At 39.5% G+C, this 72,089-nt stretch overlaps 2 protein-coding genes and 2 non-coding genes across 4 annotated transcripts; 2 read left to right on the forward strand and 2 right to left on the reverse strand.

Annotated features, from left to right (window-relative positions):
• The first annotated feature begins 11,685 nt into the window (after positions 1-11,685).
• LOC140857579 (L-type lectin-domain containing receptor kinase SIT2-like) lies at positions 11,686-13,760 on the forward strand. Its single transcript, XM_073256787.1, has 2 exons — positions 11,686-12,769; positions 13,212-13,760. The coding sequence occupies exon 1, from the start codon at positions 11,686-11,688 to the stop codon at positions 12,655-12,657; it is 972 nt and encodes a 323-aa protein (XP_073112888.1). The 3' UTR covers positions 12,658-12,769; positions 13,212-13,760.
• A 13,452-nt stretch (positions 13,761-27,212) lies between these two features.
• Positions 27,213-30,360, forward strand: LOC140857580 (L-type lectin-domain containing receptor kinase IV.2-like). Its single transcript, XM_073256788.1, has 2 exons — positions 27,213-29,369; positions 29,813-30,360. Exon 1 carries the CDS (start codon positions 27,218-27,220, stop codon positions 29,255-29,257), a length of 2,040 nt encoding a protein of 679 aa, XP_073112889.1. The 5' UTR covers positions 27,213-27,217; the 3' UTR covers positions 29,258-29,369; positions 29,813-30,360.
• A 7,930-nt stretch (positions 30,361-38,290) lies between these two features.
• LOC140857655 (small nucleolar RNA R71) lies at positions 38,291-38,396 on the reverse strand. Its single transcript, XR_012141148.1, has one exon. It is a non-coding gene; the product is annotated as a small nucleolar RNA R71 (small nucleolar RNA).
• Positions 38,397-46,130: 7,734 nt separating this feature from the next.
• On the reverse strand, positions 46,131-46,236 carry LOC140857621 (small nucleolar RNA R71). The gene has a single exon (XR_012141113.1). It is a non-coding gene; the product is annotated as a small nucleolar RNA R71 (small nucleolar RNA).
• Positions 46,237-72,089: the final 25,853 nt, after the last annotated feature.

Below are 72,089 nucleotides of genomic sequence, written 5' to 3' on the forward strand. Positions count from 1 at the left end.
AGGAGCTTATCCCTGTCGTCATAAGCTCATACCGAAAGAAAAGATATGCGAATATAAAAGATACTTTTATTTAAGGCAAAATTATCGGTAATATATTCGTAGATTTTTTGAATTCCATGGTCGCGGAAGGTCTACTCTTCTGAGCTCTTTTAAATAGTATGTTCCGGGCCGAACCACCTCTCTGACTTCATACGGACCTTCCCAGTTAGGGGCGAGTTTCTCTTGATTCTAAGGTTGTGAGACAGCGGCTCGCCGAAGTACTAAGTCCCCCACTCTGAAGGCCTTGCTCTTGATCTGGGAGTTGTAGTAGCGGGCCACTTTCTGCTTATAGACGGCCATCCGAACTTGAGCTGTCTCCCATTTTTCTTTTAATAAGTCGAGGTTGGCTTTGAGATCTTGTGAGTTGCACTGCTCGTTGAATACCACAACTCGCGTCGACGGAAGTTTGAGTTCGATCGGGATTACGGCTTCTGTTCCGAAGGCTAAGGCAAAGGGGGTCTCCCCTGTGGACAGTCTTTGGGTAGTTTGGTATGCTCACAATACATGATAAAGCTCATCTGCCCAAGTTTTCTTTGCTCTTTCAAGTCTCGCCTTGATTCCTTGCAGCAGAGTCCTGTTAGTAACCTCGGCTTCACCGTTTGCTTGCAGATGGGCTACTGACGTGAAGTTATGGAAGATGTTTAAGTCCTCACAAAATTCAGCAAATCTTGTCCCAGTAAATTATCACCCATTATCAGTAATAAGAGTTCTGGGTAGGCCGAACCTACAGACAATTGACTTCCAAATGAAGTCCTACATCTTAGCTTCTATAATTTTTGCCAAAGGTTCAGCTTCGACCCACTTGGTGAAGTAGTCAATTGCCACCAGAAGGAACTTTCACTGCCCGAATGCTATGGAAAAAGGTCTGAAGATATCCATCCCCCATTATGCAAATGGCCATGGGGCACTCAAGGGTGTAAGTTCGGAGGCGGGTTGCCTTTGGATATTTACATATCTCTGACACCGATCACACCTTCTGACATATTCGATGGAATCGTGGTACATGGTAGGTCAGTAATAGCCTTGTCAGAGCAGCTTATGGGATAAAGATCTGACCCCCAGGTGACTTCCGCAGACTCTCTCATGTACCTCCCACAAGGCGAAGTCGGCTTCAGAAGGCCAGAGACATTTCAGAAGGGGCAAAGAGTATGACCTCTTGTATAGCTTGCCTTCATAAAGAATATATTGGGAGACTTGGTTCCTAAGCTTCCGAGCTTCTTTTGCATCAGGAGGAAGAACCCCATCCTTGAGGTATGCAACCAGTGGGTCAATCCAGCTGGGTTCATGGTTGATCTCCATCATAAGCTATGGCTCTTCCGTACTTGGGCACTTCAGAACTTCGAAGAAGACTTCCTTAGGCAGTTCAGCTGGAGCCAGTGTAGCCAACTTGGAGAGAAGGTCGGCCCTGGTATTTTCTACTCTTGGAATCTACTTGATATCAAAGCTACCGAAGGTAGGGACGATCTCTTTTACCTTTTCGAGATACTTGGCCATACTATCCTCCCGAGCTTCATAGTTTTCGCTGACTTATCCCACCACCAATTGGGAGTCACTGTAGACTTGGAGCCGATCTACTTCTAATTCTTTGGCGATCCTCAGTTCTGTAATCAGAGCTTCATATTCTGCTCCGTTATTTATCGCAGAAAATTCGAAGCGCAGTGCGTACTCCACAATAATTCCTTCTGGATTGACCAAGATCAGGCCCGCGCCTGTGCCTGACATGTTGGAGGAACCATCCACGTAGAGGGCCCAAAAACCATCAAGGAGATCTGTTCTTTCTTCAGGGGAATTCAACTTGAGCCCTGAGTTGTCGGCTTCACCTCATTCAAGTTTGGCCTCTTTCGGAATGTGTACTCTACTATGAAGTCTGCTAATATCTGGGCTTTAATCACCGGTCGAGGTTGATAGTTGATGTCGAATTCTATGAGCTCGATTGCCCATTTCACTATCCTTCCGGAAGCATTCGCTTGATGCAGAACCGCCTTGATCGACTGGTCGATGAGTAGTGTTATGGTGTGCCCTTGAAAGTAAGGTCGGAGCCTTCGAGCTGCAATCAACAAGGCATAAGTTAGTTTCTCTAACTTAGTATACCTGATTTCGGCATCTCTCAATACTCGGCTAATGTAGTAGATCGATCGTTGAATTTTTGCTTCTTTCTTAACCAAAACTACTGTGAGAGCCACAGGGGAGACCGTCAGGTACAGGAACAACTCCTCTTCGGGTTCGATTTTGCCAATAGCGGAGGTGAGCTGAGGTAGCTCTTTAATTTTTTGAATGCTTGCTGACATTCAGTGGTCCAACAGAAGTTCTTCAGCTGCTTGAGAGTCTGAAAGAAAGATAGTTATCGTTCGACCGATCTTGAGATGAAGCGATTCATCACTGCTACTCTTCCAGTAAAGTGCTGAAGTTCTTTTATTGACTTCGGGGCGGTCATTTCCTGGATGGCACGAATCGTTTTCAGATTTGCTTCGATCCCGCGCCCTGATACCATGAAGCCCAAGAATTTTTCTGAGGTTACTCCAAAAGTGCACTTGGCCGGATTCAGCTTCATATTATATTTTCGGAGGGCGCTGAAGGTCTCCTCAAGGTCGGCGATGTGGTTCTTTGTGGATTTGCTTTTTACAAGCATATCATCCACATAGACCTCCATGTTGCGGCCAATTTACTCTTTGAAGATCTTGTTCACCAGCCGTTGATAGGTTGCCCCTGCATTTTTTAGGTCAAAAGGTATGACCCTGTAACAATAAAGACCATGGTTAGTAAAAAAAATAATTTTTTCTTCATCTTCTGGTGCCATCCTGATTTGATTGTAGCCAAAAAATACATCCATGAAAGTGAGAAGCTCGTGGCCCAAGGTTGCATCCACTAATTGGTCAATTCGGGACAGAGGATAACTGTCCTTCGGACAGGCTTTGTTTAGCTTTTTGAAGTCTATACACATCCTCCACTTGCCGTTCACCTTCTTGACGAGAACCACATTGGAGACCAAGTTCGAGTAGTTGACTTCTCTGATGAACCCAGCTTTCAGGAGTTTATCAACTTCCTCAGCTATTGCCACTTGCCTTTCCGGTGCATGACTTCGGATTTTTTCCTTTGTCGGTCGATATTTTGGATCAACAGCCAGGCGGTATTCCATGACTCCTGCATCAATCCCTGGCATGTCCGTCGGAACCCAATCGAAAACATTCGCATTCTTTTGTAGAAAATTGATGAGCTGTATCCGTACCTCTTCTCCTAGGTTAGATCCGATCTTCACCACATGCTCCTCATTCCCATCGTTCAAAGAAATTGAGACAAGATCTTCAATTGGCTCACCTCATTCTTCAGCAAGGTCATCGCGGGTGTCCAATCCATCAATCAGATAGGGGTCGGACTGACCATTTCTTTGAAGGACTATGTTGTAGCAGTGTCTTGCCAAGGCTTGATCTCCTCTGATCTCTCTGATTCCTTGGCTAGTAGGAAATTTTAGCTTCAAGTGGTAGGTCGATACCATAGCTCGGAGGGCGTTGAGGCCAGGTCGGTCGAGTATTGCATTATAGGCAGACAGTGCCCTTACTACCAGAAAATCCACTTGCACTCTTGATTGCTTTGGGTACCGGCCTGCAACCATGGTTAAAGTTATTACCCCTTCCACTGACACAGCATCGCTAGTGAACCCTACCAACGGAGAGTTTATCGACCCTAATCGACCATCCAGAATGGATATTTTCGAGAATGCATCATAAAACAAAATATCGATCGAGCTTCCACTATCAACAAGAATGCGGCATACATCATAGTCAGCAATATTTAAAAAAATTACAACCGCATCATTATGGGGGAATTAAATCTTCTAGGCATCTTCTTAAGTAAAGGTTATAGACTCTTTAGTCCTCTACCGCTTGAGTGGTACGGTCGATCCACCGGCTGCTCCCCGTCAGGGTCCTCCAAAGATGGTGTTGATGATCCCGATTGGAGGTTGATCTTCAGGCTGTTCCTCCCTCTTTGGCGGCTCTGGCTGTGGTAGGGCCCTCGGCCGATCCTCCTTACCTTCAGGTCGGCATCGGATGAATCTGTCGAGCCGACCGCGTCTGATGAGCTCCTCGATCCACCAGTTCATCTCTTGGAACCTTTGATCCTAGAGATCTTCTCGATTGCGAGTCTCGAGGGTCTCTTGGTGGAATGGAGGTAGGGACCCTCCGGGGGTGGAATCGTGATCGGACGGAGGGCTCTCTGCCTTCTGCTTCCCCTTTTCGGGAAAGACAGGGCGACTGGCCCAAGTGGCCTGCTCGGTCGTCGAATTCTGGAACTTCGACGATGCTCTTTCCAGCCGCACTAATGCCTGCGACTGTTGCGGCTGCTGCTGCATGGCCTGCACTGCTTCGGTGAGCCCCCTAACCTGCTGAACCAGCAAGTCGAACTGTTTCATGCTGACTGCCATTGGCGGAGGAGGAGAAGCTTGAAAAACTGGAGATGAAGTCGGAGCTTGTAGGTCTCGCTGAGATCTGGCCACGGAGGCCATGGATTGCCTGGTGGATGCCTTTCGGGGAGGCATCAAGTGGAGATCTGGCAGGAGAAGAAGGAGAAAATGTTGAAGAAAATGACCAAAGACAATCCCGTTGAGTACTCCTTTAAGAACAAGGGTACTGCGAAGACACAGCACCCTTCCTCTAGCGTCAATTCTGTTGGTGCAGAATTTTGCTGACACCGGAGAAGCTGGAGTCGAGGGGATCACGTCCGCCGTCGGAACCTACAAGGAAAGTCTAAATCGGAGTTGGGGATGCTCCGGCAAGACTCTCCAATGCTCAAGTCAGTACTCTGCCTCAACAGAAATGGAGCACTCAAATAAAATTTTAGCAGAGTTTCGAGATAGAGTTTAGAGCTTAGAGAAGAACATATCTGGGGATCCCTTTTTATAGACGGAGAGCGTAACTGACTGACAGGGATGTCTGTAACTGCCTGGTAGTGGGCCGTTCGGAGCCATGCGGAGTTTGTTACGGAGAGTAGTGGCGTTAGAGGGTCGTTTAGGGCCACATGGAGTTTGTTATGGGGAGTGGAGTGGTGTCCGTTGTCGCGACTTGCCAGAGAGTGGTGGGGCCATGTGGAATCTGTTACAGAGAGTGGAGTGGGGTAGTGGCCATTGTCGTGACTTGCCAGAGAGTTTGGGCTTGACGGCTGAAACTCAACTGGAACGTCTGACGGAGCAGAATGGCTCTCTGTCTCTGCAATCTAAGAGAAGCTCAGATATTTTCGAGGTTGCTGACGAGTCCACTGTTGTCGGGTGCCTTGGGCACTGATGCTGTAGGCAAAAGTCATTTGCTGTAGAAGCTTGGACGAAGACTTTCTGTTGGGTTGCTGACGAGTCCACTGTTGTCGGGTGCCTTGGATGCTGATGCTGCAGGTGGAAGTCATTTGCTGTAGAAGCTCGGACGGGGACTTTCTGTTGGAGAAGTCCGGTAAGAGTCCGATTGCTAGAGGAGTCCGTCTGAAATTTGCCTGATGTAGAAGCTCGTCTGAGGACTGTCCATCGGAGAGATCCAGTTTCATGAGGAATCTGATAGAGGGTCGACCAACAGTGGAGTTCGGATGGCGCTCTGGAGGTTCATCCGTTGGAGGAGTCTTGAGGATACTGGGGAAGGTCGAATGTTGGAGGAGTTCGAGATTCAATTCTGTTATAGAAGTTCGGACGAAGACCAATTGTCATGGAAGTTCAGATGGAGACTTCTTATTGTAGAAGCTCGGATGAAGATCGGCTGTCGTGGAAGCTCGGATGGAGACTTTTTATTGTAGAAGTCCTGCTGCTGGAGAAGCTCGATCATTGATGAAGTCCGGAAGAAGTTCGGAGTAGAGATCTGGCTGGTGGAGCCCGTCCGTTGTAGGAGTTCGTCTGGAATCTATCCGCTGTAGAAGTTCGGTTGGGATCCGGCTCTTGTTGGAGCTTGGATGAAATCCAGAAGGTGATCGACCGTCGTAGAAACTTGGATGGAGTTTGATTACTGTAGAAGTCCTGCTGTTGGAGAAGCTTGAACATTGACGAAGTTCGAAAGAAGTTTGGAGTAAAGTCGTTCGTGGCCGGAAGAAGTCTGGAAGAGATTCGGAGAATAGTCGATTACTGTAGAAAATCGACTGGTAGTGAAGCTCAGAAAGCGTTTGGAGCAGTCTGGTAGATGAATGGAGGAGCTCATTATCGGAGAAGTCCGGATGGTATTATGGAAGCTCGGACAGTCGGGGGAGTTCAGAAAGATATCGCACAAGGTCGGAAGCCGGAAGAGCCCTGGAAGGGTCGGTCTTTTACGAACTTCGGCTGGGGTTATTTTATACCCAACACTACCAATAGATAATAATAGTTGCTATATGATCCTACCAATAGATAATAGTAGTTGGTATTTTATCAGTAACAATCTTATCATGGATATAATAGTGACCATAATATTTAATTTGGGAGAATTATGAAGAATTAAGATATACCAAAATGGCAAATGATTTATGATTTTATCTATAAAGTGAATATAATTTATAAATTTTTTTATGCTATACATTAGAAACTATGTTTATATAAATAGCATAATTTATGCATATGCAAGAGCATCATTGATTTATGACATATTATTATTATAAAAATTTATATTTTAATGATAATCATCTTCTCTAAATGATTTATTAATACATATACAAACTTATGCTTAATCTGGATAAGATAGTATAGGCTTTACTTACTAAACTGATGTAGCTCATTTTTTTTTCTTTTTTCTTTTTCTATCTAGATGAATAAAGTTAGGAATGAAGGATGATCCATGCTTAGAGGTCTATGCTAGCGAGCTTGGCATATATTGGATGACAATGGATTTATAGTTAACTATTTATGAATTTTAACATATGAGTTTGGTATTTGATTTTAAATTTAGATGCTTCAGATCAATCTTGATTTTTTGCATGATGAATGATGGAATTAAATTTTTTATTATATTTTATTTATGATGGATTTTAAGTAATTATAATTGTAGATTTTGTGTTATCGAGGACAGCACCCCTCGGTAGCATGATAGTATTATGTCTTAGATTTGAGACGCGATAGCTATTGCATATTCAGTTCGTATTGTAGGTACTACTACTATTTTCTTAATTTACCCTATTAGTCAAGAAAGTTTCTTTTAAGTCTCCTTCTTTTGTCGGTAAAGAACTCACTTAGGAATCTATATTTTTCTAGTAAATACTTTTCAGACAATATTTAGGTAGAAAAATAATTTATCCTTATTTCATGCAAGAAAAAGTGACTTTAGAATCTGTTATTCATATTCTTTTGTATTACTATTTTTTTAAATAAGTTGCTAAAATTTATCTATATTTTTTATAATACCTTTTATATTTTTTAGGTTTGAAAAAAGTGGATGATTGAGTTATTTGGCATTGAATGATAGAGGCATTGAAAATGAGGATGGAGTATTTTAGGAATAAAATTAAATACCTATTTTACTGACTGATAGTAAAATAATTTAGCCATCCCTTAGGTGGATAAGATTTTTCTCTTATTTTATGGAGAAATGCTATATATGAAAAATAACTTATCCATCTTGAAAAGTATGAGAACATAGATAAGTTGGTCAATGAAAAAGCTGACCAACTTATATATGATATTGATCCACAAAAGAATGGGCCCATAATGGTAGGCCTTCAGGAATATCTGATAATTTCAACAAGATTGTATTCCAGGCAGAACATAACGACCTTATGAATCAATTTCACATGTTGGATGTCACTAGTGTTTCCGATGACTCCCTATTTAGTGCTATGCATGGTTCCTTAGTGACCTGTAGTCTAATTAGTGAAACCATTGAAAATAAATTTACTAATGAAGGTTATAGATCCAATAAAAAATCTTTAGTTTCCATAGCTCAAGATATTATAATCTTATATTTCTTGACTGATATCACATCTTATTTCTATTACAAGGGCTTAGAGGTTTAATTTTTGTTGGAATGGCCCCAAAAGCTAGATTAGCCTCTCTAAGTCCCAACTAAAAGAACACCATAGTCCCAAGATTCTACATGTGCGCTCTTAGAAAGTTAATCAACTTCTTACCATTGCTCTGACATGAAAGACAAAGACTTTTTCTTTTTCTTCTCTCTTTTGATTTTTTTGTCTTAATTTTTGATAACCCAATTCAATTAAGATCAATCGCATGAATTTTAAAGTGGACCCTAAGGCTCTTTATTTATAGCCCCCATGACCCCCAATGACTCTCCACCGACGATCATCAAGCCTTGTACTCTCCCTTTTCTCCCATTGAAGCTGCGGCCTCCTGTTTTTATGCTCGTTGGAAATCAAGGTCGAAGACATTGTCGAAGCCCAAGATAAGCCATGATCTCACCTTCTCTCTCTATTTTTCTTCTTCCCATGACCTTGTGCTCCATCGTCGGGCATCAATTTCACTAAAAAACCCACCGAATAGAATAATCCCTATTTATCCCCTATTGTTGGCCTACTTTTCTTCTTTTTTCGGCCACCAGCACTGTCACCACTCGACATTGATCCCTTAATCAGGTTGTCCAGCCTCCCTACAACATGTTCGATAAGACCATGGCCATCGGTGAGCGGCTAACAACCAAAAATTCAAGAAAGGGGGGCAGTCAGATCCCCAATTTTCATGCCTTTCCATGATTTTCTTGATCGATAGCTACTACCGCCAACCATCTCCTACCTCACGACTGTTAGCCATCGACCACCCACTACCGAACCTCCGGCTATGCCGCCGCACCCTATCGGAGCACCAACCACCAAATATCCCTCCCCTGTTTGGCCAATAAAAGAAAGAAGAAAGAAAAGAAGAAGAGAAGAAAAGAAAAAGAAAAAAAAGAAAGAAGAGAGAGAATTTCTATCTCTCCTCTCTCTCTTGTGTCTCACTCTTCTTCTCTTTAGGATTTCTCTCTCTCTACTCTCTCTTTCTCCCTCTATTTGATCATGGATCCCACCAAAATCAAATCTAGGAAGATCTTTGGAAAAGATGATCTGAAAGTACTTGGATATCTGAGCCGTGTGTCAACCGCATCTTGGTTATGTGGAGCATCTTTAAAACTCACAATTGATGAATCCTATTGATTGATCTTAGCCTTTATCTAATTCATGCTTTATGATTTCTTGATCGAGTTGCTTAAATCTAACCGTTCGTAAAGAGATCCTGAATTGCTCGATGTTGGATCGCCTATCAAACCAGCCATCCGATTAACAGTTCTTTTTTTTTTATGATTCAATTCGATTGAATTTATGAAATAAAAATTGATCATATTTTGGATATTTTAAATAGGAATAACAAATTCACCTAATGAAGTTTGAAGATCTAGGACGATCAAGGTAAGTGGATCTTATGCTCCTTATTTATTTCTAAATTTTCATACTTTTCATGCATATGATATCTTGTTGATGAATTTATATTTTGAATAAAATAAAGGATCAGCATATGTGCATGAAAATTCATGTTTTATTATGAGAATTGATTTTATGACTATTTTTATGAAAAAGATTTGTTTATGAAGTATGAATTGGATTATATCATTCAATATTTTTTTCACCAATATATGTTTATATTCTAAAAAAATATATAAATATTTTAAAGACTCTTTGATTTCTATGACGGCCTTACTGAAGTGGAGTCAATCGACAAACGGCCCTATACCAATAGGTATAAAGTTGATAACAAATGTGAATTATAATATCTTGTCGATTATGATAATGATCCTATCACATATAAAATATGACCACAGTACGAATATCTATGAGTAAAATTTTAAAACATGATATGAATACATAATCAAAATAATTTATGAAGCATCATGTTTGCAAAATGTTCATGATTAATATATGCATGATTATCTTTATGACTTGTTTTATTATATATGTACTCTATGCAATACTTTATTTTATAATATCTGTTATGTTCTAAATATTATATTATCATAAAAAAATTTATGTTTGATTTAGTAAGGAAGTGTAGGATTTACTTACGAAGCTAGTATATCTCATATCTCTTTATTTTATTTTTTTTATAAAAAAATATTGGAAATGATGGAGGATCCAGGTTTAGGGGTTTGCATAGCAAGCTTGAATAATTTATAGCTCAACTTAGTTCATTGGATTATTATATATTTATAGTCCATTATTTATGAATTACGAAACATAGATTTTGGTATTATTTGATTGTGGATTTAGATGATCTGAACAAATCTTGATTTAATTATTTGATAAATGATGGAATTAAATTTTTTATTATATTTTATTTATGATGAATTTCAGATGATTATAATTGTTAGACTTCGTGTTATCGAGGACAATATCTCTTAGTAGTATGGTCATGTTATGTCCCGAATAAGGTGTGTGGCATATTTTTCTGCTGCATACAAAAGAAGCAAACATCCATGGACACCCATCCCAGAAATTTGTGTGACACATATTAGATATGACAGCTGCAAGGAAGAAAGAAAGAAGAGAAAATTCAAAGCCCTCGCCAAAAGGAAAGCTATATTATATTAAAAGCAATGACCCAAATCTGGATTTGCATCATTAAGGATGACTAAATCATGATCAATGCTATGCTGAACCATTAATGTTCCATTTTGCATCCAACGGGGCAGGAGGGAATTAGTGCAAGTTACGTTGCAGGCTATTATATCAGCGCCATGTCTGATGAGGAATGGAATGGTGAATGATAGGTCTCCTTATTCTGACTAAATCAGATAAGCTTCACATTGAATGGTCCAACTATTACCACAAGATCTCCAACAATTGCCTTGAAAAAAGTTACATGCTAAATTCCTTGCGGCAGCATCAATCGAAATGAATTATAAGGATTAAATGAGGGTCTGATCACCCTCATTTCCCTGAATTACGGAGCAAATGAACGTATGATCGTCCATTCTGTCATAGGCTTTTAAAGTGACATTACTAAGGTGGGCCACAAGGGACTGACATGTGAAAGCTTGCATTTTTCATTGTTACAGGACATATAATGCCTCGGATAACGATCCTTATTATCATGCAGAGAAAATTCCATGGGAACAAAAAAGAAAAAGTAATCTTTGAAGGATATTCCAATTGAAAACCTGATACAAATTAAAACTTCTTATAGGTTGGAGGTGCTAACTGGCAGAACTTGCAAAGACTATTGTCACAATTATACAAGGGAACTAGGTTTGATCCCAGTCTTACCCTGATATCAACTCAGGCTTCTGTCCATCCTGGTTCCAAAAAGAAAACTAAAAATAAATGACTGAACTGAGTGATTCCAGTCCTAATGAATTTTGTAAATTGAGTTTTGCCCAGAATCACTATAGAACATGTATTCTTTTCTATACGTACTCCTTGAGTGTAACTTTTCCCCAAATCAAAGGCCTAAAATTGAATATAAAGACATGTTTTTAAATTTTAGGATCTTTCCTTACATTTCTTAAATTTTAAATTATGTGAAGATGACTAACCTCCACTTGGGAGCATCCAAGCTTTTGGAAACATCACAGAAAGACCCAGGAATAGGTTTAGCATTTTCATCCACAAGGACTTGCGTGGTCCTTGTGCAAGCAAGTATTCTACTTGGACAATCTTTCAACATGAAATGGGATGTGGATGGATGCATCACCCAAAGACTTTTACTCTTCCATGAGATGTCTACCTCCCATAATGAATAGGTTAATAGTTAGCCATCATAACATTTGGCAAATAACCACGGAATTGCTCCAAAAGAAAATCCCCATTCTTCTCAAAATGGAGGTAAAACTATCCTTACTCTTGGTGATATGTCTGCTTACAGGAATCACAGCAACCAAATATGAAGAAATTGCAGTGAAGAGGATATCTCATGATTCTAAGCAAGGACTGAGGGAGTTTGTTGGGGAGATTGCGAGTAACAGTCAACTCCGTCACCGCAATTTGGTCCAACTTCTTGGCTATAGCCGTAGGAAAGGGGAACTCCTTTTGGTCCATGAGTTCATGTCCAATGGAAGTCTTGACAAGTTCCTCTATGATGCAAACAAGCCAACATCACTTAGCTGGAGTCAGAGACTAAAAATTATCAGAGGTGTGGCTTCAGGTTTGCTCTACTTGCATGAAGAGTGGGAGCATATTGTTATACACAGAGATATAAAAGCGAGCAATGTCTTATTGGATGGTGAAATGAACGGAAAGTTAGGAGACTTTGGACTATCAAGATTATATGATCACGGTAGCGATCCCCGAACTACTCATGTGGTGGGAACTATTGGTTATATAGCTCCAGAGCTCACTAAATCAAGCAGAGCAACAACGAGTGCATTTGGGGTCTTCATACTTGAGGTTATCTGTGGAAGGAGGCCAATTATGCGAGAAGCATCACTAGATCTTCATTTGGTGGACTGGGTGTGGAGGAGCTGGAGGAATGGAATAATTCTAAAGGTTACAGATGCAAGACTTGAAGGCGATTATGATCTGGGGGAAGCAGAACTGATCTTAAAGATTGGATTGCTTTGCTCACATCCTGTTCCTGCGGCTAGACCAACCATGCGCCAAGTGATGCAGTTCTTGAGTGGTGATCTTTCGCTGCCCGAAATACCCAAGAATGGGAAGGACATCACTGTTTCATCACCAGAGGATGGGGAAGAACTAGAAGAATTATAATATCATAGGTATCAATTGTTGCTTGTAAACTGTTCCAGTGGACTTGTAGCCTGTTCCATCCACTGGCAAAGAGCCAATGCTCTTTGAAGGTTGTAGATTTTCTTGAATTCAGGTAACTAATTGAATTTTAAAGTAGGTGTCATATTTTGTCGTTTCCTTTCCTCTCACTTCACTCAGAGACCTAAAATAACAATCGAGTGGTCGTATTCATCCATTATGCTCATTTTTAGATGAACGCAAACTGCTATGAGCACAAAGTAATTCTAAGCAAGCCACTCAGCTTCTTTAGCTTAGGTGAAACACTCTGTAACATTATGTTTATGAGAAAATGCTTGTGCCAGTCCATATTTCAATGAGAAGTATCCATTATGTTACTGAAGAAAAATGTTGCAATAGTACTGCAGTATTCCCTCATGTCAGAACGAGCCCACAGATTTGTGATTAAACCAACATCTATTATTCTCTGCAAACAAAAAGCTATGAAATCCAAGTCATGATGCTCACTATGAAATCCAAGTCATGTTACTTAATGCTAGACTCAAACTTATATGCAGGTGAAGGTTTGCAGGTTGCTATGGTGGATGCTATCATTCGGAAATAAGGATTTTTCAACGTTTTATCCTGTTACCCAAGAATCTGGTTTTGGCTCCTTTCATGAATCCAGTCAGCTTCTCTGGTAAATTTTCATTCTCAATGGATTCAGTGGACCAAACATGGGTCTAAATAGAGATCACCTCCAGAGGCATTATTAAAGTCACCAATGACACCAGGGATGCAGAGGGCTACACCTATGCAATGAACAGCAAGGAAGCAAAGGGCTTCAAGTTCTATCCCATCCCACTTTGAGAATTCTCCAAATGGTAAATCCACCTCATCAACTACTTCTGTCCATGCAGTCATGCTGAGTTTCTGGCATAAGCAGTCATGTAATTGCTTTTGCCCCTCCAAGAATTTCGCTGGAGCCATACCAAGTTAGCATCTAGGCCTCTCAATGTAACAGACAATGGAAATCTATAGATCATATTGTAGACACTAAGCTTGACATGGTCAAACACCATGGAGTTCAGAGACATCAATGACAACCATGTTGGGATTGAAAGTAACAGCTTGAATTATTCATCTTCACGTTCCTTTTTGGTTGTGTTTTTATTTCTATTTTTTACCTCATTTTTCTATTTCTTTTAGGAGTGTTTGGTTTGCAACCGGAATCAGAAAGGGAATGGGAATCGGAATGGCTTAGAATCGGAATCGGAATAGCCAAATCTCCCAAAGCATTTGGTTCGTGATTGGAATCGGAATGAGAATCGAAATTAGAATGGAAATTTGAATCCATAGAAGAGAGTAGGGATTGAGTTCTATATAGATTGAGTCGATTCCGATTTCAGAGTATTTCCATTCCACTCTGGAATCGGAATCGGAATGGAACTCTTCCCAACCAAATGGTTGGAATGGGAGTCACCCATTCCAATTTCGATTCCAGACTCCCACTCTCTCCAATTAAACACCTCCTAATTAGAGTATAGATTGGAAACTATTCATAATCTGTGAACAAATCCTCAATGGCTTATTTTGATAGTAAAATTGGTGCCATTTTAAGAAAATCCCAACGTCAGAACACAGAGCTCCATGTGCATTATCTTAAAGATTGAATTTGAAAGGGCATTTGATAGATGGAATTGAACTTCATTTTCTAGGTGCCGTTCAACAAAGGATTTTCCCTCCTATGGTTTGATGAATCAAGAATGCGATATTCTTCTAGTAAATTTAGTATTCTCGCAAATGGGCATGTAAGAAGTAAGATTCCATGCTCCGCATGGATGGCCTTTTCTCTCCTTTCCTCCAAATCATTGCAACAGATTGCCCAGCTATAATATTTCACAAAGCTCAGAGTAAAGGTCTGCTTGAGGGACTTGGTATATATATAAGTGGAGATGACACAAGCAAGATTATGCTGCAATATGCTGTATTCCTGAAGGCTTTGAAGGATCACATCTTGTAACTAAACTAATAATTTACTACTTTCAGATTGTGTAACACCCGGCCCAATTGGGCCCTGAATCAAGCTCATATGAAAAAAAAAAAATTCTGGAAGAAGACTCCCGTTGGAGTCTTCTTCTTCTTCCCCGCATCCGATTGGGAGGAGGACTCCTAGGGCCACAAGGAACCTTAGGAAGATCTCTATAAAATCCCCCTTCCCTTCTCCATGGCTAGCCACGACGAGCACCGGATTTCTCCTTTTATTTTTTTCAAATTTTTTTTCGTTGAAGCCACGGATGTGCTCATCGTGTTCATCTCAAATACTCGCTGGAGGCCTCACTAGAGTTGGAGGTAAGCTCTTCTCCTCTTTCCCCTCTTCCTTCCCCTCCTTTCCACGGCATGGTGCACCCTCATTAGCCGTCGAGTTCGCCAAAAAATTTATGAAAAGGGTGAACCCTATTTTGCTCTATTTCGACCGGGCCCTTTCCTCTTTTTTCCAGCCATCGGTGCCGTCGATTGCGGCATCTAACCCCTACAATAGGATCCTTACCTCCTAACCTTCCTTCCTTATGGGTTTTGGCTGCCGACGACCAGCCAATGATCGAAAAATAAGAGGTAAGGGGTGAATCCCCTTTTTTCAAATTCTTTAAATCCCCTGCCGGCCGAACCTCGTCGCCGGCCATCCTTGGCTCCACCATCGCCTCCATCTATTGTCGGACATCTGGCCATGCTGCCACCCCTCGTCGGAGCCGAGCCATCGAGCCCCCCTCAGTCCGTCCTCTGTTCGGTCGGGAAGAGAAAGAAGAAAAGAAAGAAGAAGAAGAAGAAAAGAAAAGGAAAAAGAAAAAGAAAAAGAAAACAAAAGGGAAAAAAAAGAAAAAGAGAAAGAGAAAAAAAAAGAAAGAGAAAATCTCCTCTCCCTCCTTTCTCTCTCTTTCCTCTCTCCTCTCTCTCTACCTTCTCTCTCCAATTTCTCTCTCTAAAGTTCTCTCTATTTTCTCTCTCTAGACCTTTCTCTCTATGGATTTTGTCTCTCTAGGATCTTTTTCTTCCTCTCTGATTGCATCACAGACCCTAGGATAAACTTGAGATAAAAATAAGATGACTTGAGATTACTTTAAAATTCATGCAGTAGTTGGATCCTAGTTCGATCTTTATTTGAAATTTATAACATCGATCATACTTAATCCATATTGAGTTACCTTGATATGTTCTCTAATAATCTCGATCATGATTGCCTCGTCTGAAGGATACAAAAATTTTCTCTCTCTACCTTCTTTCTCTATAAAACTTTCTCTCTCTAGAATTTTCTCTCTCTTCATAGATTTTCTCTCTCTAGATGTCTTATGGACCAATGGAGGGTCCCGATACTTAGACAAATTCTAATTTTGGTTAATCCTATGAGAGGTCCTAGATTTGTATTATTAGGATCGATTATCAGTAATTTCTCCGTATATGATTTTTATATTTGATCAGGATCATGAAGAGATACGATTATTTGTATAAGATATCGAGTGGAATATCTTATTTTCAGAATTGATAAATCGAAGAAGACCATTAATTTTGTGCTTGGATCAGTCACTGATAAAGATAAGAATCCCTGTACATGATCACTATTATATATGTTATTTTACTGTTGATCTTACATCATTGGTTTTGTATCGTTGGATTTGAGATCGATGAATTTGCTATATCCGAGACACCATTATTTGTTTATATGATTTTGAGTATGAGTATGTTATGTCAATATATATGTATCAGAGATTGATGGCATGATTATATGGATATGACATATCTAAATTGATCATAATCTAAGTCGAAATTAATTTGATGAAATCAACACATAATGATGAAATAAAAAAGAGAGATATGGTATGGACTAGTCTTGTCATGTGAATCAGCCAGTCAGGAGCTTATGTCTGGGATAGCCCGCCAGAGGCTTATGCCTGGGATAGCCCCCATTGGCTTATAGGTGGATCAGTCAGCCAGAAGCTCATGCTTGAGACAGTCCGTTAGGAGTTTATGCCTGGGACAATCTCTCACGGGCTTTCATACGTGGGACAGCTGGCCAGGAGCTCATCCTGGGACAGCCTTGAAAGATTTTTAAGTAAAAATTGATTCGGATGATGACTGAGGTATAGACTTGGTTAGTCCAGACCAGAAAAAAAAAGTTTAAAATTTTATGATAATGAAAAGAGAATTAAAAGATAAGACATGAAATAATTGTTGAACAAAAATATTTCACCTGTTAATATACGACGATGCATCTCTTTTGATAAGACAGATAATTTATAGATATTTGAATTATTCTAAATATTGAACATTGAACTTTATATTTTATTGTTTATCCTTATTTTTAGATTATATTATTATATCGATGTGATATGAAAATTCTTACTGGACTGTAAAGCTCGCACCCCTTCATTTTTTTTTTCTCTCAGAGTTACAGAATGCTCGTGATTGGCTGTGGTATGGATTTGCGGGAGAGCAGATGGATAGATAGAGTGTCATAGTATCTGATCAGAGATTGAAAAAAATTTAATTTATAATTATATAAGATTTTATGAATTATTGTTGAAATTAATTTTTATGGATGTTGAGGTTGTAATGAATTACTTTTGGTCTTGCATATTCTTTAGGACTTGCTCTAAGGAGTGTGCGGCTATCAAGTATCCGATCCAGATATTGGGTTCAAGATGTGACAGAATGGTATCAGAGCATAGGTTATGATTATTAGGGATTATGATATAAGTGATTAGAATATTACAGAGTGATATCAGAGCTCAGGTTATGATCATTTGGAGATTATGATATAAGTGATTAGGATATGATAGAATAATATCAGAGCTCAAATTTAAGATCACTAGAGACCGTGACATAAGCGATATCAAACTTTAGGATCATGATCAATAGTGTGATAGATAATATCAAAGTTTAAGCTTATGATCATTAAGGATGTGATAGAATGATATTAGAGTTTAGATTATGATCATTAGAAAATATGACTTAAGTAGTATTTGAGCTTAAGGTTATAATTATTCAGGATTGTGACTCTAGTGATATATGAACTTGAAGTTATAATCATGAAGAACATGATAGACATAAAAGAAAAGATTCAATATTTGGATTTCGAATCAATAGATATTATGATGAAATTTATGCATAAGTGGTATATGATATCTATAATAAAATTGACGAGTATATATTGGATTTCAATTAGTAAGGTTGACCTAAGTATGAGAAGAGTTGACCTTGGAATGAAGTGCAAGATATTGATAAGTTATGTTGAGTATACTAGATGATTTTGAAATGTTAAACTTATATGATTGAAGATCATGATACTTTTTATAATTTTGATAATAATTATCTGAGTATTATAAATTTTGGACTTATCAAAAAAAAATTAATTAGGGTATGGTCTAAGAAGAAATTACATCATATGAGAAAGAAATATTTTTGAATGTTAAACCTATAAGAGGTCATATATGAAACTCAATTTTAGATAACAAAATATATTTGAAATTTAATATAAGAATATAAGATATATATCTTGGTGAAATCTGTGGTTATTCAAAATATCATATTGTATTGAATTTCAAGTCAAAAGTTTGATTTTCTAAGTGGATCTAGGATATTTTGATATTGTTGTTAAATTAAATATGAAGAATTAGTTTTATTATGATGAAATCTTTAATAATTCATATTACTATCTTTGGATTAGATTCTTTAATTTTTCTTGTGATTGTTGAAGATGGTGAAGTGTATTAATTATTCAAGTCAAAGTTCGGATTTCTGAATTGAGCTAAGATATCTTGCTAGTGTTAAATTTTGAATGACTTATACAAGGGATAAGATTTTGTATGGATTTATTGATTAATATTAAGGGTTGTGATGAAGAGAGCTCTACAAGAAATAATCAAGTTGATTCTACTTACAAGGATATTGACTTGAGTTCTTCTAGTTTGTTCGAGTTGGAGTTAATTTTTTTAAAAAGAAAGAATAATTTGGGATTTGTCCAAATGATTGTAAGGTAAATTTAAGGTTAACTCCAATTAATTCTTAACATGTTCGATTTTTGAGAAGTGATCAAGTTTATGCAATGATTTCAAACATAGAAAGTAGATCAATATTTAATTTTGATGTACTATGCCCAAGGAGCAATAAAGATAAAGAAATTTAAAGTTTTGCTCTAAATTTTATATAAAATTTGAAAGTTGGATCTATCTTTGATTGATCTAACATACAAGAATATTTTTATCTTTGATAGACTTATATAATTTGATAAATTAAGATCAGAGTATGCAGCACAAATATGGTGGATTAAACTGATTAGAAATATTAATTTTTTTGATTTAAAAGATATTATAATGGAATACATTAGATGCAAATAAGGAATGATTTTATTGATAATGAAGGGATGCTATAGATTTTGATCTAATCTGATCATAGTCGGATAATTTTTGTCAGCAGATTGTTTCATTGTAGATAATGCTAAGAAATTCTAGATATCTCAAGTTTATTATTAACAGCTGATAAACAATTAATTTAAATCATTTAAAGTAAAAAATTATATTTAATTTATTTTATTTATTAAGAATTTGATGCTTCTTTTTATGTTTTACAGAAAAGGTGATCGCCGATACAAAGAGTCCGATTCATAGATCAAAAAGACTCAAGTTTGAAGAAAATTAGACTTAAAATAAAATTAAAATAAAAGAAGGATGCATACGGTATTATAGAAAATGAAGATACTATGCAAGAAATCCAAAAAGGATATCAGCATCATTTTAAAGAAACAAAAGTTTCTTTTTGATAATCAAAAAAAAGGGGAGCGCTTCCTAACAGCTAACGCGCGTGCGGCATCGCAGCAGCGTGGGCGCGGGCGAGCGTGGGCGCGCGGCATGGCGGGGCGCGGGGAGTTTTTGTTGGCGGATGCGAACAGACGAACAGATGCTCATTAAAAGGAAAAAATATGATACTTGAAAATACTTCAAGAGAAAAAATTTGTATTTTCTTTTATCTGCTTGTGATCTTTTCATTTTATCCATCCATCTTTTAGTCCTTAGTATTTTCTTTAGTCCCATATTGAAAAATCATGTAAAACTCATCCCTCCTAACACCTATAAAAAGGCTTTTGTACTCTCATTGGAGGGAGAGCCCAGAAATTCTTCTAGAGCCTTGCATAGAGGAATAGAAAGGGACTATTTCATGAGTAGCTAAGCTAGCAGTCTCGGGAGTGGAGAAGAAATTTTGTAACGACATAGAGTGGGTTTATTGTTCTAAACTTTCTTGTATTTCTTTATATGTAATAAAAATTATACTTTTTATTTAAATCGTCATGAGTTCTTTATTTGCCCTCTTTCATATATTTTTATTGATGCTTTCCTATTAGATTAATATTAGGAATAACTTTTACTTTTCGGAGATGCACCGTGATCTATGGGTATGGGGCGTGCCGAGAAAAGAAGAGTTATTTACCTAGTACTTTTCGGAGACACACAGTGATCTACGGGTACGGAGTGTGCCAAAGAAAGATAGATATTTTTTTTAAGATTAATCGCATCTATTTAATTAAAAAAGAGATACAACTCTGCTAGTGCAAATTAATTCAAAACTCCCGAGCTCTTTATTTTTTAATTACATCAATTTTAAGATAATTTATTTTTGTTGCCCAGCTATGCAACCCAAGAGGGGGGGTGAATTGGGTTTTTAAAAATTTTAAGCTTAACTTATGACTTATGAGAAGTGTTTGACAAAGCTAAATAAATAGGGAGAGTAGAATTAATTCAAGGCTCATGGCAAGAGCAAGAATGCAAGAGAATAATGAAGAAATAAAGAAGAGCAATTAGACACACACCAAACAAAAAGATTTATAGTGGTTCGGTGCCAACCTTGCACCTACATCCACTCCTCAAGATCCTACTTGGGAATTTCAATCCACTAATCTTGTATTCAACCTGAATACAAACGTCGAAAACTCCGACTCTAGCTATCTCAAGCTAGTCTACTTATTTTCCGGGTACAAGCCAACCCAATACACTCCGATTCTAGGTTCGGATCAACCTTTTCTTGTTTTGGAACCCTTCCAAAATAAAAACAATAACTCAAAACGAGAATAACAATCAATAGCACAAATAAGTATAAAGAAAGCTCCTTTAATGAGCGAATATGACTTTAAATATACTTTACTCAAAGAGAAGAAGACCCTTTTTGGATTTTCTCAAGGTGGTTGGAGACTTGAATGTGCACTTGAGGAGTTGGTGAGCTTGGATTAAAGGCTTCTTGAATGCTTTGAATGAGCTCTTGCTTAGGACTGAAAAGTTTGCTTGAAATCCCTTTTTCAAAATCTCTCTACTTGAATGCTCTTCTTGATTCCCACCTTTTTGTCCCTTTTATAGCTTTAAAAAATAGTGGAAATCATTCTAGACTGAAAAAGAGCCGTTAGACCGCATTAAATGAGCATTAAAAGCATTTAAAACGGGTTAAAAAGTAGCCATTGTGAAAAAATCCCATCACAAGGGTCGACTCATGAGTCGACTCATGCCTGGGGGTCGACTCATGGGTCGACCTTTGTGGAAAATCATCATAGAATCGAACGGGATCCGAGATTCTGTAAAACTGGCAAAAAGACCCGCAGAGGTCAACTCATGAGTCGACTCATGCCTTGGGGGTCGACTCATGGGTCGACTCACAGGGTGTGCCAAGTCTGTGCCGGCCAGAAATTTCAGCATGCCAGTCATCTCATGTGCCATGAGTCGACTCATGGGTCGACTCATGATTTTCAATCATGCATATCTTTCAAAATACAAGTCCAAAATTAATAAAATTTTTACCATTGGATCACAAATCTTTTGTTCTATCATTTGATACTATCAAATCAGAGTTTTGATAAAATTATAATTTTGCCTCTGAAGAGCAATAAGTATTTTTCAAGTGAGAAACATTAGTACCCCTTCAACTGCTTTGTAATCATCAAAATCAATCTAAGGAGCAACAATCTCCTCCTTTTTGATGATGACAAAATATTTGAACAAAAGCATTTATATGAATCAGTGATCATGAATTTCAAAGGAATGAAATGCATTATAGGTAGTTTGAAGATAAATAAAAAATTTACTACCAACTTATAAGTGCATTTGCTTGAAAAGAAGATTGATTCTTTTGGCATGTAATACATGTGCCCATTTGCATAAATAATTTGCCTATTGCTTGATGATTTGAAAATTTGCTCATTTGATTATGTGATTTTGGTATCAGAGTAGAAAATTTATTTTTGTTATCAGAGCAAGGCAGAATTTACCTTATGATTTCTCATTTGCTCATTTGCTTGTTTTTCAAATTTCTTGAAAATTCGCTCATTCTCATTTGATTATTTAGTTTTAGTATCAGAGCATGTTTAACAATTAAGTGTATCAATGCATATCTAAGAATTAATTTTAAAGGTTGCTCATTTGCTTTGTGCTTAGCAATTCATTCATTTTGTTAGCAATCTTGTTTTTGATATTTTAATTTCTCCCAATTCACTCATTTTATTTTTAAGTCTTTTATTTATCTTTCTTTTGATACTTTTACTTAGCAATTCACTCATTGTATTTTTAAGTCATTTAATAATTTTACTTTTGATATTTTTCTTTAATTTCTCTCCCTTTTTGACATCATCAAACATTGTTAACTCCCTCTCTTTTTGAATACATTTTCTCTTTAGTGTTTCTTCAAACTTCTTATGCTAATCATTAATGTTTACTCCCCCTGAATACAGCAATCATAAAATAAAATATGCCATTGAGTACCATAGATATGAATTAGCAACAAAGAGAAGATATAATCAAAAGATGATTGATACCATTACAAAGAGTAGATATATAATTAAAAGATGATTGATACCATAGTTGTTTTAATACATATTCCATAATATAAAAGTCAACTAGTTAACATCATTACATGGCCCAAGAGACAGATCCTAGAAAGAACAACAGACATGACTAACAACAAGGATCTAGTAGAGCTCATGACTCTATGGATCAGAATCAGATGTATCAGAGATGGGGTGGGGAGATGATGGATCACGATCAAGGACTCATCCTCTACCCCGTCTGCCTCTGCCACGAGTGGAGGTGCTGGCACGAGTAGGTGGGCGAGATGATCCTGAAGGCTGAGAAGCCATAGACTGGACTGCAAGAGAGAGCCTGATGGTGTCAAGAAGGTTCAGAGCTCTCGAAACAGATTGAAGCAGTGCAGTGAACTATGTAGAAGTATGCTCACTAGAGCCTCTGATCTCTCTCCTCAAGAAATCAAATCCACCCTCCAATACACCTCTGAGTCTGCCAGCCTCCGCAGTTAGGTCTGTGACCTCAATAGTGCACTCCTGTGGCTGAGGATGGGCCAGAGCTAAGACTTGCCCCTGCAAGTCAAGTACTCTCTCAGTCAGTCTCAAAATATAATCCTCGAGCTGCTGAATCCAAACTGACTGATCTGTGACCATCTAAAATACAGTGGAGATATGGGGGATCAAGGTCTGATCAGATGCATCTAATGATGTGGATCCCGGTGCAAACACAGAAGTGCTCCACTGACGAGAAAGCAAGGAAGCCACACGCTGAGAAATCTGCTCAATCTGATCATCAGCCAATCTGAACTCTGAGGGAGGTGCTCTGCTGTCTGGCTGCTGAACTGGTGTGTGCCTCCTGGTGGACTCTGAAGGGCCAGCCTCTGGATCTGAAACAAACTGGATGTCTGGAGATGCTGCCCTGAAGTCATGGAGAGGTGATGAGGGACCTTCTTCCTCAGCTCTGTCCTCAACTCTATCCTCAGCTCTTTCTTTTGTACCCTTGATCCAACCACCATCAATCCTAGTGAATCCCATGTGGTGTAGAGTGTGTTGGTTGATGGTGTCAGCGTGAGAAAGCCTAGCAGATGCCTCCCCCTCAAAACTGACTCCAAACCTCCTGAATACTAGTGAGGGCCATACCAAAAGGCAGATGTGCCTTGGATCTATTCAGTATTTCTCTCATGGCCTCAATCATTAAAGCAGGGAGGTTTAAGGGGGTTTGGGTGATCACATGAAATATTATACATATGTCTCGGCCAGAAAGGAGGTCATGTCTACCACTTCTCGGGAAGAAAAGCTTTGTCACTAATTGATGTAGAATTCTCATTTCAATTGATAAGATTTTGGCTTTTAATTTATTTAGACTTCCTGAGTAAGTTCCTCCTAAAATTACATTGATCCCTTCTTCCTTCACTGGGAGTTCCATGTTAGAATATCCCTCACAGGGCAAATGTAGAATCTCTCCCAAAATAATAGGATCTAAGCAGATATCAATTTCCTTAACAGTAGAAGTTACTGTTCCATTGCCATAGTGCAGATTTAGATAAAACTCTCTAACCAAGTCTACATATGTAACTTTTTTGAGAGAACAGTAAAATCCCCAACCTTGATTTTTGATCTTTGACCCAAAGGAGAAACCTTCTTTTTCAAAGAATTTGAAGTCCACATTCTTGCTGGTTTCTACCTTTCTGTCAGAGAGAGGGATTTTGCTAGGGCTAAGAGGAGACTGAGAGGGACCTGGTGCAGACGCTGAAGCCGGAATGGGAGCAGAGGAGGTCTGAGAAGCTTGCCTTTTTCTGCGGACGCCTTCTTCCAGCTCACGGACTGATTTCCTTCTTTGAGGGAGTTTCATCTTTGGGGCCATTCTCACCACAGGAGCAAGCAAGGAGACTCGGAAGATCAAATGGGTGAGGAGAAGGAGGGTTATTAGAAGATGGAAAGGGATTTTGGCGGAGAGAAATCATGATTTTGAGAAGAACAGTGGAAGCTAGGGCACGCTCCAACCGCTTCAATCAAGGGAGAAAGATGCGAAAAGCTCCTTTCCCAAGGAGTGATTTGAGGTGGAGAGGTGATAGGAGAATGACCTTGGGCTAAATCCTTGGTTTTGGAGAGAACGAAGATGAGGACGACAAGTCTTGGAGGGAGGAAGACGAAGAAGAAGGAGGGGTCGGCTCATGAACGGGCTTTAAGTTAAAAAGAAATGAATCCATGGGAAGTTGGCCAAGAATTTCAAATATGCCATTGGATCGACCCTAGGGGGTCGACTCATGATTCACAAAATTTCAAAAAAAATATGAATAAATTTCAAAAAAATTCAAAATTTTGGGAGAAGAAATTTTGCTCAATGATAAGTTATGAGAATGATAATCTTGAGCTTTTAGGTTCAAAAGAGATGATAAAAATTGAGCTCAAAAAAATTTTGACATCGATTCCTTGGAATTGGAGAAATATTTAGGCAAATGGATCAAGAATTCCTAGATTTCTCCTAATTTCATAGAATCTATCCTCACTAAGGGCCTTTGTAAAGATATCAGCTAATTGATTTTCAGTGCAAACATAGTTAAGAATTATATCTTTGTTTTGAACATGTTCTCTTATAAAATGATGTCTTATTTCAATATGTTTAGACCTTGAATGTTGAATTGGATTTTTAGTAAGGTTTATGGCACTTGTGTTGTCACATCTTATGGGTGTTTCATTAAGTTTGATACCAAAGTCTTCGAGTTATTACTTAATCCACAAGATTTGAGCACAACAACTTTCGGCTGCAATGTATTCGGCCTCAGCCATAGACAGTGCTACCGAATTTTGTTTCTTGCTAAACCAGGAGATTAGGTTAACTCCAAGAAATTGATAAGTTCCACTAGTGCTCTTTCTGTCTAATCTACATCCAGCAAAATCAGCATCTGAATATCCTAATAAATCAATTAGTGAGTCCTTAGAGTACCATAATCCTAGAGTTTGAGTACCATTTAAATATCTTAGGATTTTTTTAACAGCATTCAAGTGAGATTCTTTAGGATCAGATTGAAATCTAGCACACAAACAAACACTAAACATGATATCAGGCCTACTTGCAGTTAAATATAATAGAGAGCCAATCATACCTCTATAGTATTTTAAGTCTACACATTTATCTTCTTCATCCTTGTCAAGCTTACATGAGGGGCTCATGGGTGTGCCAATTACTTTGAAGTTCTCCATTCTAAATCTTTTGAGTAATTTCTTGATGTACTTGCTTTGGGTGATGGAATTAAATTTTTTATTATATTTTATTTATGATGAATTTCAGATGATTATAATTGTTAGACTTCGTGTTATCGAGGACAACATCTCTGAGTAGCATGGTCATGTTATGTCCCAAATATGGTGTATGGCATATTTTTCTGCTGCATACAAAAGAAGCAAACATCCATGGACACGCATCCCAGAAATTTCTGTGACACATATTAGATATGACAGCTGCAAGGAAGAAAGAAAGAAGAGAAAATTCAAAGCCCTCACCAAAAGGAAAGCTATATTATATTAAAAGCAATGACCCAAATCTGGATATGCATCATTAAGGATGACTAAATCATGATCAATGCTATGCTGAACCATTAATGTTCCATTTTGCATCCAACGGGGCAGGAGGGAATTAGTGCAAGTTACGTTGCAGGCTATTATATCAGCGCCATGTCTGATGAGGAATGGAATGGTGAATGATGGGTCTCCTTATGCTGACTAAATCAGATAAGCTTCACATTGAATGGTCATATTCTTCAAATCAGTTCCTAGGAATTTAGTTCCAATGATTGACTATACACACTTCCCTGTAAAACAGGTAACAGGTCCTATCCTTGAGGGCCTTGGACGGTCCAACTATTACCACAAGATCTCCAACAATTGCCTTGAAAAAAGTTACATGCTAAATTCCTTGCGGCAGCATCCATCGAAATGAATTATAAGGATTAAATGAGGGTCTCATCACCCTCATTTCCCTGATTTACGGAGCAAATGAACGTATGATCGTCCATTCTGTCATAGGCTTTTAAAGTGACATTACTAAGGTGGGCCACAAGGGACTGACATGTGAAAGCTTGCATTTTTCATTGTTACAGGACATATAATGCCTTGGATAACGATCCTTATTATCGTGCAGATAAAATTCCATGGGAACAAAAAAGAAAAAGTAATCTTTGAAGGATATTCCAATTGCAAACCTGATACAAATTAAAACTTCTTATAGGTTGGAGGTGCTAACTGGCAGAACTTGCAAAGACTATTGTCACATTTGTACAAGGGACCTAGGTTTGATCCCAGTCTTACCCTGATATCAACTCAGGCTTCTGTCCATCCTGGTTCCAAAAAGAAAACTAAAAATAAATGACTGAACTGAGTGATTCCAGTCCTAATGGATTTTGTAAATTGAGTTTTGCCCAGAATCACTATAGAACATGTATTCTTTTCTATACGTACTCCTTGAGTGTAACTTTTGCCCAAATCAAAGGCCTAAAATTGAATATAAAGACATGTTTTTAAATTTTAGGATCTTTCCTTACATTTCTTAAATTTTAAATTATGTGAAGATGACTAACCTCCACTTGGGAGCATCCAAGCTTTTGGAAACATCACAGAAACACCCAGGAATAGGTTTAGCATTTTCATCCACAAGGACTTGCGTGGTCCTTGTGCAAGCAAGTATTCTACTTGGACAATCTTTCAATATGAAATGGGATGTGGATGGATGCATCACCCAAAGACTTTTACTCTTCCATGAGATGTCTACCTCCCATAATGAATCGGTTAATAGTTAGCCATCATAACATTTGGCAAATAACCACGGAATTGCTCCAAAAGAAAATCCCCATTCTTCTCAAAATGGAGGTAAAACTATCCTTACTCTTGGTGATATGTCTGCTTACAGGAATCACAGCAACCAAATATGAAGAATTCACATACAACGGATTCAAAAGGAGTGAGTTATACCTTGATGGCATGGCAGAGATCACACCTAGTGGCCTTCTGAGATTAACCAACACTACAAGGATCCAGCAAGGACATGCATTCCACAAAGTGCCACTGCACTTGAAGAACAAGTCAGACGGTAATGTTTACTCTTTCTCTACTTGCTTTGTCTTTGCAATGATCCCTGAATATCCAGATGTGGGTGGCGATGGACTTGCATTGGTGCTCTCCCCAACCAAGGGGCTCCCTGGGGCTTTGCCCAAACAATACCTTGGCCTCTTCAATTCTACCAATAATGGCAATTCGTCAAATCATGTCCTTGCTATTGAGCTAGACACCGTCTTCAATATGGAGTTTGGAGATATTGACAACAACCATGTCGGAATTGATGTCAATGGATTAAGGTCAAAAAACGCCAAAACAGCATCATATTTCATTGAGAAAATTGGCAAGTTTGAGAACCTCAGCCTCATAAGCGGGAAACCTATGCAGGTATGGGTAGATTATAGCAATCTAGAGAAGAAGCTAAATGTAACAATATCCCCCTTCAGTGTGCCCAAACCAAGCCATCCATTGTTGTCTTATTTCATTGATCTCTCCTCGTTAATATTAGACACCATGTATATTGGCTTCTCTTCTTCTACAGGCTCCATTCTACCATCCAATTATGTTCTGGGTTGGAGCTTTAAGATGAATGGGCAGGCGGCTGCCCTCAACCTGTCCAGTCTTCCTTCACTTCCATCTGAAAAGCATGGTAGAAAACTAGCATCTTTGATAATATGGCTGTCCTTGGGAGTAGTGGTGTTCATAACTGTAACTGCCTTCAGTATTGCTTACATAATAAGAAGAAAGGCAAGATATGCTGAAGTTCTTGAAGAGTGGGAGCTAGATCATAGAACTCATAGATTCTCATATAAAGAACTATTCAAGGCTACCAAAGGCTTTCGAGAGGAAAATCTTTTGGGAGTTGGCGGTTTTGGAAGAGTTTACAAAGGCAAGCTACCCAGCTCGAAAACAGAAATTGCAGTGAAGAGGATGTCTCATGATTCTAAGCAAGGAATGACGGAGTTTGTTGGGGAGATTGCGAGTAACAGTCAACTCCGTCACCGCAATTTGGTCCAACTTCTTGGCTATAGCCGTAGGAAAGGGGAACTCCTTTTGGTCTATGAGTTCATGTCCAATGGAAGTCTTGACAAGTTCCTCTATGATGCAAACAAGCCAACATCACTTAGCTGGAGTCAGAGACTAAAAATTATCAGAGGTGTGGCTTCAGGTTTGCTCTACTTGCATGAAGAGTGGGAGCATATTGTTATACACAGAGATATAAAAGCGAGCAATGTCTTATTGGATGGTGAAATGAACGGAAAGTTAGGAGACTTTGGACTATCAAGATTATATGATCACGGTAGCGATCCCCGAACTACTCATGTGGTGGGAACTATTGGGTATATAGCTCCAGAGCTCACTAAATCAAGCAGAGCAACAACGAGCACCGATGTCTTTGCATTTGGGGTCTTCATACTTGAGGTTATCTGTGGAAGGAGGCCAATTATGCGAGAAGCATCACTAGATCTTCATTTGGTGGACTGGGTGTGGAGGAGTTGGAGGAATGGAATAATTCTAAAGGTTACAGATGCAAGACTTGAAGGCAATTATGATCTGGGGGAAGCAGAACTGATCTTAAAGATTGGATTGCTTTGCTCACATCCTGTTCCTGCGGCTAGACCAACCATGCGCCAAGTGATGCAGTTCTTGAGTGGTGATCTTTCGCTGCCCGAAATACCCAAGAATGGGAAGGACATCACTGTTTCATCACCAGAGGATGGGGAAGAACTAGAAGAATTATAATATCATAGGTATCAATTGTTGCTGGTAAACTGTTCCAGTGGACTTGTAGCCTGTTCCATCCACTGGCAAAGAGCCAATGCTCTTTGAAGGTTGTAGATTTTCTTGAATTCAGGTAACTAATTGAATTTTAAAGTAGGTGTCATATTTTGTCGTTTCCTTTCCTCTCACTTCACTGAGAGACCTAAAATAACAATCGAGTGGTCGTATTCATCCATTATGCTCATTTATAGATGAACGCAAACTGCTATGAACACAAAGTAATTCTAAGCAAGCCATTCAGCTTCTTTAGCTTAGGTGAAACACTCTGTTACATTATGCTTATGAGAAAATGTTTGTGCCAGTCCATATTTCAATGAGAAGTATCCATTAATGTTACTGAAGAAAAATGTTGCAATAGTACTGCAGTATTCCCTCATGTCAGAACGAGCCCACAGATTTGTGATTAAACCAACATCTATTATTCTCTGCAAACAAAAAGCTATGAAATCCAAGTCATGATACTCACTATGAAATCCAAGTCATGTTACTTAATGCTAGACTCAAACTTATATGCAGGTGAAGGTTTGCAGGTTGCTATGGTGGATGCTATCATTCGGAAATAAGGATTTTTCAACGTTTTATCCTGTTACCCAAGAATCTGGTTTTGGCTCCTTTCATGAATCCAGTCAGCTTCTCTGGTAAATTTTCATTCTCAATGGATTCAGTGGACCAAACATGGGTCTAAATAGAGATCACCTCCAGAGGCATTATTAAAGTCACCAATGACACCAGGGATGCAGAGGGCTACACCTATGCAATGAACAGCAAGGAAGCAAAGGGCTTCAAGTTCTATCCCATCCCACTTTGAGAATTCTTCAAATGGTAAATCCACCTCATCAACTACTTCTGTCCATGCAGTCATGCTGAGTTTCTGGCATAAGCAGTCATGTAATTGCTTTTGCCCCTCCAAGAATTTTCGCTGGAGCCATACCAAGTTAGCATCTAGGCCTCTCAATGTAACAGAATGGAAATCTATAGATCATATTGTAGACACTAAGCTTGACATGGTCAAACACCATGGAGTTCAGAGACATCAATGACAACCATGTTGGGATTGAAAGTAACAGCTTGAGTTATTCATCTTCACGTTCCTTTTTGGTTGTGTTTTTATTTCTATTTTTTACCTCGTTTTTCTGTTTCTTTTAGGAGTGTTTGGTTTGCAACCGGAATCAGAAAGAGAATGGGAATCGGAATGGCTTAGAATCGGAATCGGAATAGCCAAATCTCCCAAAGCGTTTGGTTCGTGATCGGAATCGGAATGAGAATCGAAATTAGAATGGAAATTTGAATCCATAGAAGAGAGTAGGGATTGAGTTCTATATAGATTGAGTCGATTTCGATTTCAGAGTATTTTCATTCCACTCTGGAATCGGAATCGGAATGGAACTCTTCCCAACCAAACGGTTGGAATGGGAGTCACCCATTCCAATTTCGATTCCAAACCCCCACTCTTTCTAATTAAACACCCCCTAATTAGAGTATAGATTGGAAACTATTCATAATCTGTGAACAAATCCTCAATGGCTTATTTTGATAGTAAAATTGGTGCCATTTTAAGAAAATCCCAACGTCAGAACACAGAGCTCCATGTGCATTATCTTAAAGATTGAATTTGAAAGGGCATTTGATAGATGGAATTGGACTTCATTTTCTAGGTGCTGTTCAACAAAGGATTTCCCCTCCTATGGTTCGGTGAATCAAGAATGTGATGTTCTTCTAGTAAATTTAGTATTCTCGCAAATGGGCATGTAAGAAGTAAGATTCCATGCTCCGCATGGATGGCCTTTTCTCTCCTTTCCTCCAAATCATTGCAACAGATTGCCCAGCTGTAATATTTCACAAAGCTCAGAGTAAAGGTCTGCTTGAGGGACTTGGTATATATATAAGTGGAGATGACACAAGCAAGATTATGCTGCAATATGCTCTATTCCTGAAGGCTTCGAAGGATCACATCTTGTAACTAAACTAATAATTTACTACTTTCAGATTGTGTAACACCCGGCCCAATTGGGCCCTGAATCAAGCTCATATGAAAAAAAAAAATTCTGGAAGAAGACTCCCGTTGGAGTCTTCTTCTTCTTCCCCGCATCCGATTGGGAGGAGGACTCCTAGGGCCACAAGGAACCCTAGGAAGATCTCTATAAAATCTCCCTTCTCTTCTCCATAGCTAGCCATGACGAGCACCGGATTTCTCCTTTTATTTTTTTCAAATTTTTTTCGTTGAAGCCGCGGATGTGCTCATCGTGTTCATCTCAAATACTCGCTGGAGACCTCACTGGAGTTGGAGGTAAGCTCTTCTCCTCTTTCCCCTCTTCTTTTCCCTCCTTTCCAAGGAATGGTGCACCCTCACTAGCTGTCGAGCTCGCCAAAAAATTCATGAAAAGGGTGAACCCTATTTTGCTCTATTTCAACCAGGCCCTTTCCTCTCTTTTCCAGCCATCGGCGCCATCGATTGTGGCGTCTAACCCCTATAATAGGATCCTTACCTCCTAGCCTTCCTTCCTTATGGGTTTTGGCCGCCGGTGACCAGCCAATGATCGAAAAATAAGAGGTAAGGGGTGGATCCCCTGTTTTTCAAATTCTTTAAATCCCTTGCCGGCCGAACCTCGTCGCCGGCCATCCTTGGCTCCACCATCGCCTCCATCTATTGCCGGACATCTGGCCATGCTGCCACCCCTCGCCGGAGCTGAGCCATCGAGCCCCCTTCAGTCCGTCCTCTATTCGGTCGGGAAGAGAAAGAAGAAAAGAAAGAAGAAGAAGAAGAAAAGAAAAGGAAAAAGAAAAAGAAAACAAAAGGGAAAAAAAAAGAAAAAGAGAAAGAGAAAAAAAAAAGAAAAAGAAAATCTCCTCTCCCTCCTTTATCTCTCTTTCCTCTCTCCTCTCTCTCTACCTTCTCTCTCCAATTTCTCTCTCTAAAGTCTCTCTCTATTTTCTCTCTCTAGACCTTTCTCTCTCTTTATGGATTTTATCTCTCTAGGATCTTTCTCTTCCTCTCTGATTGCATCACAGACCCTAGGATAAACTTGAGATGAAAATAAGATGACTTGAGATTGCTTTGAAATTCGTGCAGTAGTTGGATCCTAGTTCGGTCTTTATTTGAAATTTATAACATCAATCATACTTAATCCATATTGAGTTACCTTGATATGTTCTCTAATAATCTCGATCATGATTACCTCGTCTGAAGGATACAAAAATTTTCTCTCTCTACCTTCTTTCTCTATAAAACTTTCTCTCTCTAGAATTTTCTCTCTCTTCATAGATTTTCTCTCTCTAAAAGTCTTATGGACCAATGGAGGGTCCCGATACTTAGACAAATTTTAATTTTGGTTAATCCTAGAAGAGGTCCTAGATTTGTGTTATTAGGATTGATTATCAGTAATTTCTCCGTATATGATTTTTATATTTGATTAGGATCATGAAGAGATACGATTATTTGTATAAGATATCGAGTGAAATATCTTATTTTCAGAATTGATAAATCGAAGAAGACCATTGATTTTGTGCTTGGATCAGTCACTGATAAAGGTAAGAATTCCTGTACATGATCACTATTATATATGCTATTTTACTGTTGATCTTGCATCATTGGTTTTGTATCGTTGGATTTGAGATCGATGAATTGGCTATATTCGAGACACCATTATTTGCTTATATGATTTTGAGTATGAGTATGTTATGTCAATATATATATATCAGAGATTGATGGCATGATTATATGGATATGACATATCTAAATTGATCATAATGTAAGTCGGAATTGATTTGATGAAATCAACATATAATGATGAAATAAAAAAAAGAGATATGGTATGGACTAGCCTTGTCATATGAATCAACCAGTCAGGAGCTTATGTCTGGGATAGCCCACCAGAGGCTTATGCCTGGGATAGCCCCCACTGGCTTATAGGTGGATCAGTCAGCCAGAAGCTCATGCCTGGGACAATCCGTCAGGAGTTTATGCTTGGGACAATCTCTCATGGGCTTTCATACGTGGGACAGCTAGCCAGAAGCTCATCCTGGGACAGCCTTGAAAGATTTTTAAGTAAAAATTGATTCGGATGATGACTGAGGTATAGACTTGGTTAGTCCAGAACCAGAAAGAAAAAAATTTAAAATTATATAATAATGAAAAGAGAAATAAAAGATAAGACATGAAATAATTATTGAACAAAAATATTTCACCTATTAATATATGACGATGCATCTCTTTTGACAAGATAGATAATTTATAGATGTTTGAATTATTCTAAATATTGAACATTGAATTTTATGTTTTATTATTTATCTTTATTTTTAGATTATATTATTATATCGATGTGATATGAAAATTCTTACTGAACTGTAAAGCTCGCACCCCTTCATTTTTTTTTTCTCTCAGAGTTACAGAATGCTCGTGATTGGCTGTGGTATGGATTTGCGGGAGAGCAGATGGATAGATAGAGTGTCATAGTATCTGATCAGAGATTGAAAAAATTTAATTTATAATTATACAAGATTTTATGAATTATTATTGAAATTAATTTTTATGAATATTGAGGTTGTAATGAATTACTTTTGGTCTTGCATATTCTTTAGGACTTGCTCTAAGGAGTGTGCGGCTATCAAGTATCCGATCCAGATATTGGGTTCGGGATGTGACAGAATGGTATCAGAGCATAGGTTATGATTATTAGGGATTATGATATAAGTGATTAGAATATTACAGAGTGATATCAGAGCTCAGGTTATGATAATTTGGAGATTATGATATAAGTGATTAGGATATGATAGAATAATACCAGAGCTCAAATTTAAGATCACTAGAGATCGTGACATAAGCGATATCAAACTTTAGGATCATGATCAATAGTGTGATAGATAATATCAAAGTTTAAGCTTATGATCATTAAGGATGTGATAGAATGATATTAAAGTTTAGATTATGATCACTAGAGAATATGACTTAAGTGGTATTTGAGCTTAAGGTTATAATTATTCAGGATTGTGACTCTAGTGATATATGAACTTAAAGTTATAATCATGAGGAACATGATAGACATAAAAGAAAAGATTCAATATTTAGATTTCAAATCAATAGATATTATGATGAAATTTATGCATAAGTGGTATATGATATCTATAATAAAATTGACGAGTATATATTGGATTTCAATTAGTAAGGTTGACCTAAGTATGAGAAGAGTTGACCTTGGAATGAAGTGCAAGGTATTGATAAGTTATGTTGAGTATACTAGATGATTTTGAAATGTTAAACTTATATGATTGAAGATCATGATACTTGTTATAATTTTGATAACAATTATCTGAGTATTATAAATTTTGAACTTATCAAAAAAAAGTTAATTAGGATATGGTCTAAAAAGAAATTACATCATATGAGAAAGAAATATTTTCGAATGTTAAACCTATAAGAGGTCATATATGAAACTTAATTTTAGATAAAAAAATATATTTGAAATTTAATATAAGAATATAAGATATATATCTTGGTGAAATCTTTGGTTATTCAAAATATCATATTGTATTGAATTTCAAGTCAAAAGTTTGATTTTCTAAGTGGATCTAGGATATTTTGATATTGTTGTTAAATTAAATATGAAGAATTAATTTTGTTATGATGAAATTTTTAATAATTCATATTACTATCTTTGGATTAGATTCTTTAATTTTTCTTGTGATTGTTGAAGATGGTGAAGTGTATTAATTATTCAAGTCAAAGTTCGGATTTCTGAATTGAGCTAAGATATCTTGCTAGTGTTAAATTTTGAATGACTTATACAAGGGATAAGATTTTGTATGGATTTATTGATTAATATTAAGGGTTGTGATGAAGAGAGCTCTACAAGAAATAATCAAGTTGATTCTACTTACAAGGATGTTGATTTGAGTTCTTCTAGTTTGTTCGAGTTGGAGTTAATTTTTTTAAAAAGAAAGAATAATTTGGGATTTGTCCAAATGATTGTAAGGTAAATTTAAGGTTAACTCCAATTAATTCTTAACATGTTGGATTTTTGAGAAGTGATCAAGCTTATGCAATGATTTCAAACATAGAAAGTGGATCAATATTTAATTTTGATGTGCTATGCCCAAGGAGCAATAAAGATAAAGAAATTTAAAGTTTTACTCTAAATTTTATATGAAATTTGAAAGTTGGATCTATCTTTGATTGATCTAACATACAAGGATATTTTTATCTTTGATAGACTTATATAATTTGATAAATTAAGATTAGAGTATGCAGCAAAAACGTGGTGGATTAAACTGATTAGAAATATTAATTTTTTGATTTAAAAGATATTATAATGGAATACATTAGTTGCAAATAAGGAATGATTTTATTGATAAAGAAGGGATGCTATAGATTTTGATCTAATCTGATCATAGCCGGATAATTTTTGTCAGTAGGTTGCTTCATTGTAGATAATGCCAAGAAATCCTAGATATCTCAAGTTTATTATTAATAGCTGATAAACACTTAATTTAAGTCATTTAAAGCAAAAAATTATATTTAATTTATTTTATTTATTAAGAATTTGATGCTTCTTTTTATGTTTTACAGGAAAGGTGATCGTCGATACAAAGAGTCCGATTCATAGATCAAAAAGACTCAAGTTTGAAGAAAATTGGACTTAAAACAAAATTAAAATAAAAGAAGGATGCATACGGTATTATAGAAAATGAAGAACTATGCAAGAAATCCAAAAAGGATATTGACGTCATTTTAAAGAAACAAAAGTTTTTTTTTGGTAATCAAAAAAAAAGAGGAGCGCTTCCTAACAGCTAACGCGCGTGCAGCATTGAAGTAGCGCGGGCGCGGGCATGGGCGTGTGCGGGTGCGGGCGAGCGCGGGCGCGCGGCATGGCGGGGCGCGGGTTGTTTTTGCTGGCGGACGCGAACAGACGAACAGATGCTCATTAAAAGAAAAAAATATGATACTTGAAAATACTTCAAGAGAAAGAATTTGTATTTTCTTTTATCTGCTTGTGATCTTTCCATTTTATCCATTCATCTTTTAGTCCTTAGTATTTCCTTTAGTCCCACATCGAAAAATCATGTAAAACTCCTCCCTCCTAACACCTATAAAAAGGCTTTTATACTCTCATTGGAGGGGGAGCCCAGAAATTCTTCTAGAGCCTTGCATAGAGGAATAGAAAGGGACTACTTCATGAGCAGCTAAGCTAGCAGTCTCAGGAGTGAAGAAGAAATTTTGTAACGACATAGAGTGGGTTTATTATTCTAAACTTTCTTGTATTTCTTTATATGCAATAAAGATTATGCTTTTTATTTAAATCGTCATGAGTTCTTTATTTGCTCTCTTTCATATGCTTTTATTTATGCTTTCCTGTTAGATTAATATTAGGAACAACTTTTACTTTTCGGAGACGCACCGTGATCTATGGGTACGGGGCATGCCGAGAAAAGAAGAGTTGTTTACCTAGTACTTTTTGGAGATACACCGTGATCTACGGGTATGGGGTGTGCCGAGGAAAGATAGAAATTTTTTCTAAGATTAATCGCATCTATTTAATTAAAAAAGAGATACAACTCTGCTAGTGCAAATTAATTCAAAACTCCCGAGCTCTTTATTTTCTAATTACATCAATTTTAAGATAATTTATTTTCTAAATCAAAACAACGCTTCTTTCTTTTATTTTATAATCTCAACTTAGCCCAAGATCTCTGAGGATACGATCTCGACTCATCCTACCTACGTAGTGAGTAGAGTTATTTTTGGTGCTATCAACGACTACGCATCAAATTTTGGCACCGTTGCCGGAGATCTTGGCATGATTGAATTAAAAAAAAAAAGCCACTGACATTTCATAACACTTAAATAAAATAGCGTAACCTCAAATATAAAAATTTCTAATTTGATTGGACATCTTGTTTCTTTGCATTGCATCTCCATAATTAACTTTAAGGGCGCAATCCATTAACTAAGATAAGGTGGGGATTTGATCACCCTTCCTTGGCCCACAAATCACTCCCTTGCATTTGCATAACCTAGACCTTAATCTAAAATTAATTAAATGTTGACCACTAAAGATTTCGAGCTCATTAGGACAAGTGACCCTGAGAGTTGAACAAGGTTAGACTTGGTCAGTTAGCTGGTGTCTAGGCAAGTGGTTTGCGGGACGACTGGACCCGAAGGAAGGTGGTTTTTAATTGGTTCCATTCGCTGACCTGACCAATTTAATTGATGTCTAAAGAAAGCAACGGGGGGACTCCCACCAACCTTACACTTACCTGGCCAGTTGGTTGGTCAAGCTCCGACTTGGAGGGCTTGAAGGCTAACTACAGTTAGGAGCTGTCTAGAACTAGGGTAACTTTAGGATAGAGAGTCCACTGCGTGCTAACTTGATTGTAATTAAAATCTAACCATAACTAATTCTTCTATTAGTTTTAGGACTTCTTAGGATTTTTTCTTTAGAACTCTTTTCTCTCTTCTCTTCTCCTCTTAATAAAAAAAAAATTTTTAACAGACTAGGATAGTCCTACATAGACCTTTTAGTTGCATGTTAGGTCGACGATTACTAAAACCCGATTTACAACCATTAGACGAAGAATTAGAAAAGACTCTTAGGACTATCCGAGTTAGAAACATGGTTGCACCTGGTGAGGCTAATCCTCCACGCTCATTGAGAGAATATTTCACTCCAACCTCGTATACCTACTCTCCATGCATTCAAGCACCTCCAGTAGAAGCTACCCAATATGAGATTAAGTCTAGCATTATTCAAATGTTGCCATCATTCTATGGACTTAGTAATGAGGACCCATACAAACACTTGGATGAATTTCTTGAAATTTGTTCCACAGTAAAAATCCAAAACTTCTTCGATGATGCCCTTAGGTTGAAACTATTCCCTTTCTTACTTAAGGACAAAGCCAAGCATTGGTTAAACTCCTTAAACTCTATAACCATTTCAACTTGAGATCATCTTCAGAGAGAATTTCTCAAGAAATACTTTTCAATTAAAAAAATAAATCAAATTAGAAAAGCTATCAGTAGTTTTTTCCAATTGGAGGGTGAACTTTTTCATGAGACATGGGAAGGGTTAAGGGACCTCATTCGTAAATGTCCACACCATGCTGTCCCTAAATGGCAACTTTGTTAGTGTTTTTATGATGGTCTATCGGAGAAACACTGACAAATGGTTGATGCATCATATGGTGGGACATTCATGCTAAAGAGTGAGGATGAAGCCTGGCAGCTCTTTGAAGCACTTAGTTAGAATTTCCTACATTATATGTCTGCCACTTCTAGAGAACAACCCATGCTTCAATAAAAAAGAAGTGGAATTTATCAGATTGAAAACGTCATTGATATCCACAGTAAGGTAGATGAACTGTTCCAAAAATTAGACCGTCTTCTAAATACTGGACAATCTCTGATTCCACCTAACCCAATCCAAGAAGTTTATGCATTGTGTGCAAGTCCGAACTATTTTGTTAGTGAATGCCCAGCCGCACCGCAATTTTTTGAGTTTGTGCACGAGCAAGTTCAGCAAGCTCAAGTCCAACAAGCTCGCAAATCAGGAAACGATCCTTATTCGAACACTTATAACCCCAGCTGGAGAAACCATCCAAATTTTTTCTGGAGACCACAACCAGTGGTTGGCCCTACCGCACCTCGACCTCAATATCAGGACCCAACATATAGGCATAGATCATATCATCAATTTCAAAATATTCCTCAACCATCTACTACTGGTCACAGCTCAGCTTTTGAGGAAAAAGTTTTGAAAGCACTAGAATGATTAGAAGTCAACACTCAGACTCTTTACTCCCACACACAATCCATTGCTAAGCTAGAGACCCAAATAGGTCAACTAGCGACTGCATTCAGTAGGAGGGAAGGAGAAAAATTACCTAGCCAACCCGAGAGCAACCCAAGAGAGCAATTTATGATTGAGAGTTCTAATACCCCATAAGCTTTTTCTGAACATGCCAAATCAATCATGACTCTGAGAAGTGGGAAGGTCATTGAACACACTAGTAAAACTAATGAGGCCGACCCTAAACCTCTAACCGAAGCCAAATCATCCAAGAACAAGGAGGACCTTAAAATAGAGAATGAACCAACTGCACCGAAATCATCTTACTTGCCTAAAGCCCCATTTCCGGATGCCTTGAAAGCCCCTATTTCTGCAAATAAGAAGGGAGAAAAACTCGATGAGATGTTAGAATTGTTTAAGCAAGTCCAAATTAATCTTTTCCTTCTAGACGCAATCAAACAGGTCCCTGCTTATAACAAATTTTTGAAGGATTTGTGCACCCAAAAATATAAATCTAGATCACAAATCCCAAAGAAAGTATACCTCACTGAACAGGCTAGTTCTGTCTTCCAGCATGCCACTCCTCCAAAGCTTAAGGACCTAGGAGCCCCCATCATTTTCTGTGTTATAGGAGATTATCACATTGAAAAAGCTCTTCTGGATTTAGGGGCAAGTGTGAATCTTTTACCTAGTTCGATGTATGAACTTTTTGGATTCGAAGAACTAAAACCCACATCAGTCACACTACAATTAGCCGACAGATCAATTAAGAAACTATGTGGAATGCTTGAGGACATCTTGATCAAGGTAGATGAGTTTTACTTTCCAGTTGATTTTTTGGTTCTCGACATGGAACTAAGTGGCAACCCAAGATAAATTTTCATTATCTTAGGATGACTCTTCCTAGCTACGGCAAATGCATGCATTAATTGTAGGACAGGAGTCATGGACGTATCGTTTGAAAATAAGAAACTGAGACTGAATGTGTTTGGTGCTTTCCAAGGACCATCAATGGATAGTTGTTTCGAAGTAGATACACTAGAAGACATTATAGAAGATGCAACACCCACAATTCTAGCACCAGACCCCTTAGATACTTGCTTGGCTCACTTTGGAGTGTATGACTTTAAGGGATATATGAAAGAAGTTAACACCTTGTTGGATACACCACACGATAAGACCACTCCTCCATGGACAATCAAGTATGAGCCATTGCCCACATTAACCAGTACACCAATAGTCCCATCTTTAGAATCACCACCTACATTAGAATTGAAACCCATTCCTGCTACGCTCAAGTATATATTTCTAGGACCCAATGATACCCTCCCAGCAATCATTGCATCAGACTTGACCCTTAATCAGGAAGCACAATTGGTTGGTATTCTGAAGGAACATAAAGAGGCTATTGATTGGTCCATTGCCGATTTAAAAAGAATTGACCCCTCCATTTGCATGCACCATATTCATTTTGAGGCAAATGCCAAACCCCATCGAGATATACAGAGGAAATTGAACCCAAACATGTGTGAAGTAGTAAAGAAAGAGATGGTAAAGTGGTAAGATGCTGGAATCATCTACCCCATATCCGATAATAAATGGGTCAGTCCCACTCAAGTAGTACCTAAGAAATCAGGTATTACTGTGGTTGAGAACGAAGAAGGTGAACTGCTTCCCACTCGCATATCATCTGGATGGTGAGTATGCATAGATTATAGAAAACTAAATGTCGTTACTAGGAAGGACCATTTTTTATTACCCTTCATCGACCAAATCTTAGAACGGTTAGCAGGACAAAGTTTCTTCTATTTTCTTGATGGTTATTCAGGGTACAATCAAGTACCTGTATTTTTGGATGACCAAGAAAAGACTACCTTCATCTGCCCCTATTGCCATTCGGGCTCTGCAATGCACTCGCTACATTTCAACGGTGCATACTGGCCATTTTTTCGGATATGGTGGACAAATATCTTGAAATTTTTGTGAATGATTTTTTTATGTTTGGAACCACCTTTGAGGATTGTCTCCATAATCTTTTCAAAATTCTTAAATGGTGTATGGAGATAAATCTTGTCCTAAGTTGGGAAAAGAGCCATTTTATGATGCGAAAAGAAATTGTATTAGGACATATTATTTCTGAAAGAGAGATCGACACTCATGTTAAGATTCGAGCAGGAATAGGATAGACACTCTTTTAGCGTCTGGCTGAAGATGTTAAACTTAGTACTTTTTGGGAGGCAACCCAAATTTTTTTTATTTTGTTTTAACTGATCTTCATTTTTTTTTGAGAATAAAGGACCACTCTGTATTGAAGAGTCTGTCAATAAACTTGACGTCTGGCTGAAGACGTAAAACTTAGCGCTTGTTGGGAGGTAACCCAATGATTTTATTTTTTTTTTTTTACTTTACTGTAACTGCAGGAATTTAGAACAAGAACCTATTAATCAATGAAGCTATCTTCAACTTTCGAAGCAAAATTATCTCAGGTGCACTCTCTCCTTTTATTTTCTTTGCTTTCCTACTCCATTGAGGACAATGTAGATTAAGTTGGGGGGGGAAGGAAATGGAAATTAATCAAATCCTCGAGTATGGTCAGAAATAATTAGTTTTATATATCTGAATTTTATTTTGATTAAGAGTCAATTAGGCATCCTAATCAATGAATGATTAACGGTCAAGATAATTTTAGAGATACTGAGGAATAAATTATTAAGAAAACCCAATGAATAGTAGGGTTTAGACTAGACCAAATTTTAGGAGTGATTCTACAACCCTCTTCTTACTGATCTCAATAAAGAATTTACTTCATGAGATATTGGGTGGAAATGTTGAGGTATGCAAAAATTTTTCTTAAAATTTATTTAAAAAAAAAATATTGGTTTCCTACTGAGTAATTGGGCCCCTTCACCTAAGTAAGCATTGTGATTCGCGTAAAAAGGTGGGCAATGTTAAAAAAAAAATAGTGGATAATAAGGAGACTAAATTGCAAGAAGATAATAAACCTCTCTCACATTAAGTTAGAGGATTTAAAGAGTAAAGTGGGGAGTTGGTGAAAGAAAAGCTCTTGAAATTTTTTTAGTTAATACTCAGCCATTAATTGGGTCAAATTGATAATCCAATGAAGTATCTCTTTAATGGTCTGACCAAATATCATCTACCTTTTGGGATGCCTAATCTAACTTTTTATTCAAGATCGAGTCGGTACACAATGCTGATATATCTATTTTACTCGAGGACGAGCAAAATTCAAGTTGGGGGATGTGATAAACACTTAATTTAAGTCATTTAAAGTAAAAAATTATATTTAATTTATTTTATTTATTAAAAATTTGATGCTTCTTTTTATGTTTTATAGGAAAGGTGATCGCTGATACAAAGAGTCCGATTCATAGATAAAAAATACTCAAGTTTGAAAAAAATTAGACTTAAAATAAAATTAAAATAAAAGAAGGATGCACATGGTATTATAGAAAATGAAGATACTATGCAAGGAATCCAAAAAGGATATAGGTGTTATTTTAAAGAAACAAAAGTTTCTTTTTGGTAATCAAAAAAAAGGGAGCGCTTCCTAACAGCTAACGCGCGTGCGGCATCGCAGCAGCGCGGGCGCGGACGAGTGCGGGCGCGCGGCATGGTGGGGCGTGGGGAGTTTTTGCTGGTGGACGCGAACAGACGAACAGATGCTCATTAAAAGGAAAAAAATATGATACTTGAAAATACTTCAAGAGGAAGAATTTATATTTTCTTTATCTGCTTGTGTTGCCCAGCTATGCAACCGAAGAGGGAGGGTGAATTGGGTTTTTAAAAATTTTAACCTTAACTTATATCTTATGAAAATTATTTAACAATAGCTAAATAAATAAGGAGAGTATAGTTGATTCAAGGCTAGTGGTTAAATGCAAGAATGCAAGAGAATAAAGAAGTTTTAAAGAAGAGCAATTAGGCACAACACAAACAAAAAAGATTTATAGTGGCTCGGTGCCAACCTTGCACCTACATCCACTCCCCAAGCTTCTACTTGAGAATTCCAATCCACTAACTTGTATTCAACTTGAATACACTCGTCGGAACCTCCGACTCTAGCTATCCCAAGCTAGTCCACTTGTATTTCGGGTACAAGCCAACCCAATACACTCCGATTCAAGGTTCGGATCAACCTTCCCTTGTTTTGAAACTCTTCCAAAACAAAAACAATAACTCAAATAGAGTATTACAATCAATAGCACAGAAAATACAAAAGAAGCTCCTTTAATGAGCGAATGAGGCTTTAAATACACTTTACTCAAAGAGAAGAAGGCTCTTTTCGATTTCTTCAAGGTGATTGGAGACTTGAATGAGCACTTGAGGAGTTGGTGAGCTTGAATTAAAACCTTCTTGAATGCTTTGAGTGAGCTCTTGCTTAGGGCTGAAAAGTATGCTTGAAATCCTCTTTTCAAAAATCTCTCTTCTTGATGATTCCCACCTTTTTGTCCCTTTTATAACTTTAAGGAATGGTGGAGAGTAATCAAGGCTGAAATAGAGCCGTTAGACCACATTAAATGAATATTAAATGCACTTAAAACAGATTAAAAACTAGCCGTTGCGGAACTTTCCCGTCACAGGGGTCGACTCATGGGTCGACTCATGGGGTCGACTTCTGTGGAAAACGGCAGAAAACAAAGATTCTATAATTTTGGCATAAAAACAGCAGAGGTCAACTCATGGGTTGACTCATGCCTGGGGGTCGACCCCTGGGGTCGACTCACAGACTGTGCCAGTCAGAAAATTCTGCGTGCCAATCAGCCCTTTGTGCCATGAGTCGACTCATGGGGTCGACTCAAATTTTCAAACATAGATATCTTTCAAAATACATGTCCAAAAACTATAAAATTTTTACCAATGGATTACAAATCTTTTGTTCTAGCACTTGATGCTTTCAAATCAGAGTTTGATAAAATTATGATTTTGCCCCTGAAATGCAATAAATCTTTTTGAAGCGAAAATCATTAGTAACCCCTTCAAATGTTTTGTAATCATCAAAATCAATCCAAGGAGCAACAACTTATGATCTTTTCATTTTATCCATCCATCTTTTAGTCCTTAATATTTTCTTTAGTCCCACATCGAAAAATCATGTAAAACTCCTCCCTCCTAACACCTATAAAAAGGCTTTTGTACTCTCATTGGAAGGGGAGCCCAGAAATTCTTTTAGAGCCTTGCATAGAGGAATAGAAAGGGACTACTTCATGAGCAGCTAAGCTAGCAGTCTCGGGAGTGGAGAAAAAATTTTGTAACGACATAGAGTGGGTTTATTGTTCTAAACTTTCTTGTATTTCTTTATATACAATAAAGATTATACTTTTTATTTAAATCGTCATGAGTTCTTTATTTGCTCTCTTTCATATGCTTTTATTTATGCTTTCCTGTTAGATTAATATTAGGAACAACTTTTACTTTTTGGAGACGCACCGTGATCTACGGGTACGGGGCGTGTCGAGAAAAGAAGAGTTGTTTATCTAGTACTTTTCAGAGACACACCGTGATCTATGGGTACGGGGTGTGTCGAGAAAAGATAGATATTTTTCTTAAGATTAATCGCATCTATTTAATTAAAAAAGAGATACAACTCTGCTAGTGCAAATTAATTCAAAACTCCCGAGCTCTTTATTTTCTAATTACAACAATTTTAAGATAATTTATTTTTTAAATTAAAACAACACTTCTTTCTTTTATTTTGTAATCTCAACTTAGCCCAAGGTCCTTGAGGATACGATCTCGACTCATCCTATCTACGTAGTGTGTAGAGTTATTTTTGGTGCCATCAACGACTACGCATCAAATTTTGGCACCATTGCCGGGGACCTTGGCATGGTTGAATTAAAAAAAAAAAAAACACTGACATTTCATAACACTTAAATAAAATAGCGTAACCTCAAACATAAAAATTTCTAACTTGATTGGACACCTTGTTTCTTTGCATTGCATCTCCATAATTAACTTTAAAGGCGCAACCCATTAACTAAGATAAGGTGGGGATTTGATCACCCTTCCTTGGCCCACAAATCACTCCCTTGCATTTGCATAACCTAGACCTTAATCTAAAATTAATTAGACATTGACCCCTAAGAATTTCGAGCTCATTAGGACAAGTGACACTGAGAGTTAAATCAGGTTAGACTTGGTCAGCTAGCTGGTGTCTAGGCAAGTGGTTTGTGGGATGACTGGGCCCGAAGGAAGGTGGTTTTTAATTGGTTTCGTTCGCTGACCTGGCCAATTTAATTGGTGTCTAAGGAAAGCAACGGGAAAACTCCCACCAACCTTACACTTACCTGGCCAGTTGGTTGGTCAAGCTCTGACTTGGAGGGCTTGAAGGCTAACTACAGTTAGGAGCTATCTAGAACTAGGGTAACTTTAGGATAGAGAGTCCACTGCGTGCTAACTTGATTGTAATTAAAATCTAACCACAACTAATTCTTCTATTAGTTTTAGGACTTCTTAGGATCTCTTCTTTAGAGCTCTTTTCTCTCTTCTCTTCTCCTCTTAATAAAAAAAAAATCCTTAACAGACTAGGATAGTCCTACATAGACCTTTTAGTTGCATGTTAGGTCGACGATCACTAAAACCTGACTTGCAACCATTAGATGAAGAATTAGAAAAGACTCTTAGGACTATCTGAGTTAGAAACATGACTACACCTGGTGAGGCTAATCCTCCACGCTCATTGAGAGAATATTTCACTCCATCCTCATATACCTATTCTCCATGCATTCAAGCACCTCCAGTAGAAGCTACCCAATATGAGATTAAGTCTAGCATTATTCAAATATTGCCATCATTCTATGGACTTAGTAACGAAGACCCATACAAATACTTGAATGAATTTCTTGAAATTTATTCCACAATAAAAATCCAAAACTTCTCCGATGATGCCCTTAGGTTGAAACTGTTCCCTTTCTCACTTAAAGACAAAATCAAGCATTGGTTAAACTCCTTAAACTCTATAACCATTTCAACTTGAGATCATCTTCAGAGAGAATTTCTCAAGAAATACTTTTCAATTGGAAAAACAAATCAAATTAGAAAAGCTATCACTAGTTTTTCCCAATTGGAGGATGAACTTTTTCATAAGACATGGGAAAGGTTAAGGGACCTCATTCGTAAATGTCCACACCATGCTATCCCTAAATGGCAACTTTGTCAGTGTTTTTATGATGGTCTATCGAAGAAATATCGACAAATGGTTGATGCATCATGTGGTGGGACATTCATGCTTAAGAGTGAGGATGAAGCCTGGCAGCTCTTTGAAGCACTTAGTGAGAATTTCCTACATTATCTGTCTGCCACTTCTAGAGAACAACCCATACTTCAACAAAAAAGAAGTAGAATTTATCAGATTGAAAACGTCATGGATATCCACAGTAAGGTAGATGAACTGTCTCAAAAATTAGACTGTCTTCTAAATACTGGACAATCTTCGATTCCACCTAACCCAATCCAAGAAGTTTGTGCATTGTGTGCAAGTCCGAACCATTTTGTTAGTGAATGCCCAGCCGCACCTCAATTTTCTGAGATTGTGCACGAACAGGTTCAGCAAGCTCAAGTCCAACAAGCTCGCAGATCAGGAAACAATCCTTATTCGAACACTTATAACCCCGACTGGAGAAACCATCCAAATTTTTTCTGGAGACCACAACCAGTGGTTGGCCCTGCCGCACCTCGACCTCAATATCAGGACCCAACATATAGGCATGGACCATATCATCAATTTCAAAATGAGGCATTATTAAAGTCACCAATGACACCAGGGAAGCAGAGGGCTACACCTATGCAATGAACAGCAAGGAAGCAAAGGGCTTCAAGTTCTATCCCATCCCACTTTGAGAATTCTTCAAATGGTAAATCCACCTCATCAACTACTTCTGTCCATGCAGTCATGCTGAGTTTCTGGCATAAGCAGTCATGTAATTTCTTTTGCCCCTCCAAGAATTTCCCTGGAGCCATACCAAATTAGCATCTAGGCCTCTCAATGTAACAGACAACGGAAATCTATAGATCATATTGTAGACACTAAGCTTGACATGGTCAAACACCATGGAGTTCAGAGACATCAATGACAACCATGTTGGGATTGAAAGTAACAGCTTGAGTTATTCATCTTCACGTTCCTTTTTGGTTGTGTTTTTATTTCTATTTTTTACTTCGTTTTTCTGTTTCTTTTAGAGTATGGATTGGAAACTATTCATAATCTGTGAACAAATCCTCAATGGCTTATTTTGATAGTATAATTGGTGCCATTTTAAGAGCCGAAAGCTGATTAGTGGAGACTCAATTAGGTTTTCGTACAAATGTTGGAACAAGTATGCATGTTGATTTTGTTATAGCTCTACCAGCATGCCATGGCTAAAATTTTTTGCTTGTGCCTTCAAAGGTTAATCTATCATCAATTATTTTAATCGTATTGATTCTCAGCACCAACTACTCAGCTACAGGGTCTCATTACGTTCTAAGATGGAGCTTTTGCTTAAATGGCATTTCAGCAGTTAATTAAGGATAATATATGAAAGCTCTCGAAACAGTTGTGTGAAGATAATTGAGAGTTTTCAATGAGAGCACACGTATCTTGCACTGATGCTGAAGGAAGAGGCAACAATGATCCTAATTGGTTTGATCACAGTGTTATAAAGAGAGTAAATGTATCTAAGATTTTGACACCGAGATTGGCTCCTGTTCTGCTTGATTTCCTAACTCACAGTTAATCTTCAGAAAAAGAAGGCAAATCCAAGACTGCTGCATCTTTAGAAGCAAGATATCATCCATCAAAACAGGTTACTCGGAGAGCGAGAAATTATATTAAAGATTGAATTTGAAAAAAGTTTGTTTTTTCTTTTTTTCTTTTTTTTTAAAATTTATGTAATGGGAGGTAGGCATAACACCCAGATTTTATTAAGAGTGAATGATAATAACATGATATCGTGCCTGCAGAGCAGCCCAAAGCTGTTGTGGGCAATAGATATTTACAAAACTGCAGCTCTCTGCAGTCCACTCGAGATAAGAACAAAGAAAATCCCAACGTCAGAACACAGAGCTCCATGTGCATTATCTTAAAGATTGAATTTGAAAGAGCATCTGATAGATGGAATTGGACTTCATTTTCTAGGTGCTGTTCAACAAAGGATTTCCCCTCCTATGGTTCGATGAATCAAGAATGCGATATTCTTCTAGTAAATTTAGTATTCTTGCAAATGGGCATGTGAGAAGTAAGATTCCATGCTCCGTATGGGTGGCCTTGTCTCTCCTTTCCTCCAAATCATTGCAACAGATTGCCCAGCTGTAATATTTCACAAAGCTCAGAGTAAAGGTCTGCTTGAGGGACTTGGTATATATATATATAAGTGGAGATGACACAAGCAAGATTATGCTGCAATATGCTGTATTCCTGAAGGCTTTGAAGGATCACATCTTATAACTAAACTAATAATTTACTACTTTCAGATCGTGAGGTCCGATACCTTGGCTCGGTGTAACCCCAAACGGCCCTGCATCACTGCTGGAACCAACTCCTTCTTCGACTTGTCGGATGGTTGGAAACCCCAAATTAACCTCACAAGAGCCAAGGTATTGCCACCTTCATTCAAATGATTTTCGATATCCCCATAATGAGAGGGCGACTGAGCCCCACGTAAAGTTGCCAGTACTGGAGTAACCTGCAAAATAAGTCCAAACCGAAGGTTTTCGCTCCGACGAAGATCCTCCGATGCTTAAGTCAGATTAAGGGAACAAAGAAGTAGCAACAAATTCTCTGAGAGGGATTGATTGATTTATCTGGTCCTCAGAGCTTTAATTGCTTATATAGAAAGCTGTCGAATAGCTGGTCGAACAACTGTAAGCGTGTGATCCCAAAATCTGTCGAACATGTCATTACAGGCGAGATATTTCAGCCTTCAATTGTTCCTGCGAGATTAGGAGAGTCAGTTATACTTGAGTCGATTCTCTCGAAGCAGACAGCTGTCACGTACATCGAAAAAATAAGTCGATTGAGGCAAGAGGGGCGGCAAGAATGCTAAACGGACCGTATGGGCATCTCAGCTCTGCATAATGGTTGGTGGCCGTAGCGGTAGCTCGACAACTTGAAATAGCCTATAACACCATGCCGATCCAAGCACTCGTGGTAACCGCCGATCTGAGGCACTCATGGTAACCACCATAACATTACCCCCTACTCCTAAGTCTAAGGGTCAGGTAAAAGGAGTATCCTAAAAGTGCCTCAGATCGAAGGGCATACGTGCCTCTGAATTGACACCAGTCTTCAGTATTTAAAGTGAGTAATGTCAGCTTAACGTAACTGACGCAGATGGCCATAAGTGATGGGACCATTCAGACGGTGGTCCTTTCAGGAATTTAATTATCCAGCGGTAGCTTTTCATTTCCTTCCTCTCTTTAAATTTGTGCTTCAAGGGCGTCGAAAGGTGATAGCAACCTTTTCCTACTCTAATTATCTATTGTGATTCCTAGAAGTGAGATGGATCCCCAGCACATGAAGAGGCTTGAATTGATATCGGCCCGTAGGAGGCAGGCCAGGTTCTGCTTGTTGGCCCACTGGCTTCGATAAGGGGCGATATCCAAGTTTTGACCATCGAATCGGAACCTGGGGTTAAGAGAAATGAGAATCCCGCTCTGATCGTCGAGCCTATGATTTCTTTGCTGATGGTCACAGCGGTCACACTTGAGGAGACCCCATCGGAGAAGACATTGGTGGAGCAGACACAAGGAGAGCATGCGAGCAACCACCCGCCAAGAGCTTCAGCGGCTAAGATACGAGCAGAGAGCACGGCCAGTCTTCTCGAAGGGATGCTAGAAGTGGGTATGGAGACCGGTGAGTCCCAAAAGTTGGTGATGGCTGCCCGATGTACCCTTATGGCTATCCTCCATGCGGGTCCCTCGCAGTCAGCATCTTCTGCTCCTTCAACGACAGAGGATCCCCAAGCTACAGCAAGATGCCTAAGGGATTTTCTTCCTCTGTCCGAAGGACAACCTTTGGATGGATAAGGAGCACAGCAGCAAATGTTGGGTGCCCTTAGATCTCTCATCCACGTATTAGGTCTCCACATACTTTTCTTTCAATCTTCTACCTCCTGCAATGTTTTTGATGTTTATTTATAAAATTTTGCATAGGTAGGGCATTACCTTGCTAATTTTGTCGGCTCCACCCCCGATGGCCCGTCCTTGGAACTTACAATGATAAGAGAGGAAATTGACTTGTTGAGATATCAATTAGAGCAAATGGAGAGCAAGGACGGTGAGCTAGCGAAGGAGCTCAACTCTTTTGAAGAGGGCCTCCACGAAGCCCGAGAGATAATTAATCATCAAGATGAGGAATTGAAGCAAGCTGAAAAGTAGATTGAGGCTCTTGAGCGATAGAGGTCTAGAGTCGAAAGAAAGGCCGAAGATCTCGAAAAATAGATTGAAGATCTCGAGAGACAAAGATCAGAGATGGAAAGAGACTGTCATCAAATCCATGATGATTTGAAGCACTTGAGGAAGACACTTGGGGGAAGGAGAAGCTAAGATCCCTCCTCCGAAACTCATCCTTGAAGGAGTCTCAATGAGGGACCATCCAAGAAGGCTAGAACTTCAGAAGCGCGAGCCGCAGAGAAAGAACACCTTTTTTTTAACAGACGGATGTGATCATTGGGTTGGGCTTATCCTCTTCTTTTTCTTTTTAATTAAAATAAAGAGGAGATCTCACCTTTTTTTTGAAAAATAGTAAGGCTGGTGTGCAAAAGAATTAGAAGACATAGATCAAATAATGAGTTTTATCCTCCAAGTGACCTGTACTTGGATGAATAATAGAGCACGAAGAAGACAAATGAGAAAAATGAGCAGATTAAGCTTCCATGTAACTATAGGCCCTGTCGAGTCAGGAATTTCAACACCAGCTAATCTTCAACGTGATATAAAAATCCTTTCTTCGTACCCTCTATTGTTGAACTCCTTCCAACCCCCGATAGTATTTGCTGATTGTGTCAACTTAATAAATGGCTTCGCGACTGTGAGAGTTAACTTTGTTGAGAGTTGCATCCCGATAAAGACTTGGAGGTTACCAAATTTTTGTGATCCTGTACCAGAGAATCTTATGTCTCTGCTATCTTTTATCCGATCTTTTCAACAGCATTCTCAATATCGAGAAAGAAAAATCTCTAAGGCCTGACCATTTATCTCTTTGGACATCTAGTTATTTTCAGGATTGATGATTGGAAATTGGAGTAGGGATCCATTGAAGGCATCTATTGATCCTAAATGTCACACCTTTAACCTAAGATCATAAGTCAGGATCGTAGCAATTGGCGCATACTCATCATGAACTCTTCCCACAAGCATGTAAGGCATTTCAAGATGATATCAAATATATTATAGTGAAGATTATTTAAATAGCTAAAATTTAAAAATTAATTAATTAACAAATTCAATCGATAAATAATGTTGGGTATAAAATAACTCCAGTCGAAGTTCGTAAAAGACCGACCCTTCCAGGGCTCTTCCGGCTTCCGACCTTGTGCAGCATCTTTCTGAACTCCACCGACCGTCCGAGCTTCCATAATACCATCTGGACTTCTCCAATAATAAGCTCCTCCATTCATCTACCAGGTTGCTCCAAATGCTTTCTGAGCTTCACTATCAGCCGATTTTCTACAGTGATCGACTATTCTCCGAATCTCTTCCAGACTTCTTCCGGCCACAAACGACTTTACTCCAAACTTCTTTCGGACTTCGTCAATGTCCGAGCTTCTCCGAAAGCAGGACTTCTATGGTAACCAGACTCCATCAAGTTTCTACGGCAGTCGACCATCTTTCGGATTTCGTCGAGCTCCTACAAGAGTCGGATCCCAGCCGAAATTCTACGGCGGATGGATTCCAGACAAATTTCTACAACGGACGGGCTCCACCAGCTGGATCTCTACTCTGAACTTCTTTCGGACCTCGTCAATGGCCGAGCTTCTCCAGCAGTGGGACTTCTACAATAAGAAGTCTCCATCCGAGCTTCCATGGCAATCGATTTTCGTCCGAGCTTCTATAATAAGCGGCCTCCTTTCAGACTCCTATAAGAGTCGGACTCCGTCCGAACTTCTATGACAGAATTGAATCCCGAACTCCTCCAATGTTCGACCTTCTCTAGTGTCCTCAAGACTCCTCCAGCGGACGAACCTCCACAGCGCCATCCGAACTCCACTGTCGGATGATCCTCTACCGGATTCCTCATGAAACCAAACCTCTCCGACGGATAATCTACAGACGAGCTTCCACATCAGGCAAATTCCAGACAGACTCTCCTAGCAACTGGACTCTTATCGGACTTCTCCAACAGAAAGTCTCTGTCTGAGCTTCTACAGAAGATGACTTCCGTCGCAGCATCAGTGCCCAATCAGTGTCCAAGGCACCCAACAATAGTGGATTCATCAGTAACCTCGAAAACATCCGAGCTTCTCTTAGATTGCAGAGACAGAGAGCCATTCCGCTCCATCAGATGTCCCAGCCGAGCTTTAGCCGTCAGGCCCGAACTCTCTGACAAGTCGCGACAATGGCCACTACCCCACTCCACTCTCTGTAATAGATTCCACGTGGCCCTACTACTCTCTGGCAAGTTACGACAATGGACACCACTCTACTCTCCATAACAAACTCCACGTAGCCCTGAATGGCCCCCAGACACCACTACTCTCCGTAACAAACTCTGCGTAGACCTGAACAGCCCACTACCAGGCGGTTACAGACGTCGCTGTCAATCAGTTACGCTCTCCGTCTATAAAAAAGGACCCCCAGATATGTTCTTATCTAAGCTCTAAACTCTATCTCAAAACTCTGTTAAAATCCCATTCGAGTGCTCCATTTCTGTTGAGGCAGAGTACTGATTTGAGCGTCGGAGGGTCTTGTCGGAGCACCCCAACTCCAGTTTAGACTTCCCTTGCAGGTCCCGCGGCAGACGCGATCCCCTCGATTCCAGCTTCTCCAGCATCGGTAGAATTCTGCACCAACAGAATTAGCGCTAGAGGAAGGGGCTGTGTCTTCGCAGTTCCCTTATTCTTAAGAGTACTCAATGGGATTGTCTTCGATCATTTTTCTCGATATTTTCTCCTTTTTCTCCTACCAGATCTCCACCTGATGCCTCCCCGAAAGGCATCCACCAGGCGATCCACGGCCTCCGCGGTCAGATCTCAGCGAGACCAGCAAGCTCTGACCTCGTCTCCAATTTTTCAGGCTCCTCCTCCTCCGACAACGACAGTCGGCATGGAGCAGTTCGACTTGCTGGTTCAGCAGGTCAGGGGCCTCACCGAAGCAGTGCAAGCCATGCAGCAGCAGCCGCAATAGCCGCAGGCATCTGTGCGGCTGGAAAGAGCATCGTCAGAGTTTCAGAATCTGACGACCGGACGGGCCACTTGGGCCAGTCGCCCTGTCTTTCCCGGAAAGGGGAAGCAAAAGGTAGAGAGCCCTCCGTCCGATCATGATTCCACCTCCGGAGGGTCCCTACCTCCGTTCTACCAGATGATCCTCGAGACTCGTAGTCGAGAGGACCTCCTAGATCAAAGATTCCAAGAGATGAACCAGCGGATCGAAGAGCTCCGTCATATTCCCACTGCTTACGGTGAGGACATCTGTACTGACCCTCCTTTCTCTCAAATGATTATGCAGGAACCAATCTTGCCAAACTTCAAGCTCCCCTAATTCGAGAGCTACAATGGGACCTTGGATCCGATCGACCACCTGGAGGCCTTCCGAATAATGATGCTGCTCCATGGCGCGCTAGACGCCATCTTGTGCCGAGCTTTTCCATCCACCTTGAAGGGAGCAGCAAGAAATTAGTACTTGGCACTGAAGTCGGGTACTATCTTCTCCTTTGATCAGATGAGCCACCAGTTTGTTGCTCATTTCGTCAGCAGCCGGCATCCCCAGAGAGGTTCGGAGTCCCTCATTAACATCAAGCAGAAGGAGGGAGAATCTATCCGAACTTACGTTAACCATTTTAATGCAGCCGCGTTGGAGGTCCGAAACTTGGACCAGTCAGTTGCAATGGCCGCCCTGAAGAGCGGTCTTCAAAAGAATGATCTTCTATTTTTTCTGAAAAAGAAGTATCCCAGGGACTTCATTGATCTGCTGGCTCGGGCCAAAGGATGTGCCCGAGCAGAGGAAGCCTTCAAGCTGAAGGATGAGGAGGCCACGAAGGAGTGGCAGGCGGGTGACTCCAGCAAGCTCGCAGTTGAAAAAGGGCCGAGTGAAGCTCGGTCACGTTCTCAAACTTCCTCCGGACACAAGCATGTCCGCACTCCTCCCCGGGCTCGTAGGTAGAGGAGCCCGGGCCGTAGGGTTCGACGGAGCTCTCCCCCAGGAAGATTCCACAGCTATGCCCCCCTCAATGTTTCAAAAGCTCAAGTGCTGATGGAGGTCAGGGAGCAGATGCCAAGGCCGAAAAGGATGCGCACACACCCTGGGAAGTGCAACCCTAACAAATTCTATCTCTATCATCATGACCACGGCCATGATACGGAGGAGTGTATTCAACTCTGAGACAAGATCGAGAAGCTCATCAAATGAGGTCAGCTCGACAGGTTCATTCGACGTAGGCCTGAAGGTAGGAAAGATCGGTCGAGGGCCCTGCCACAACCGGAGCCGTCGAGGAGGGAGGAACAGCTTGAAGATCAGCCTCCAATCAGGATCATCAACACCATCTCTGGAGGACCCCGACGGGGAGCAGACCTTCCACGACTATGGGATTCGAAAAATCTATGAATGTATTATCAATAACTTTGCCTTAAATAAAAGTTTCTTTCATATTCGCATATCTTTTCTCTTGGCATGAGCTTGTGACGACAGGGAGTAGCTCTTTCAAACAATCTAAACTAAGTGTGTCAAGAACAAGAAGAAGACCTCATCTCGACACAAACGAAGGCCCGATTATTTAGAGACCGGATGGGGTGAGAGGCCCTTGCAACGGCCCTTATGCACCCCCACAGCTATATTAGGAACAGGAGGAGAACCTTGTCCTAACATGAGCAAAGTTGAAGGCCTGGTTATTTAGAGACCGAATGGGAGGAGAGGCCCTTGCGCGCCCCCACAGCCATATTAGGAACAGGAGGAGAACCTCGTCCTAACATGAGCAAAGTCGAAGGTCCGATTATTTAAAGACTGGATGGGGGGAGAGGTCCTTGTAATGGCCCTTATGCACCCCCACAGCCATATTAGGAACAGGAGGAGAACCTCATCCTAACATGAGCAAAGTCGAAGGTCCGATTATTTAGAGATCGGATGGGGGGAGAGGTCCTTGCAATGGCCCTTATGCGCCCCCACAGCCATGTTAAGAACAGGAGGAGAACCTCATCCTAACATGAGCAAAGTCGAAGGCCTGATTATTTAAAGATCAGATGGAGGGAGAGGTCTTTGCAACAGTCCTTATGCACCCCCACAGCCATGTTAGGAACAGGAGGAGAACCTCATCCTAACATGAGCAAAGTCGAAGGTCCGATTATTTAGAGATCGGATGGGAGGAGAGGCCCTTGCAACGGCCCTTATGTACCTCCACAGCCATGTTAGGAACAGGAGGAGAACCTCATCCTAACATGAGCAAGGTCGAAGGCTCGATTATTTAGAGATCGAATGGGGGGAGAGGCCCTTGCAACGGCCCTTACGTGCCTCCACAGTCCTGTTAGGAACAGGAGAAAAACCTCATCCTAACATGAGCTGAAATTGACTGTGTCAGGAACAGGAGGAGAATCTCGTCCTGACACAAATGAAAACCTAATCATTCAAGATCGGATGAGGGAGAAAGCCTCCTCAATGGCTCCTTTACACCCCTACAACCCCATTAAGAGCAGAGAGAAAATCTTCACTCAAACACAAAAAAAAAGGAGAGAAAAAGGGAAAGCGATGAGCCACGCCAGTGATAAGGAAAAAACAAACTACATCAAAGACACAAAAAATCTCGTCTCAACGAGGAAGGAGACTCTTGTCAAAAACCCTCAGTCTCTAAAAGGGAACCCAACACTGACAGGAGAAAATCGACTTCCTCAAGATAACGAGAAGTTTGGACCCCCAAGCTCGAGTACCGGAAGAAAGCGTCAAACTCGAGTGATCTCGAAAAGACCTTTGGTCATGAACAAAAAGAGCAAATCAGTATGGCGACGACCAGGAACCTTCAAATGACGTCGACATTGAACAAGATAAAAGACGAAGGAAGCTTGGTAAACAACAACTCAAAGCAAGAGTAGACAAGGTCATGAGAAAATTCCTTTTCATTTCATTAGTAAAGTGTGCATTACAAAGCCTTTGAAGGCCAAAAAAGAAAAATGACAAGAAAAGAAAAGAATACATGGAAGAACAAAAGGTAAGAGAAGCTCTAAGGAAGTTCGGCTTCTTCCAACTTTGAACTCTCGGTTCCAGTTATTGTCAGGGATTGCTTTAAGTTTTCGACTTCTTCTTCCAGTTTCTTCTTTCTTAAAAGCATCTCCCGGTACATCTGATGGAACCACCGACTTTCACCCTTCGACTCCCGAAGCCTCTTCCTCAGAACCTCAGACTCTGCCTCGGCAACCCTGACCACCTGCTGCTCGTAGGCTAGCTGAATCTTCAGCCGCTGTAGTTCGGCCTTCTCCTGCCCAAGGGCCACGGATAGTTCTTCCATGGTCCCCCTCAAAGAGCGGAGCTCGTCAGAGCCTTGTGCAGAGACGGCCTGGACTCTCTCAGACAACTACCTCTGAAGGTGGGCAACCTTGTCGGTCGCCGTCTTGAGCTTCCTTCGGTAGTCGTCTATTTGCCCGCACCAGCCGACTCGATAGGCGTTGTAGTTTGCCTCGGTGTCCTGCAGCTGCTTCTGAAGGTCAGAGAATTTCTTCAACCAGTCTCGATCGTGGTCGGCCTGAGTTACGAATCAGGACGAGCTTCCTTCCAACTGGATGATCTTTTTCTGTACAGCCACCAGCTCGACTTCAAGGGAGCTGATCTTGGAAGCCTGAGTCCAAGATCGATCGCTGGCACGTTTTCGGAGTTTCTCAAGCTCTGTCACAAAGTCAGCCTTCCTCCGGGTGTAGTCTATGAAACTCTTTTTGTGGAGGTCCTGAAAGTGAGCAGCCTCCATAGTGATTTCCGAATGGCTCTTCCTCAGCCGGTGAAGTTCGTCATCCAGCTTCTTTGATTTTTTTGTCAAGTGACAAACTTTCCTTCTGAGGTCCCGGATCATCGACTTCAGAGGAATCCCCTGTGGTAGGGGAAGAGCTTCGCTAGGGCACTGTCGTTGGAAGACAAGAGTGCCACAATGCAAATTAGTGCAAGAAAATAAAAGAGAAGAAAAAGAATGCAGAGTAAGACAAAGGAGCTCTCTGTAAAGGAGAATCTGGTTTCATTAATCAAATAGTTTTTAAGTACAAGAGAACGAAAAAAAGTTGCAACGCAAAAGAAAAAAAAAAGAAGAGAGAAGAATACAAAATTAGAGGTTTCAGACCTCTGGGACAGAAGTGGGGGAGCTCGGCACCCCTGGAAGGTCGGTCGCGGCAGCCGTGGCAGTCGAAGAAGTCTCGATTGGAGGAAGACCGGCAGCAGCTTCAGAAGGCCTAGCTTCGTCATCGGACGCCTCATCCAGGAAGCCGAGGTCCAACTCAGGATACTTTCCGACCACCTTCTCTTGGCAAAGTTTGAAGCCCTTGATGAAGGCGGCTTGGCCGAACTCGACCTTCAGATCCCTCATCTCGGAGGAGGTTTTGAACTCCTTCACTGTCCGGACCATTGTCTCCGAGATCAGGGTCGGGATCTACGCCTTCAACTCGGAGATCTCGGCCTCTGCTTTCTTTCTCCTCCTCCAAGGTGGCCCTCAAGTCTGTCGAGATCTGCCCCTCCTTCTGCAGCACCTCTTGGAGACTCACGACTTCGGCAATCTTCTCCTTGAGATGGGCGGCCTCGGCCAGGCGACCTTCCTCCGCATGGGCGGCCTCCTTCCTAGCATCATTCATCGCCTCGATGTTGGCAATAAGCTGGTGTCCAATCTGCAGGAGCGACTAGGGAGTCAATATAAAAGCTGAGGAATAAGCAAAGTAAAGAGGCAAGAAGAAGGAGTAAATTGACCTACCTCGAGAAAGGACCCAGAGAGTCCTAGACCCGCTGCTCAGGATCGACATGAACGATCCTATGGACGACCTCGGGCAAGATGCACCCATGACCAATTTCTTTATTAGATCCCTATTGTTGAAGGGATTCTCTCCCGGATCTTCTTCGGAGCCATCGGCCCCCTCGATGGCAGCCCTACTGCTGCAGCTCTTACGGGCCAATGTCTTCTTTCTCCGTCTTCGTTCGACCCCTGGTACTTCCTCGAGCTGGGCCTCTGGAGTAGAAACCTCAGCCGGGGGGCTCCTTGAAGAGGCCCGGGGGACGCGGGCTCGACGTCGGAGGAAGCATCGACGGTAATGACCGCCTGGGTAGGCACGACCGAGCTGGTCTCTTCTGCCCTTGCCCTCTTCGCCGCCCCCAAGGATGCTGCGCCTTTTCTTTTGTGGGTCTTGAGACCCTGGGCTAACATTCGAGCCATGTCGGCATCCATATCTGCAGTGAATGAGGATCGACACAGCTTAACAAAAGAACAAGAAGGAAGGGGAAGCAGTGAATGATAAAAATATATATATATATATATATAACAATACTGACAGGGTTGAGAGGGCTTAGGCCGACGTTGAACAAGAGTTATTTTTTCAGGAGGTTGAAGAGAAGAGGAGCTAGATAAGCCTCGAGTTTATTGGAGGCTTCAAGGTCGTCTTGTCCCAGGCTAGAAGCCCGATGGATGAAATCCCTCAGGGAGCCCCAGGGAGGCAACCCCAACTCCAAGGTCGGGCATCGGACGTAGAAGTATCTCTCCTTCCAGTTGTGGATAGAAGAGGGGGCACTTTTCAGCAATCCCTTTTTACCGAACTAAGGGGAGAAGTACCACCAGTCCTTTGCCGAGGGATGACGCTTGAAGGTATAAAAATTTTTAAACAAAGAAAGGGTTGGCCGAACTTCAGCTAAACTACAGAGGGAAAGAAATCCTATCAGAAATCTAAAAGAGTTCGGCACTATAGAAACTAAAGAAATATTTAAGAAGCAAAAGAGAGCAATAACAAAAGGTAGAAGCGAAAGTCGAAGCCCGACGCGGAAAGCTTCTTGGTATAAACAAAAGCAGTCGGGGAGAGGGGCGCTAGTCCGTCAGTCAGTCCGGAAAGCTCCAGCTCGTACTTCGGAGGAACTCCGTACTGAATCCTAATCAGTGAGAGTTCTTTCGGAGTCAGAGAGCTAGGGATGGTATCTGGTACAAAGATTGGACAAGGTTCATCTATAGAACTAAGATTTTGGAGGGTTGGAACGGACAAACTCCTAGAACTGCTAGAGGAGGAAGTGTTGGAGGATATTTTGAATCAAGTGAAAACCCTAAAAATCTCAAAAAAATTAAAAAAAATAAGAAACAGGATGCTCATGGAAAATCGAACAAGCGAAATATAAAGGAGGAAAAATGGAAGAAGAACAGCAAGAAAAAATATATAAGGGGAGAGTTTTGGAACTAACCTAGGCTGGTCCGAAGGATGCAGAGATGCAGAGATGGGGATGACTTGAAGAACGCCTAAGGCCGAGAAGGACGCTGGGGAAGAACGGAACTCTCAGGAAGAAGGAGGGACTGAAGAAACTTTCAGGCAAAGTGAGACCCCTGAAAGAGGGAGGCGGGTTTAAATAAGCGATGAGGTCCAGTACAGTAATGACTGCGGATCTCCTCTGACCGATCTACAACCGTCACGTGTCTCACTCACCATGGCAGGCGGCTGAAAGCAGCTGACAGCTGACAGAATCATTATTGCATCGTACCTAGAGCAACGCTCCAGTGAGAATTTCGAAAAAATCTTTTCGGATCGCCTCGATTTGAAAAGGCTCCAGCACCCATGCGCCAAACACCAAAATATCTGGATTCAACCGAGTGCGAAAATCAAGGGAGGTAACTTCGACTGTGAAAATTTCTCTGTACTTCCTTCGTTCGGAATCTGAACTCGAAAGGAGGGGGACTGGTGTTGGGTATAAAATAACCCCAACCGAAGTTCGTAAAAGGCCGACCCTTCTAGGGCTCTTCCGGCTTTCGACCTTGTGCAGCATCTTTCTGAACTCTCCCGACCATCCGAGCTTCTATAATACCATCCAGACTTCTCCGATAGTGAGCTCCTCCATTCATCTACCGGACTGCTCCAAATGCTTTCTGAGCTTCACTATCAGCCAATTTTCTACAGTGATTGACTATTCTCCGAATCTCTTCCAGACTTCTTCCAGCCACGAACGACTTTACTCCGAACTTCTTTCGAACTTCATCAATGTCCGAGCTTCTCCGACAGCAGGACTTCTACGGTAACCAGACTCCATCCAAGTTTCTACAACGGTCGACCATCTTCCGAATTTCGTTCGAGCTCCTACAAGAGTCGAATCCCAGCCGAACTTCTACAACGGATGGATTCCAGACGAATTTCTACAATGGACGGGCTCCACCAGCTGGATCTCTACTCTGAACTTCTTTCGGACCTCGTTAATGACCGAGCTTCTCCAGCAGTGGGACTTCTACAATAAGAAGTCTCCATCCGAGCTTCCATGGCAATCGATTTTCGTCCGAGCTTCTACAATAAGCGGCCTCCTTTCAGACTCCTATAAGAGTCAGACTCCGTCCGAACTTCTACGACAGAATTGAATCCCGGACTCCTCCAATGTTCGATCTTCTCCAGTGTCCTCAAGACTCCTCCAGCGGATGAACCTCCACAGCGCCATCCGAACTCCACTGTCGGACGACCCTCTATCGGATTCCTCATGAAACCAAACCTCTCCGGTGGATAATCTACAGACGAGCTTCCACATCAGGCAAATTCCAGACGGACTCTCCTAGCAACTGGACTCTTATCGGACTTCTCCAACAGAAAGTCTCTGTCCGAGCTTCTACAGCAGATGACTTCCGCCTGCAGCATCAGTGCCCAATCAGCGTCCAAGGCACCCAACAATAGTGGATTCATCAGTAACCTCGAAAACATCCGAGCTTCTCTTAGATTGCAGCAACAACCACACTTCAACATGTTAAATGTGGAGAGAGAGGAGAAGGATCTATTTTCTATATTGTATGGGGTGGAGTAGTCCCCATTATATACAATAATCTTTTCTTTTACAAGAAAATATCACAGCCCATCGCTACCTTTACCATCCCTAATTAGAGTAGCTAATTAGGGAAATACAATCTACTTTCCAACACTCTCCCTCAAAATGGGGTGAAGATATCATAGAGTCCCATTTTGTTACAGATAAATGTAAAAATTGGAGTGCTAAGCCATTTCATATAAATATCAGCTAGCTGTTTAGAGGATTTGATAAAAGAAAGGTAGATAACACACTGATCTAGTTTTTCTTTAATAAAATATTAATCAACCTCAATATATTTTGTCTGATCATGCTGATCAGGATTATTAGCAATATTAATGGCTGCCTTATGGTCACACAAGAGAGACATAAGAGAAGACTGAAAAAGATGCAACTTAATCAAGAGTTATTTTAACCAAATAACTTCACAGATCCCTTGAGCTAAGGCCCAATATTCAGTCTTTCCACTAGAACGAGCAATCACATCCTACTTCTTGCTGCATCATGTCACAAGATTACCATCCAAGAAAGTACAATAACTTGAGGTAGACTTTCTATCATCCAGAGCTCTAGCCCAGTCAGCATCAGTATACCCCTCGATCTTAAGATGTCCATGACGAGAAAATAGAAGACCATGTCCAGGACACCCTTTAAGATAATGCACAATCCAATAGGCAGCTTTCTGATGTCTCTCATGAGGATCGTGCATATACTGACTCATGATACTAATAGTAAAAGTAATGTCAAGATGAATATGAGAAAGATAAATCAGTCATCCCACTAGATGTCGATATCTCTTTCGATCAATTGGAGTACCACCATCTATCATGAGATGATAGTTCTGCTTGATGGGAGTAGCTGCAGGTCTACAACACAACATGCCTATTTCTGTCAGTAAGTCAAGCACATACTTTCGTTGAGAAAGAAAAATATCATGAGATGATCTAGCAACTTCAATCCCAAAGAAGTATCTCAAAGGATCAAGATCCTTGACTTCAAATGACTGAGCTAAATGAATCTTTAAACGATCAATCTCTGGAAGATCATCACCCGTCAGAATTATGTCATCAACGTACACTATTAAAACTGCAACCTTCCCACTGTTATGTTGAAAAAATATAGTATAATCAGCATTACTTTGCTGATAACCTATTTCTAGTACTGCACATCAGAATCGATTAAACCAAGCCTGAGGTGATTGTTTCAAGCCATAAAGTGAGCGATGCAGCTGACACACCTTTCCAGTAGTTGTAGCACTAGAAAAACCAGGAGGAATTTTTATGTATACCTTCTCCTGAAGATCCCCATGTAAAAAGACGTTCTTAACATCTAATTGAGAAAAACTCCAGCTAAAATTAGCAGCACAAGAAATAAGGGTCCTCATAGAGTTGATCTTCGCAACTGGAGCAAAGATTTTATCATAGTCTATTCTGTATGTCTGAGTATAACCTTTTACTACTAATTGCGCTTTATAGCGATCAACAGTCCTCTCTGGAGTTTGTTTCACTGTAAAAGCCCATCTACAACCAACAGTTTATTTCCTAGTAGATAATGGAACAAGTTCCCATGTATTATTCTTGGCCAAGGCCTTTATCTCCTCAAGCATTGCCTCCTTCCATTTTGGATCTGCCATAGCATCCTTCCAGTGTGAGAGAACAGAGATAAAAGCCAGAGATGCAATAAAAGATCTATATGAAGGTGAAGAGACTCATAGGAAATAAAATTAGTAATATCATGATGGTAACGAGGAGGAATAATATGTGGACAAAAAGCTTTTCTATGAGCAATCGAAAGATGTAAATCAGTTAAAGGAATGTTACCATCATTATTATTGAGGGAGGAAGATATTGGAGCCGACTCTGAAGGAGACTGTTGGGTAGTAGGAGAATGCTCCTCCTATCGATTAGAATTACTATCTGCAGAATTACTATCTGATTGCTCCTGTTCTCTAGACTCCTGCTCCTTAGACTCCCCCTCACGATCGGTGAAATCAAATGAAACATCGGGAGAGAAGAAAAAGTTAGATATAATAGTAGGTTGATTGGTGGGCACATCTACGGGATCACTGCTAAAGAATACCTAAGACTCTCGAAATGTCACATCCATACTGACCAACATACGTCGCTTAGAAAGGTAATAGCATTTGTATCCCTTCTAAGTGGTAGAACAGCCAACAAAAATATATTTGAGAGCCTGGAGATCAACTACCCGCACTCATCGCTCAGTGTCTCTATACTGTAGATCAGAGACTCATCTACTCCGAAGAAAGTAATCTATGCATCCGTCTATCCAGATCGATCACTGTCCTCATGTTGATACTATGATCGGGAGCATTTAAGAATTAAATACATGTCTCTAATTCTCAATATTTTGAGAAGATGTATGGAAATGTTAATTCTATGGACGATTCAAGGACATATAACACTTGAATGAAAAATAAACTTACCTTTATATTGATCAAATTAATATATTAAGTATAAAATTATGTCCTAGCTATATTACAATGTGTTAGCCATATTGGCTTCTAGAACATACATTGAACAATTTTTCACTTGGACTAAAGCCAATTGGTCACTAATCTAAGTCCCATCCTCTCAAGGTGGACTTCCATTTTTGGCTGGCTCAATTGCTTTGTCAGTGGGTCTACCACGTTGTTCGTGGAGTCTACTCTTCATACCTTGATATGTTTCTTTTCGAAGTAGTCGCATATGATATGATACCGCCGCTAGATGTGCTTTAATTTCTGATGAGATCTCGACTTCTTAGCAAGTGCTATGGCTCCATTATTGTCGCAGTAAAGTGGTATGGCATCTGATGTCATAACTCTAAGTTCTGCGATGAACTTTTTGAACTAGAAACCTTCCTTTGCAGCATCCGAAGCAGTGACATACTCAGTCTCTGTGATCGAATCCGCTATGATGGGTTGCTTGAAACTCTTTCAGCTGACTGCGCCACCATTGCAAATGAACACATATCCTGACGTAGACTTTCTATCGTCAGGATCAAACATAAAGTCTGAATTAGTATACTCCTCGACTTGCAACTCAGAACCTCCTCCAAAGATCAAAAATAAGTCCTTAGTTCTTCTCAAGTACTTAAGGATGTTCTTCATAGCTATCCAGTGCTCCTCACTTGGTTTCGATTGATACCTGCTTGTGACACTCACAGCAAGGGCAATATCAAGTCGAATACACAGTATGGCATACATGAGGCTCCTTATGGCTGAGGCATAAGAAATTCTACTCATGTGCTGAACTTCCTCAGATGTGGTTGGACATATCATTTTGAAAAGATTAATACCATGCCTAAGAGGTAAAAGTCCTCTTTTAGAGTTTTCTATGCTGAATTTCTTCAGCACCTTCTCTATATACAGTTTTTGTGACAGACCTAGCATCTTTTTAGATCTATCCCTATAGATCTTTATTCCAAGAATATAGGATGCTTCTCTTAGATCTTTCATGAAGAATTTTTTGAACAACCATCTTTTGACCATAGTCAACATGAGAATATCATTCTCAATGAGGAGAATATCATCTACGTACAATATGAGAAATATTATTACGCTCCCACTGATCTTTTTGCATACATAAGATTCTTCTTCATTCTTGATGAAATCAAATGATTTGATCGCTTCATCAAAATGATGATTCTAACTCCGAGAAGCTTGCTTTAATCCATATATGAATCTTTGTAGCTTGCAGAATCTGTGATCACCATCACCAGATACAAAACCCAAAGGCTGCTCCATATAGATATCTTTTTTAAGATATCCATTTAGAAAAGCTGTTTTCACATCCATCTACTAGATTTCATAATCATAATTATTGAAAAATATGTCCCAAAAGTCAATCGTCAAGCTGTTGACGGTTTAGCAATCAAGCATTACAATTGATTTGTTAATAAATAAAATATATTTGATATTTTCATCATAAGCTTTCATCTTCTAATGAACTCCGTTGTTATGATGAAGTCCTTAGGACTATTTAAATTCGATAAAGAGAAGATTTATCGATTAGTCCTTAAAACTGTTCACGATCAAATGATAGGCTATTAATAAGGACGACAGCTTCTATTGAGCATAAGTCACTGTAGGCCATATGGGTTGGTTGTCCTCTTAACCAAAGAGTGTGGAGACACTGGTATGGCATACAGGTGAGACGTAAGGATACATCATCATTAAACGTGACCAACTCCAAAGCATTCTACTGTCGAGAATGTCTTTGATGGGATATAGGTATAAGTATCCCTTAGACCTGAGATCACCTCAGTGACTTACAAGCAACTCACTGTACTTTGGTACTGGACTAACTGAATTTTTAATTCAGTGACGAAAGATTTCTGGGCATAGTCAAGTACTTACGAAGTCAGAGTGTGATCGAGATGGGATTGACCACTCCAAGAGTTGGAGAAGAATGAGTCACTGTATTTTAATTTAGCAAAATCTTGGCCAGGGTAATCCATCAGATGGATTTGATATTTTGAAATACAATGTGGACAACCTGATCAGAGTTGACAGTTGAACTTTGAGGTATCCTATAATCATTTTGGTCAAGGAGATGAATTATATGAAAATTATATCCACATGGATTCTAAGGATGTTATTCTACACATTCGACCTATCCGATCATCGGGTACCATTGCTAAATGATCACTTCGATTGGTACAAAAATTTATTTTTATGCTACCGACTTAGGTTCGGACTTATGAGGTCACACACATTAGAGTTCACGATCCGATCGGATGGTTGATCAATGATTAAAATATATTCTAGGGTTAAATGATCAATACGATTGACATTTAACCTAGTACAAGTATTGCAGGAGGATAGATTAGCAAGTCAATTACTAATTGGCTTAATTTGATTAAGCCAATGGGTTGAGATTAAGTATAATTGAATATAATTTAATTAGATTTGGTTTGGACTTGATTGGATCAAGTCCAATTGGTTTATTGGATAAGCCAAGTGCAAGGAAAAAATTAGTCTTAGTTCAATTAGGACTTGGATCAACCTAATTTCTAATTTGATTAAAAAATTAAATTAGATTTAAATCTAATTTAATCTAATTAAATTAGATTTTTAATTGGGTTAAAACTTATTTTAATTGAGTTGATCTAATTTTTATTTGATTTAGTTTGAGAAATCAAATTAAAATAAGTCATAAGATAGAATCCTAGTAAGACTAGGATTCCACCTTGCACCACATAAGCCCCCCACGCCCTCTCTCTTATTCCACGCCAATCCCCTCTTGTTTTGTGCGACAAAAGCCCTCTCCTAGGTCTTTCCCATGTCCAAAAGGCTTCTTCTCTTCTTTCATACATGGAAAGTGGTTGTGGATCAAATCAAAGTAGGAATAAGTTTGGATTTCAAATTCTATGAGATAGAGTTTTAGAAATTCAAAACTCTTTCCTTTTTGCATTGAATTTATCCAATTATTTTTTTGAAAATTTTGTGGCTTTTAGGGCACACATTGTGCACCCTTTGCTGGTGATCCATGCACAAAAATAAGGAGGAGTCCAAGAGTTGGGCGCCCCTTATCTTGCCATGTTTGGATAAGCCTTGACTAGGTATTTGACCTAGATAAGGACTCTATCATATCTCTCTCTATAAAATGAATTTCTTTATAAAATTTTTGTAGAACATATAGGTTTGAGAGACCTTTTAGACATCCAAAAATCAAAAAGAAAGACCTTTGGGTCATGGAGATATAATAGACACAAGACAGGATGTCTAGAAGAGAGTAAAGAGAAGAAGAAGAGGGTCTTCTTCTAGGGTTGTTAGTTTCATCTCTTCCCTTCCTCCATCTTGAGTTTTCTGAGAGCATCTTAGATCTAAAACTCCTTCTCCTACTTCTTATCTTTGAAAGAGTCCAAATCAAAAAGAAGGAGGCATCTGATCAACCATCGAAGAAGGATCAGCGCAGTACTAGCATACTATGCTGATTTCCTAGAGCAGAACTTCTGATCGAGATTCGTGGGCTCGTGTGGATGACTCCTAGAGACCGAACGAGTGTGTGATTTGCAACATCATCCTCAAGTCCGGATCAGTAAGGTTAGAATGTCTAACATCCAAGGTAATAGATCTGATCTATTGTTTAATACATACATTAGATGTAGTATAGAAACATGTTGATATGATCAACATGTAGTTCATGCTCTCTATATATTTTAATTTTTGATTTAATACTATATAATAATCATATAATAAGATCTTAGATCTAGAAATTTTCTAATTTTAAAAAATAAATTTTGATTTATTTATCTTCCACTGCCTGATCTTGAAAAAATTTTAAAATCTAACCCTAAAACCCTAGACTGGTTCCTACAATTGGTATCAGAGCCTAAGGTTGTTTATTACATGGTTATTTATACATGCTTAGATTATTTCTTAGATTACATATAATTTATAATCTGATTATTAAATCTAAAATTAAAATTTTAGATCAATCACGAACTGCAAGGTTATCCTGTTGTAAGGTTTATCCCTTACAGTGCAAAGGTTGTCCTGGTTCGTGTAGATCTATCTTTAATCATAAATTTATTAGATATAATCTAGATTAAATTTATAATTTATTAGATTTAAAAGATATTTAAATCTAAAATAAAATCTCTTTGTTAATAATTTTTATATAAAAAAATTATTTAAAATTGAAATTGTTTCAGTTACATGAACCTGTTTAGATTAGATCTAAAGTAGTTTCATGTTTATTTCACTTGCATCTTGATTATGAATCAAACATGCAATATAGTTGGTAGAATCATATTATAAAATTATTTTACAAATATGAAAATTATTTTTAAAAAGTCAAACCCAACCTTCAGTCCAAAACTTAATTAAGAATTAAGAAGTTGTTTGATTAGGTTCTAGGATTGTGAATTGAAGAACCTAAGACACAAACCGTAACACATTGGGTTAATGGGTTAGTGGGAATTAGGTCCATTAATTGGGTTAGACCTATGGTTAGATTAAAGATGGACTTAATTAGAAAATTGACTAAATCTAATCAATTGTTGTCTTAGATTAAGTCAAGGATTCTCTAGATTAATTACAATAGTTATAGTTGGTCAAGTCCATGTCTTTAACGAAATCAAATGGACTTGATTCTTGGCTAAGCGATCTAGCATGAACTGTTAGGTTGATCTAATCGAAACTAATTAAACTATTTGGTGTCTAAGGTAAACCAGATTGGTGATTTTTAATTGGGAGCCCGCTTACCTGGCCATTTTTGATGGTGTCTAAGGCAAGCTTTGGCCGACCCTCCCACTGATCGAACTTACCTGGCCTTTTGATGAAATTATGTTTTGATCGGATCACTTGACTATTCGAGCTGACCCATATCAGCTAGGTAAATCAGTGTGACTGATTTAGGTGCTCCTAGACCAGCCCTTTTAATGGTCTCCCTTAAGCTGACTTGGTGAAGCCAGTGGAGGATCATGATAAGCTGGTTCATCTGACCTTATCCTCTAAATTATTTAAATCTTCTAAAATTATTAGGTCCTTAAAATGACATAGTTATGGAGATAACTGAGTCATAGCCTCCCATTAAGGTATTTGATAATGAGTCCATTAACTCAATAATCATTGCAGACCCAAAGGCCTGGTGCTTGTTGACTAATGAAATTATCACTCATCATATGACGACTTGGTAGTGTCTCTCTAATAGTGGTTAGGTGAGCCAACCAAAGTTGGGCTTAATCATTCGTTGGTTAGATGCACTAAGTATGGTCATGTTAATGGTTGGACCTAACCGGATCCTTACAGTAGAGGCCAAAGCCTACTGATTAGGTTTCTGGGGCAAAATTAAAATTACTAAAAATTATTTAGAGAAATAATTGGTTATGAACCTACCCTTAGATGTACATGGATTGGCCAACCAAAGTTGGACTTGTGTGCAGTTTAAGTGGATTCTAGTACCCACTAAAGAATTAGGGTAATTCCTTGAATTGGAGGTAGAGGCTACCAATTCGAATAAAATAGTGAGAGAAACTTTTTGATTAAAGTTTAAATCTTTAGGTTTAATGAATCAATTACTAATTAGGTTATAGTTTTTTTTTGAGCAGATATGGCCACTTCCTTATCGCTCCAATCATTGTTAGACAATGATAAGTTGGTGGGACCCAACTTCGGTAGCTGGTATCGAAAGTTGAAGATAGTCCTGGAGCATGAACGGATCCTATATGTGATAATGGATCCTGCACCTGAGGAGCCAGCTGCCAATGCATGTGGAACAGTCAGAGACACTTACCAGAAGTGGCTCAGTGATCGGACCATGGTGCACTGTATCATGCTGGCTGCCATGAGCGACGAGTTCAGTCGTAGATTCGAGACGGCTCAGCCAAAGGACATGCTTCAAGTGTTGGAGGATGCCTTTGGCATACCCGATAACGTGGAGAGGCACAAGACTAGTTGTGCCATCTTCAACATCAAAATACAGGATGGTGCCTCTGTCACTGATTATGTATTGTACATGATCGAGCTGATGAAATAATTGAGCAAGCTCGGCTTTCCCTTGCATGGCAGCTTGGGAAAGATACAATACTAAACTCGCTGCCCAAGTCTTATCTCCCATTCCTCACTCATTATAGAATGACAAAGCCTGAAGTGAACTACCACGGGTTACTGGGGTTGCTTCAGATTTTTGAGAAGGATCACCAACTCCACAAGGAGTCGGTGAACTTAGTGGGAGGTTCGTCTTCTGGTTCTCGACCCTTTAAAAAAGAAAAGAAGAACAAGAAGAAGAAAGTGAAGAAGGTGCAAGTTCAGGCTGGGACATCAGTGTAGGGTCAGACTAGAAAGATCAAGCCTGATAAGAGTCTATTCTACTGGCAAGCACCCTAGATTAGATTGTGTGTCAGATATCTACTTATGGCACTATACGCTAGGTCATATAAACAAGAACAGAATAAACAGGTTGACTCAAGAGAAAATCTTCGAAGTCAGTGATTGTGAATCACTTCCAACCTGTGAGTCCTATCTTCTTGGTAAACTGACCAAGTCACCTTTTACTGGAAAAGGTGAAAGAGCTATTGAGCTCTTGGGCCTAGTACTTACTGATGTATGCGGGCCCATGAGCACAAGTACTAAAGGTGGATATTTTTACTTCATAACTTTCACGGATGATCTATCCAGATATGGATATGTCTATCTAATGAAACATAAGTCGGATTCATTTAAAATATTCAAATAATTCTGAAGTGAAGTAGAAAAACAAACTGGAAAGAGTATTAAAACTCTTCAATCTGATCGAGGAGGAGAATATCCTTCTAGTGAGTTTCTCATATATCTAGGAGAGAATAGGATTCTCTCCCAATGGACTTCCTTAGGAACACCACAGCATAATGGTGTGTCTGAAAGGAGAAATCAAACTCTGTTAGACATGGTCCGATCCATGATGGGTTTTGCCAGCTTATCGATATCCTTCTGGGGATATGCACTCGAATCGGCCTGTTATCTATTAAATAGGGTTCCAAGTAAGTCTGTAATTAAGACTCCATATGAGATATGGATAGGGCGTAAGCCCGCACTTTCACATCTTAGGGTCTGAGGGTGCCCGGCCTATGTCAAAAGATTAGTCACAGACAAACTTGGACCTAGGTCTGACAAATGCACATTCATCGAGTATCCCAAAAAGATCAAAGGATATTTTTTTTACCATGCTGATGAACAAAAGGTGTTCGTCAGCCTTAAGGCAATCTTTTTAGAAAAAGAGTTCCTTGGTGAAAGAACCGTTGCCTCTAAGGTTGAACTTGATGAAGTTCGACAGGTAGAAGGACCGACACCAATAGCTGAATCTGAGTCAGATTTGATTAGATTAGATCCGGAGCCCAATATACCTATACCATTAAGGCAATCCGATAGAGTACCGCATCAGTCGGATAGATACTATGATTTCTTGGTCTGGGATGTTGATCCCATCGAATTCGATAAGAACGATGAGGATCCGATCACTTATATGGATGCAATGCAGCGACCTGATTTTGAGAAATGGCTTGAAGTCATGAAATCCGAAATAGAGTCCATGAAGGTCAACGATGTATGGACATTGGTTGACCCACGTGAAGGGGTTAAACCCATTGGGTGTAAATGGGTGTTCAAAAGAAAAAAGGGTGCAAACAGAAAGGTGGAGACCTATAAAGCCCGTCTAATTGCCAAGGGGTATCGTCAACGTTATGGTATTGACTATGATGAGATATTTTTCCCTATGGCAATGCTCAAATCCATTCGGATAATGCTTGCAATAGCTGCCCATCTGGATTATGAAATCTGACAAATGGATGTAAAGATAGCTTTCCTGAATAGAGAACTGACCGAAGAGGTGTATATGATACAACCTGAGAGATTTATATCCACAGATGAGTCCAAGGTGTGTAAGCTTCAGAGATTCATTTATGGATTGAAGCAAGCTTCTCGAAGTTGGAACATGCATTTTGATAAGGTGATCAAAATGTATGACTTCGTTAAGAATGGAGAAGAGTCCTGCATCTATAAATGGGCAAATAGTCCAGTTGTGGTATTCTTTATTTTGTACGTGGATGACATTCTCTTAATCGAAAATGACATCCCCGCACTACAGAGAATAAAAGTTTGATTGTCATCGCAGTTCTCTATGAAGGACTTGGGTGAAGCATCCTACATCCTAGGGATGAAGATCTATAGGGATAGATCTAAAAAGATGCTTGGGTTATCCCAATCCACGTACATAGACACTGTGCTGAAGAGGTTTAGCATGGAGAATTTCAAGAAGGGCTATCTACCGATAGGCCATGGAATTTCTTTCTCTAAGAAGGATTGTCCAACAACTCTTGAAGAGAGAGAGCGTATGAGTAGAATCCCATATACTTCGACTGTGGAATCTATCATGTACGCCATGACATGT

Source organism: Elaeis guineensis, chromosome 4, assembly GCF_000442705.2.
Source record: "Elaeis guineensis isolate ETL-2024a chromosome 4, EG11, whole genome shotgun sequence".
Taxonomy (NCBI): Eukaryota; Viridiplantae; Streptophyta; class Magnoliopsida; order Arecales; family Arecaceae; genus Elaeis; species Elaeis guineensis.

Coding starts and splice junctions, on each gene's coding strand:
- LOC140857579 (XM_073256787.1), top strand. CDS start 11,686: ATGAATAGGTTAATAGTTAGCCATCATAACATTTGGCAAATAACCACG.
- LOC140857580 (XM_073256788.1), top strand. CDS start 27,218: ATGAGATGTCTACCTCCCATAATGAATCGGTTAATAGTTAGCCATCAT.